This window comes from Manihot esculenta, chromosome 5 (genome assembly GCF_001659605.2).
Source record: "Manihot esculenta cultivar AM560-2 chromosome 5, M.esculenta_v8, whole genome shotgun sequence".
NCBI classification, from domain to species: domain Eukaryota; kingdom Viridiplantae; phylum Streptophyta; class Magnoliopsida; order Malpighiales; family Euphorbiaceae; genus Manihot; species Manihot esculenta.
The window spans coordinates 23,866,423-23,938,511 of NC_035165.2; the positions used below are offsets into that span (position 1 = coordinate 23,866,423).

A 72,089-nucleotide genomic window follows, 5' to 3' on the forward strand; every position below is an offset into this window, starting at 1 on the left:
AACAATTTAATTCATTTACCCGATTAAGATTTTATCGAGTCGAATCTCGAATATCTGACGAACAGTTTAGTTAATTTGTCTTTTTAATTACTTGGGCTTTGGAAAAGAATTTAGCTTTAAGAATCCAAAATCTACTCCTTGAATGATCTTTATATCTCCTACTTTGATAGGATGGCCCATTTTCTCTATGAGATCTTTTAAGGATGGATGAAGCTCTTACTTCTAAATTACCCATAGAAGTTGGACTTGAGTTTAGCCTAAAACCAACCCATTCTTCCTTTTTATTTTTACCCAATTTTGATTTAGTTAGTACTTTACAATGACTTTATAATTATAAAAACAATCTGACCATATTTTTACCCAATCTGATACAATTTGTTGTATTGTAAAAGTTTTTACTGGTAGAGGTAAGTTTTCTGATAGTTGGAGAAATTATTCAATAAAGCATTTCTCTGCCAAAACGACATTTGCTGCTAGAGCTATATTTCTTTACTAGTTCAAGTTACTAAGGATAATTACAATTTTACTTTAATATAGGCAGCAAATTAAAACATGGTGAGTTCTGGTCTTCTAGCTGCGTGCATGGCTTCATCAAAGACATTGCTACCATTTTCTTAATCAAATTTTAGGCTGCGGCACATATTTTTGAAGTTTTCTGAAAAATCTTGCCAACTATATATAATTATCGTATATGCGGTAGTTGTATAAAATAATTTTTTTTAAATTTAGATCTTGAAAAACCTTTATTTTTTACTTTAAAATTTCAATTGATTTTTTACTTTAAAATTTCAATTGTCTAAATTATCGTTTGAATTTGATAACCGCTGGGTCCTTTCCCCTCCCAGGCCGGGCCAAGACCCATGATAGTTTAGGTCGGTCCAGAGTCCAGAGCGCCTCAAGAAAAGTCTGTCCACAGCAATGGACCGGATCTGAAGACATGAGCCGACCTGGGCCACCTTCGAGCCCAGAACCTGCTGTGTTGAAACCACCCCCGTGATGGGACTTAAGGATGGACAGCAGACCCAGTCTTTTTGTAGCCCTTCTTGCACGCGCTCTGGGGGTAATTAAATGACCGCATGACATGAGTAAGGGGAACTGACACCACCATACGTACAGAGCTGAATGATAGAGACAGACGTCCCTGTAACAGAGAGGCCGTTAGACGTCATGGTGAAAAAAGGAAAAGAATAAAGGGAGAGGGTAACCTTCCTCTCAAGCTAAGCTTACTCAACCATTTTAAACCTTATTCTTCTCTGGATCACAGTGTATTAAAATTTATTAATAGCAAGATAATAGAATTGATTGTTTTACCTATAACTAAATTATGGCTAATTCTTTAAAAAAATTTTTTTATAACTCTTATTGTTTTTTAGACAATTGTACAATGTATTATTAAGGAATTTTTTAAAAAAAAAAAGAAATTATGTTAGATTAATTAATGCCTGGATAACCAGTCCACAAGATTTCTTTTACTAAACAATCGTGTATGATTTGCTATTCATAAAGCTTAAAAGATAAAAAGTAGAATGGTCCCAATCTTCTCATGTATTTTAAAGCAAGTTGCAAGGTTTTCGGCTTTTTTTTTTATTGATAAAAGTTGAGATATGATAGATTATTTATCGGTATAAAAAAAATTAATCAAAAACCAATAGAGAGTTTCATTGATAAGAGTGAAAGCCTATTCTCTTTATCAATACATTGATTTTATGAAAATTAATAATTTATGAAATGTTTTTTATATGTAGGATGTTTTAAAAAATTAATTACTAAATATATTTTTCCAATAAAAAATTAAGCTATTTAAAAAAATAATCTTTTGAAGAAAATAAAGTCCTTTTATAAGCCTTCTATAAACTTCAAGATTAACACCACTAGACATTAATATTATCTAATTAATATTTTAATTAATTGCTTCAAAAAATATTTTTATATATTTTATAATTGATGCTTGCATTTATATATATAAATTATTTTTATTTTTACTTTTATTTAAAATTCTATCTACAATAGAACTTAGGATAGCCTGATGGATATTTGGGTTACGTTGGTTTTTTATTTGGTTCACTTTTTAATTGATTTTATATCAATATCAAAATATTTAAAATATTTTACAAAATTGATTAATAATTTTTTTATTGAATTAGGAATGGTTAAGCCTTTAAAAAAAATCATTTTTTTCAAAAGTTTATTATTTTTTAGGTTTGAGGATTTTATTAAAATAAATATTTTTGTATTAATGATTTCATTTATTATATATATATATGAATTATAGTCGATCACTCTGAATGAATTATATAATTTCTATATATGTGTTTACAATTTTCTTTTATGGAAAATGACACTAATGCTAATACGAGAGATTGGTTAAAAAATTAAATAAATGAAGGAAGAAGAAAAGCAAAAGCTATACTTTAACAAAGGGAATTAACCACACCCACAAAAATAACTAGCTTTATGCCGCTACTAAAATGTGAAAGAAACCTCATGTAATCCTCAATCTAAATATGATCATAAAGAAAATTAAATCTCGATTTCTGGGAAAGCAAAATTCAATTTTAAAGCTAAGATTATAAAAAATAAATTAAATTATTTCACATCAATAGAGTATTGAAAAGGTTTATTCCTTCTCCTCTAAGTATAAGAGAGGGAAATTTTCTCTCTTCTGAATTTATTTTAGGCAACTTTATTTGCACATTTTGTTATTGTCGATTGTTTATTTTTTTTATTTTTTTTTCAAATAAGAGAAGTTTTACTCCTATTTGATAGTGAATTCTTCCTCTCCTCACCATCAAGTGGGATATTAAAAACATTTTGAGCAAATATATATACTAAAGTAGTAGATAAGTTCTTTTAATATGCATTGTTTGTAGTTGTGGTTGGCTAATGATATGCTCTTATATATTCGTATATCGTTCTACTGGGTGTAGGATTTTGCACTTCAATCTACTACTTTCTCTTTAAGCTTTTTCTAAGATTTTTATAACTTCACTGTCCACAATTGGGTCCTTTTGAGCTTGAATAATGGCTCCTTCCTCTCAACCATTTTGGAGAGGTTTTTAGAAAAAAATATTTCTTGGAGTTTATGTGTTGTGTTTTTTATGAGAGAAATTTATCCTCAATATTTACTTATGGTTCGTCTCTAGGCATATGGTGACTTTTTCGCATTGGCAAAGTTAAATCTTTCTTCTTCCACATCATGCTTAGTCTTAGGGTTTCTATGGATTAAGGAGACTTTTGATCTTTGAGTATTTCTTGAGTTTTAGTTCTTTTTTGGCTTGGACTTTTTTGTATAGGACCTTTTTTTTTAATAATCAACAAGTATATTAAAGATGAATCAAGTAGTAACATCCAAATCAAGTAGAGGCTCAATAACATGAGGAGCCTCCTCAACCCAAACACAGATTTAATTAGAAACAGAAAGCAAATCAGCTAATACATGAACAGGACTATTTCCAGCTCGCTTAACAAAGGACCAACTATAGAGTTGAAGCCGTGAAGCTTGAAGAAGACAATCCTGTAAGACCTCCTAAAGCATTATTAAAGGGAAAGCCCAGTCGCAAGTAATCTATTTTTGCAATCTGATTTAGTAATGATCTAAAAGAAACATAACTTCAAAGCAAGTTGCAATCTGAAATCCATGGCCATAGCCTCACAAACAGCAGGCTCCCACTTGCTATCAACACATGCAGAAGCACAGGCTATGATTTTTCCCTAAAAATCTTGAAACACCACTTTAAAGCCCACCAAACCGTCCCCCACAACCTATGCGTCCGCATTCATCTTTATTAATCCTTCCAGAGGAGAGACCCACATGTTAACTAGAAGTATTAGAGACTCAACGCCTGCTTCCGTATCCACTAAATGAAGCTGGTGGAACTTAGCATGCATTGACTTGGCACGACAGCTTATGGTAGCCCAATTCCATTCTTTCTTATCAAATAGAAGTTCATTCCGCCTGCACCAGATCTGATAATATACCTGCACTACCAGATACAACTCATTCGTCGAGGCCAGATCATGAACACCCATCCACCAATACTTGAAACTATCTCTAGAGACCACGATAACCCAGCCTAGACCACTAAAGACCATACCCTATCCACCATTAAGCAATCTTGGCACAAATGAACAAAGCTCTTCGGCTAATCATATCGAAGGCAACAAGCAGGGATAGATGCCAGATGCTAATGAAGAGAGTTATAAGTGGATAAGATACCCAGAGCACGCCAAGCAAAGGTTTGAATCTTTGGTGGAACTAACAATTTCCACGATTGTTGATATATTGTTGACATCGGGGAGGAGGAAGAAGTACCCATATCTTGTTAATTCAATTTTAGTGCAAGAGCAATGCGATATCCACTTTTAACCATATAAAACTCCCTTTTTTCATAATGCCAAACCCAAGTATGAACATGAGAGAACCTGAACATAGGGATGGAAGTAATGCAATCAACATCAATCAAAAGAAAAACAACTTTGAGTAACTCCATATTCCAACACCTAGAATTGGTGTTAATTAATTCTGCTACCGTAGCATAGGGCAACAAAATCTGTTGCAGGGATACAACTTTAAAAGTCAAAGGTAATGGAATCTAAGGATCCAACCAAATGCGGGCTTTAGTACCCTCTCCTATTTGCCACTAGAGACCTCAAGTTAAAATGTCCCTTCCAGCCAGAATACTCTGCCACATGAAACTGGGAACTAACCCGACTGCAGCATCAAGAAAAGAGGACCGAAAGAAATAACAAGCCTTTAACAATTTAGCAACCATAGATTTAGGATTCTGTAAAACTCGCCACCCTTGCTTGGCCAATAAAGCCTTATGAAGGCCTCAAAATCGCGAAAATCCAACCCACCTTCCTCCTTTAGTCGACACAATTGAGCCCAAGAATAATAGGATATCTTTCTTTCACTATGACGCTGACCCCACAAGAATTGGCTAATCATAGCCTGTAGCTCATTACATAGCCCAACCGATAACAAAAAGCATTGCATAATATAGGTAGGAATAGCCTAAGCAACTACTTTAATCAATAGCTCTCTTCCCCATCCAGATAGTAACCTCTCTTTTCAACCTTCTAACCGCTGCCATAATCTATCCTTCAGAGTCTAGAAAGCCAGATTTTTATTCCGCCCAATCATCATAGGCAAACCAAGATACACCTTATGGGTATCCACCATGCACACCCCTAAAGTAGCTGCTAATGAACACTTTAGAGAATCATCCACATAAGCACTAAACACCACTTTGGATTTTTGAAAATTAACATTTCGTTCAGAAAGAAATTTATACTGCTATAGAATATCAAAGATAATGGAAACTTCAGCCGATGTGGCCCAAAGAAATAGAATGCAATCATCTATGAACAAAAGATGTGAAATACAAGGTGCTCCTCTACAAATGCGAATGCCATGCAATTGGTACTCCATGATCGCTGTATTTAACAAACTTGTAAGGCCTTGTATGCAAAACAAGAAAGATAAGACAATAAGGGGTCCCCTTGTCGAGTACCTCGTGACAGAGTAACATGGCCACCCAGATTCCCATTAATAAGTACTGCATACGTAACTTATCGAACACAAGCCATAACCAAAGACACCCAAGCTGGCAAGAAGCCTAATTTCAATAACATGTTCTCTAAAAATGACCATTCAACTCGGTCATATGCCTTTGCCATGTCAGGTTTTAGAGACATTAAAGGACGACTAGATGGGCCTCTAGTTCTCATATAGTGAAATAATTCAAACGCCACCAATGCATTATCAGTGATTAAACGACCAGGTACAGAAGCTGACTAAGAGGAATCCACCACATCTCCATTAATAATCTTCAACCGATTAGCGATAACCTTTGTAACAATTTTCATAATTATGCTGCAAAAGCTAATCGATCAAAAATCAAATGTAACACCCCCTACCCGATTATTTAATTAACCGAGCCGGAAACATTACATTTTGTAACAGTTCTCTTATTTTTCTTTTAATTTATATCATGTAATTCATGACCCTTTTTTTTAACCGAAAATCCAGCAGTATTTCCCTGAAATATGGACTTAATTCCACCTGTAAATAGTAATATCACACTTCTATAAACTTCAACCTTAACCCCAAAACTTCTTTTAATATCAACAAAATTTCAATTCAGATCAAACACTTCATAAACCATCTTATTAATCTCAACACAAAAACTTATACTAATAACCCATATTTACATCAAAATTAAAATTTTCAAATATTTCTAATTCAAACCATATACAACTTTATCTCTAAAACTTTATGTGCATGTCATATTTTCAAAATTAACTTTATATAAAATTTATAAAATATACCCCAAGATAGTTAATGATGTAACTCTGACTGGGTTGATGTAGATCTTAATCTACTGCTGCTTGGATCAACAACCTGCGCGATTAGTGGTGCTCAACCTTTTTTTGTCAATAAAAAATTTAAATTAAAATTTATTTATCAACAATAAATTAAATAAATGACAATAAACTATATAATAAATAATTTAAAATAATTCTAAATCATATTATTATTTCACGTATATACAGATTTTAATTTCATAATCTTTTTCTTTTTCTTTATCATGTAAAAAGTTTTGTTTTCTCTTAATACTTTTATTTATTATTTTTATTTTCTTTTGGCCCCTATAAATTTAAATGAGACTGTTAAGTCAGATAAGGAAGCTATAACTGTAGGGCACAAAGTGCCAAATAACTGTATGATTCAAAAGAGTCTATAACTGTAGTGGTAAAGAATATCAGTCGTACCTGTAAGGTATTAATCAGTGTAACTGTAGTACAGTACTGCAAGATCTGTATATGGCATGTCACACCCTTAAACTAACTCACAATTCTCACTAAACTTACTAGGGTCAGACTTTAAATAATTTATACATTTAAACATGGGGACAAAAACTTTTAATACAGTGTAACTTTCAATTATTCAAACTATAATATTTTATCATATTACAACTCTGCTTTTAAACATTGTCATATCATGTAAATCTATTAATTTAATTCAACTACATAAATTACAAATTCATAATTTAATCCTTATTTAATTAACTATTATTTTTTTTTAATCTAATATTTTTTTCTATTTATCGCGATATACCATATCTCATTTTTCTTTTTTTTTTTTAATTTTTATTTCTATCCAACAACTTTCTTTCAATCCTAATTTAACTAATTTATAACGTTTAACATAGTATTCCTTATTTAGACTAATAATTATTTTATTATTATTATTATTACTATATCTTAGCCAAATTACATCCCTATCAAAGAAAGTAGAGACATTCCACTTGATGCATAACTTGAGTTTTGCTCAAATTACATATTAATTTCAAAATTTTCTATTTATCAAATTTATCATTTCTTCAAACTTTAATCATGCTATATAACTAAAATATTATTCACTTATCTAGTTCTACTAATGTAATAAATTTTTCAAATAAAACTTAATTAACAAATTATTGAATTTATTCAAATAAAGTTGAGTACAAACCTTAAACTTTCCAAAATCTTCCACAAACTTTAAATTTTCTAATCTTCCTTTCCTTTCCCTTTAGAGTTTCCACTCTTCCCTTCCACTTCTTCTTCATGAAAAATAAACAAATAAATCATATTAATACAATATTCCTCATAGATATTCATATAAAAATGATAAGAAATATTTCTACATCAAAACCTCTAACATACCTTTAAATTTTTCAACACTTTATTACCATTCACTCTCCCTCAACCTTGAATTTTCTCTTTAATTTCTCTTCTTTTCTTCAAATTCTACTTTGGAAAGGTGTTGAGAGAAAATTGGTAATTGATTGGAAGTAAAAATTTGAAGAAATTTGGTGTAAAAGAGAAAAGATGGAGAAATGTGATTTCATTCTTGTTCACAGGAAGGAGAAGAAAATGGGAAAGAAGGATTTCCTCCTCTTCTAGTCTTTTCTTCTTTCTTCTTTTGTTTTTTTCTTTTTTTTTTTTAAAAAAAAAAATTATTTGGTTAAGTGGCTAGCAAATTGCCACTTGCCCTTAAATTAATTTTTTTTAAATTTTTTCTTTCTCTCTTTTTTTTATTCTTATTCTTTTTTATTTATTATTTATTTTATTTTATTTTATTTTATTTTTGGGATATTACAACTCTACCCCTCTTATAAAAATTTCGTCCTCGAAATTTTTACCTGTATTAAAGAGATGAGGATACTGCGTTTTCATGACATCTTCGCTCTCCCAAGTTGCTTCTTCTACTTTGTGATTCCTCCACAGGACTTTAACAAGACGAATTCTTTTGTTTCTCAACTCTTTTATTTCTCTTACTAGAATTTTCACAGGTTCTTCTTCATATGTCAAGTTTGGTTGTACATCCACAAATTCTGCTGGGAGGACATGAGAGGGATCTGACCTGTATCTTCTAAGCATAGAAATATGAAAGACATTGTGTATCTTGTCAAGTTCTGGTGGTAAGGCTAGCTTGTAGGCTACCGATCCTATACGTTCCATAATTTCATAAGGACCGATAAACCTAGGACTCAGTTTGCCCTTTTTGCCAAATCTCAGCACTTTCTTCCAAGGTGAAACTTTAAGGAAGACTTTATCGCCCACTGAAAACCCTATATTCTTTCTTTTTTTATCTGCATATGACTTTTGTCTGTCTGATGCTGCCTTTAACCTCTCCTTGATGATCTTAACCTTTTCTTCTGTTTGTCTTATCAAGTAAGGACCCACAAGCTTATCTTTACTTAGCTCTGTCCAGCATAGAGGAGTCTTGCATTTCCTCCCGTACAGTGCTTCATAAGGTGCCATTTTAATACTAGATTGGTTGCTGTTGTTGTAAGCGAATTCCATTAATGGAAGATACTTTTCCCAGCTTCCTTCAAATTCAATAACACAGCTCCTTAATATGTCTTCTAAGATCTGAATTACCCTCTCTGACTGTCCATTCGTTTGGAGATGAAAAGTTGTACTGAAGTTCAATCTAGTACCTAAGGCTTCATGCAATTTCTCCCAAAATCTTGATGTAAACCTCGGGTCTCTATTAGATATGATAGAGATAGGTACGCCATGCAGTCGTACTATCTCATTTATGTACAATTCTGCTAATTTTTCAAGGGAATAATTTTTTCTGACAGGTAGAAAATGTGCAGACTTTATCAATCTATCAACAATCACCCATACAACATCTTTCTTTCTCGGTGTGAGTGGCAGACCAGTTACAAAATCCATAGTAACTCGATCACATTTCCATTCTGGTATAGAGATTGGTTGTAGTAAACTAGAAGGAACTTGGTGCTCTGCTTTTACCTACTAACAGGTTAAGCATTTTGAAACAAACTCTGCTATATCTCTTTTTATTCTTGGCCACCAATAGTTTTTCTTCAGATCTTGATACATTTTGGTACTACCAGGATGCATTGCGTATGGACTATATCTACCCATGGTGCTACCTTGGACTGCAGAGACAAGGTAGTCAGGTTCAGAAGTCAGGATGGGTCAGAGGTTGTCTTCAGAGGAGACAGGAGGGGTACACCTAGAGGTTTGATATCAGCCCTACAGGCTCGTAGGTTGCTCAGGAGGGGTTGTCAGGGTTTTCTAGCTCATGTAAGAGAGCTGGATAGTCATGTTAGAGAGCCCGCCTCAGTGCCCGTGGTCAGAGAGTTTTTAGATGTTTTTCCAGACGAGCTGCCAGGTTTACCACCTGCTAGGGAGATAGAGTTTGAGATCGAATTGATGCCTGGAACCAGACCGATCTCTATATTTCCCTACAGGATGGCACTAGCAGAGTTGAAGGAGCTTAAGGAGCAGTATCACATCTCTGAAGCCTCTCTATCGCACCATCTCACCTTCTCTTCTCCATTCGGATTGCCCATCCTCTCACCAATGCAAGTCACCATCGCAGATCTGATTCATGGATGAGGTATGTACATCTACTTTTTCCTCTCAGCTTTCTGAACTGACCTCTGTTGTGAAAAATTTTGTCATAGGCCGAGCCCATCAAGCTCAACAATTTCAGCCACCAAGGCCATATGAGACCTATGCTTATGTAGGACATCCAACTAATCAATGCCCTACACTTTATGAGGATGACCAACCAATACATGCCTTTGGAAGATTCAATAGCCAGCCTAGACATGATCCATATTCTCACACATACAATTCAGGCTAGGGAGACTGTCAGAACTTCAACTATGCTAGGGGTAACAATTACCAGAACTATTAGAGAAACGATCCCTACTCTGACACATACCATCCAGGTTGGGGAGACTATCCAGACTTCAGTTATGCAAGGGATAACGACTACCAAAATTATCAAAATTATCAAGCCCAACCAGAACCTCCAAGTCCCAATATGCACCTTGAAGAGATGATGGAGACATTGGCAATTTCTGTGCAAAGCCTCCAAACGCAGATGGGACAAATGGCCACCTCATTAAACGCGATCATGTTAAGAAGAGAGGAAGAGCTTCAAGACGTATGGGATAATGATGAAAGATCACAAGTGCAAGAACAAGCTGCTGAAGAGAATCAACAAAAAAACTGTTTGTCCAAACAAACTGGTCAAACAGAACCTATTAATAGTTTAGATGTCATTGATTATTTGAGCAAAGATGTTTTTTACATAAATCAAGATGATATACTAAACAATGATCCTTGTAAGGAAGAGAGCCAGAAAGAGCCAGAACTGAAAGAAACTGACTGTTGCATCCAACAGGTGGACTACAGCCATGCGCAGAATGAAGGAAGCTCAATCGCACCTCTTCAAATGAGTTCACTGAAGAGCCTTGCACAGACAGAGGACATCCAAACCGAACCTCTTCAGCTCCCATCACAGGACAATCCCACCATTGTAATACCCGGCTAGACTCCGGTATCGGAATCCCTACCGCCCGGTGGGACCTCAGATGTCGGAAACCTCTAGAAGGGTAAAACTATGATTTTATGAAATGTTTTCATGTATTTCATGTTTTTAAGTGAGAAATTAAATGAGTTTTTGCATGAATGTAGCTTGAAGGAAAACCCAGGTTCGGCCGCCGAACTTGACTTTCGGCCGCCGAACATGCATGTGATTAGGAGGCACGTTAGGCCCCCGAAAGCATGAGTGAGGGAAGTGCAGGTTCGGCCGCCGAACCTTATGTTCGGCCGCCGAACATTGCATGGATACGGAGGCACATTCGGCCCCCGAACGTGGCCTGGCCAGCCACATATAAAAGGGTCCCTTTGGTCCGCACGGGTGAGCTTTTTCTCTCCCATTGTCGGCCAAGGTGAGTCTCCGCCGCTCCTCCCTCAATCTTGAATGTTTTCCCTAGATCTTGCATGGTTTTCACGAGTTTTAACTTCCATTTTGAAGATTTGTGAGCTAAGAGCAAGTTTTGGGTGCTTGGAGGTTCAAAGAGCTCAATCTCTCCATCTCCAAGCTAGGATCGCCTTTCCTCTCGATCTTCAAGAGGTAAGCTTCGATCTATGCTTCTCTTATGCTTTATGAAAGTTTTATGCAAGTTGATGGGGTAGAATGCATGTTTAAGCTTATTGATGAGTTTATGGGTTTTGATGCTTTGATGAACAATGTATGTTGATGTTTGTGTGTTTGAAGTGTTGTAGTTGGGGTATAGTATAGTTTGAGACCCCTAGGTGTGATGTATGATGTGTATGCATGTGTAGAAACAAGTTTATGCATGTTTTGAGGCGTTTTGGAGGCTGTGGACACAAGGGAACCAAGTTTCTGCCCTTCGGCAGAAACTCAGGTTCGGCCGCCGAAGTGACTTTCGGCCGCCGAACCCCCTTGTGGAGGCAGTTTCGGCTGCCGAAGCCTGCCCCCGAAACTCAAGGTTCGTCTCTGTCTGGGAGGTTCGGCCGCCGAAAGTGCCGCCGAACCTGCATGACTTTCGGCTGCAGTGGGACTTTCGGCCGCCGAACCCGCCGCCGAAAGTACCCTGTTCAGCCATTTCTTGCATGTTTTCATGTGATGTTTTCAGGAGGTTTTAGGGGGTTTTTGGGGAGTATTTTAGAGTCATGTTCATGTATGTTTGGTCCCTCATTTGAGTCCACCTGTGTAGGTTCGGACCTGAGGAACCGAGACCCCCAGCAGTGAGCCAGCTGCTTCAGAGTCTCTTCAGAGCTAGCCAGAGGTGAGTGGAATAAACTCTAAGTTTTAAAGCAAATTAATGAAATGATTTAGCATGATTCACGCATCATGAATGCCATGAGATATATTAGGTTGATTGCATTAGAATTCACGAATATGTTGCATTGCATACTTTGTTGTTGATGTGGATGAATGTTGAATGATCCATTAGCCCTTTTATGTCATGATAACCTATGTGAGTCCAGGTGTGCCTGCTACGGCTCTACGCCCCTGGCACTATGATTGACTATGGTAGTCCGGGTGTGCCTGCTACGGCTCTACGCCCCCGGCATGTATAAGTAAGAAAGATAGGGGCTAAATGGTGACAAGTTCATCCTTGATGTGAAATGTTTGTGTTATGGCGCATACATGAAAGCATGATTTAAATTGATGTTTTATTATTCTGCTCACTGGGCTCTAGTAGCTCACCCCACTCCCTTTATCCCCAGAGTTGCAGGTACAGGATAGATCGGGAAGTCGGCTAGAGTGAAGTAAAGTCATGTATGATGTAATAGATAGTAGTGGACATGAATATGATGTAATGAGTATTTATGACTATGTTAATGTAATGAAAGAGTAATGTATAGTTATGTAATGATGAGGATGATTGAGGATTAGTATGTGCTTGACCCTATGTTATGGTTATCCCCTTGACGCATGATCTATAGAAATGTTCTTATGATGTATTTGATAGTCCAAGCTTATCGAATGATGAAATACCCCATTGGAGCATTTGATGAGGACTCCAGTGGTGGTTATGTTATTAGATGTGCACATGTTCAGGTTAAGCTTGGAAAAAGAAAGAAAAAGTTTACAGTTTTATGTATGTTGTTGATCATGTATGGGATATTACAGGTTACAGGAGGTATGTTTGGCTTGCTACGGGTCCCGGCGGCCTTAAGCCGATCTGGATCCTAGCGCCGGTAACGGGTCGGATTTCCGGGTCGTTACAGAGTGGTATCAGAGCCCTAGGTTCATATGGTCGGACCTAGAGTGTCGGGCTCATAGATGTTCTAGAAGGTCAAGCACACTAGGAAAATCATGTCCACTAGGATAGGATGTAGAGTCCTGTCTATATGATGATATGATATGCCATGATGATATGCATGTGCATAAATGCTATGATGTGATGCTATGTATGTGATGAGGGTTCATGTGTTTCCACATGAACCATATGATGCTAATGATTGTTTATGTTATGTGCTGTTTTTCAGAAAATAGAATGAGAGGAACTCGTCGATCTGCACGATTGACTGGAGTACCACCTCAGGACGAGGGCGCTGATGCCCGTCCTTCAGCTTTGCCTAGGGCAATGTCCAGTAGGTCCAATAGAGACAGAATAGCTAGAGACCCTAGAAGGTCTTTGGATCTGGATAGAAGCAGATCAGTAAGGGGAACAGTGCAAGGAGGAATGTCTGAGGATATGGAGGTAGATCAGAGAAGGGATGGCAATCTTGGTGTGAGTATGCCGGAAGAGGGCATGGGAGAATCAGAAGGAGGCACTCAGGCCTCGAGTTATGTCCAGCCACATCACTACCCACCCTATTCACACCATCCAGGGTATTCGATGGGAGGTACATCGGATAACCCCAGTTTTAGCCCTTATCCTCCACATATGCCATACCCACCTTACTACCCACCATACTCCCAGTATCCCATGTATCCACCTCCACCTCCTTATACCGGTACAGCAAACCCTACCCCAGGGGATGTTGCACCTCCACCACCACCAGTACCTACTGTCCCGGAAACACAAGTACCCAAACCTACCTCATCTGGAGGGAGCAAGGTCAAGATGACCGATTACATGAAGTTGGGTGCTCCTCAGTACAGAGCAGGTGATGACCCATTTGAGTATCTGAACAGGGTCAAGACTATTACAGATGAGATAGGGGCTGATGACAGTAGAGCCATTCAGATGGCTGGGTTCACACTGGAGTGCAAGAAGGCACGTGGTTGGTTTAAGAACTATGTGAACCCGAGAGCGGACAGTATGTCCTGGGAGGAGTTCGCAAATGAGTTTGCAGGATGGGCTTTCCCTGAGAGCTCCAGAGAGCAGAAGATAATAGAATTCGAGCAGTTGAGGCAGACTGATCAGATGAGTGTGGAGGAGTACACAGACAGGTTCCTGGAGTTGTTGCCATATGCTGGGCAGAATTTGGACACGGATCAAAAGAAGTCAAGTAGATATATTATGAGGCTGCACTCCAGGTATTCCTCTTTGATACAGTCAGCAAAGAGGGAGAGTTTCCATGCCATAGTGGATATGGCTAGGAGAATGGAGGCTTGTGCCATCGTTCAAGGGAAGGTAAAACAGTCAGTGGCACAGTCTTCTGGTTCCAAGACCCCAGGTGGGGAAAGGTTAGACTCTTCTTCTCTGAGTGCAGCAGTTGCAAGCAGTAAGAAGTGGGACAGAGGCCACAGAAAATCTAAGAAGAATAAGTTCTGGAACAAGATCAAGTCAGGTCTGGGTTTAGGCAGTGGCTCAAGCTCTGGCGCAGAGGTTACAGCATGTATGAGATGTGGGAGACCACACAAAGGAGTATGTCTGGCAGGGACAAACACATGTTTCAGATGCGGACAGGCGGGTCATTTGGCTCGAGACTGTCCTAGAGCAGCCTTTGCAGCGCCGTCTCAGCAGACAGCCTCCGGCAGTGTGGTGCAGCCAGTAGCTCCAGCCGCAACACAGGCCAGTGGCAGAGGCAGAGGGAGAGGGTCAGCCTCTTCATCAGCAGGATACAGAGGTGAAGGTCCATCAGCTCCGGCACGGATCTTCACTATGACTCAGCAGGAGGCCAATACATCCAACACCGTGGTGGCAGGTAATCTCATCATTGGTTGTTCTGATGTGTATGCCTTAATGGACCCGGGTGCATCTCATTCTTTTGTTGCTCCGAGAGTCGTGGAGAGGGTAGGATTGATGGTCTCTGGGTTAGAGTGTCCCCTATGGGTCAGTGGACCCAAGTGTGACCCGTCAGTGGCAGAGGCAGTCTGCCAATGTAGTCCAGTTTTCATTGAGGGAAGATGCCTTTCCGCCGACCTTGTGGTTCTAGATTTGACAGATTTTGACATCATTCTAGGGATGGATTGGTTATCGACCCATGGTGCTACCTTGGACTGTAGAGACAAGGTAGTCAGATTCAGAGATCAGGATGGGTCAGAGGTCATCTTCAGAGGAGACAAGAGGGGTACACCTAGAGGTCTGATCTCAGCTCTTCAGGCTCGTAGGTTGCTTAGGAGGGGATGTCAGGGGTTTCTAGCTCATGTGAGGGAGTTAGATAGTCATGTCAGAGTGCCCGCCTCAGTGCCTGTGGTGAGTGAGTTTTTAGATGTTTTCCCAGACGAGCTGCCAGGGTTACCACCTGCTAGGGAGATAGAGTTCGAGATTGAGTTAATGCCTGGTACCAGACCGATCTCTATCCCTCCCTACAGGATGGCACCCGCTGAATTGAAAGAACTGAAGGAACAGTTGCAAGAGCTGGTAGATAAGGGTTTCATCCGACCGAGTACTTCACCTTGGGGTGCTCCGGTTTTGTTTGTGAGGAAGAAGGATGGATCCCTCAGACTTTGTATCGACTACAGACAGTTGAACAAGGTCACTACCAAGAACAAGTACCCTTTGCCGAGGATCGACGATCTATTCGACCAGCTATCAGGAGCAGGTTGTTTCTCCAAAATAGATCTGAGATCAGGGTACCATCAGTTGAGGATAAGGAATGAAGATGTACCAAAGACAGCTTTCAGGACCAGGTATGGGCACTATGAGTTCCTTGTGATGCCGTTTGGGTTGACCAACGCCCCTGCAGCATTCATGGACCTCATGAACAGGGTATTCAATCAGTATCTGGATCACTTCGTTATTGTCTTCATAGATGATATCTTAGTGTATTCCAGAAATGCAGAGGAGCATGCCCATCACCTGAGGACAGTTTTGCAGACCTTGAGAGAGCATGGCTTGTATGCCAAGTTCTCCAAGTGTGAGTTTTGGCTTAGGAGCATATCATTCTTGGGGCACATTGTGTCAGAACAGGGTATTGAAGTAGACCCCAAGAAGGTAGAGGCTGTAGCTAACTGGCCTAGACCCACCACAGTGACCGAGATCAAGAGTTTTCTGGGTTTAGCAGGTTACTACAGGAGGTTCGTTCAGGACTTCTCAAAGATTGCTGCTCCTATGACCAAATTGACAAAGAAGAATCAGAAGTTCATATGGACCGATCAGTGTGAGGAAAGCTTTGAGGAGCTTAAGAGGAGGTTGACTTCAGCACCGGTGTTAGCTCTGCCAAAAAGTGATGATGACTTCTCAGTATATTGTGATGCGTCCCGTGTGGGATTGGGTTGTGTGCTAATGCAAAATGAGAGGGTGATCGCTTATGCTTCTAGGCAACTGAAGAAGCATGAGCTGAATTACCCCACACATGACCTAGAGATGGCAGCAGTAATCTTTGCACTCAAGATGTGGAGGCACTACCTCTATGGGGTAAAATGTGAGATCTTCACAGATCATAAGAGCCTGCAGTACATCCTGAGTCAGAGAGAACTGAACATGAGGCAGAGGAGATGGGTAGAGCTGTTGAGTGACTATGATTGCAAGATTCAGTACCATCCGGGTAAGGCGAATGTTGTGGCAGACGCCTTAAGCCGGAAATCACTCGGCAGTCTATCCCACATTTCAGCAGAGAGGAGGCCGGTGGTGAAGGAGTTCCACAGACTTATGAGTGAGGGATTACAGTTGGAGTTGTCTGGCACAGGTGCCTTAGTGGCTCAGATGAGAGTGACACCCGTGTTTCTGGAGCAGGTAGCTCAGAAACAGCATGAGGACCCAGAGTTGGTCAGGATAGCCAGAACGGTTCAGTCAGGCCAGAGTAATGAGTTCAGATTTGATGATAAGGGGATCCTCTGCTACGGGAACAGATTATGTGTGCCAGATGACATTGGTCTGAAGGGAGATATTATGGGAGAAGCCCATAATACCAGGTATAGTGTTCACCCTGGAGCCACCAAGATGTATCAGGATCTGAAGAGAGTGTATTGGTGGCCAGCTATGAAGAAGGACGTGGCACTATTCGTGTCAGCCTGCGATGTGTGTCAGAGGGTGAAACTAGAGCATCAGAAGCCGGCTGGAATGTTGAATCCACTACCGATTCCAGAATGGAAATGGGAGAACATAGCTATGGACTTTGTAGTGGGGTTACCGGCGACGTCCAACAGATTAGACTCCATATGGGTGATTGTGGACAGACTCACCAAATCTGCTCACTTCATCCCTGTCAGGAGTGGCTACTCTGTGGATAAGTTGGCGCAAGTGTATGTAGATGAGATTGTCAGACTGCATGGGGTCCCGGTATCTATAGTGTCAGATAGAGGGCCCCAGTTCACCTCCAGGTTTTGGCGGAGTCTGCAGAACGCTATGGGTACCAGATTAGACTTCAGTACTGCATTCCACCCACAGACGGACGGACAGTCAGAGAGGACCATCCAGACAATATAGGATATGCTCAGAATGTGTGTGCTAGATTTTGGCGGTTCTTGGAGGCAGCATCTACCTTTGGTGGAGTTTGCCTACAATAACAGCTATCATGCTAGCATAGGGATGGCTCCATATGAAGCTTTGTACGGGAGGAAGTGCAGATCACCAATCTGCTGGGAGGAGGTAGGAGAGAGGACTCTTGCGGGTCCGGAGTTAGTAGAGCTTACCAGCAGGGTGGTACCCATAATCAGAGAGAGGATCAAGACTGCTGCTAGTCGGCAGAAGAGTTATGCAGATATCCGTAGAAGACAGCTAGAGTTTCAGGAGGGGGATTTGGTTTTGCTCAAGGTGTCTCCTATGAAAGGAGTGGTTCGGTTCGGGAAGAAGGGTAAGTTAGCTCCACGGTACATCGGTCCCTTCGAGGTGCTTCAGAGGGTCGGTAATGTGTCGTACAAGCTAGACTTGCCTGCTTCGATGGAGAGAATCCATCCGGTTTTCCATGTTTCCCTGTTACGGAAGTATGTGTCAGATCCGAGAAAGGTTCTTAGTGAGCCTGATGTAGAGATCCAAGAGGATCTCACCTATGTAGAGCAGCCAGTGCGGATTCTTGACACTCAGATCAGAAAGCTGAGGAACAAGGAAATCCCGATGGTGAAAGTCCTTTGGAACCACCACAATATTGAAGAATGCACCTGGGAGACACGGGAGTCCATGCTCCAGCAATACCCCCATCTGTTTTGAGGTGAGTGTTAGTTGTTCTATGTGTTGCGTGTATGATATATTGTATGCTATGTTGTATGTTATGATTGATGCCATGCTTTGTATGTTAGTTGAGGAACATTCGGGGACGAATGTTCTTAAGGGGGGGAGAATGTAATACCCGGCTAGACTCCGGTATCGGAATCCCTACCGCCCGGTGGGACCTCAGATGTCGGAAACCTCTAGAAGGGTAAAACTATGATTTTATGAAATGTTTTCATGTATTTCATGTTTTTAAGTGAGAAATTAAATGAGTTTTTGCATGAATGTAGCTTGAAGGAAAACCCAGGTTCGGCCGCCGAACTTGACTTTCGGCCGCCGAACATGCATGTGATTAGGAGGCACGTTAGGCCCCCGAAAGCATGAGTGAGGGAAGTGCAGGTTCGGCCGCCGAACCTTATGTTCGGCCGCCGAACATTGCATGGATACGGAGGCACATTCGGCCCCCGAACGTGGCCTGGCCAGCCACATATAAAAGGGTCCCTTTGGTCCGCACGGGTGAGCTTTTTCTCTCCCATTGTCGGCCAAGGTGAGTCTCCGCCGCTCCTCCCTCAATCTTGAATGTTTTCCCTAGATCTTGCATGGTTTTCACGAGTTTTAACTTCCATTTTGAAGATTTGTGAGCTAAGAGCAAGTTTTGGGTGCTTGGAGGTTCAAAGAGCTCAATCTCTCCATCTCCAAGCTAGGATCGCCTTTCCTCTCGATCTTCAAGAGGTAAGCTTCGATCTATGCTTCTCTTATGCTTTATGAAAGTTTTATGCAAGTTGATGGGGTAGAATGCATGTTTAAGCTTATTGATGAGTTTATGGGTTTTGATGCTTTGATGAACAATGTATGTTGATGTTTGTGTGTTTGAAGTGTTGTAGTTGGGGTATAGTATAGTTTGAGACCCCTAGGTGTGATGTATGATGTGTATGCATGTGTAGAAACAAGTTTATGCATGTTTTGAGGCGTTTTGGAGGCTGTGGACACAAGGGAACCAAGTTTCTGCCCTTCGGCAGAAACTCAGGTTCGGCCGCCGAAGTGACTTTCGGCCGCCAAACCCCCTTGTGGAGGCAGTTTCGGCTGCCGAAGCCTGCCCCCGAAACTCAAGGTTCGTCTCTGTCTGGGAGGTTCGGCCGCCGAAAGTGCCGCCGAACCTGCATGACTTTCGGCTGCAGTGGGACTTTCGGCCGCCGAACCCGCCGCCGAAAGTACCCTGTTCAGCCATTTCTTGCATGTTTTCATGTGATGTTTTCAGGAGGTTTTAGGGGGTTTTTGGGGAGTATTTTAGAGTCATGTTCATGTATGTTTGGTCCCTCATTTGAGTCCACCTGTGTAGGTTCGGACCTGAGGAACCGAGACCCCCAGCAGTGAGCCAGCTGCTTCAGAGTCTCTTCAGAGCTAGCCAGAGGTGAGTGGAATAAACTCTAAGTTTTAAAGCAAATTAATGAAATGATTTAGCATGATTCACGCATCATGAATGCCATGAGATATATTAGGTTGATTGCATTAGAATTCACGAATATGTTGCATTGCATACTTTGTTGTTGATGTGGATGAATGTTGAATGATCCATTAGCCCTTTTATGTCATGATAACCTATGTGAGTCCAGGTGTGCCTGCTACGGCTCTACGCCCCTGGCACTATGATTGACTATGGTAGTCCGGGTGTGCCTGCTACGGCTCTACGCCCCCGGCATGTATAAGTAAGAAAGATAGGGGCTAAATGGTGACAAGTTCATCCTTGATGTGAAATGTTTGTGTTATGGCGCATACATGAAAGCATGATTTAAATTGATGTTTTATTATTCTGCTCACTGGGCTCTAGTAGCTCACCCCACTCCCTTTATCCCCAGAGTTGCAGGTACAGGATAGATCGGGAAGTCGGCTAGAGTGAAGTAAAGTCATGTATGATGTAATAGATAGTAGTGGACATGAATATGATGTAATGAGTATTTATGACTATGTTAATGTAATGAAAGAGTAATGTATAGTTATGTAATGATGAGGATGATTGAGGATTAGTATGTGCTTGACCCTATGTTATGGTTATCCCCTTGACGCATGATCTATAGAAATGTTCTTATGATGTATTTGATAGTCCAAGCTTATCGAATGATGAAATACCCCATTGGAGCATTTGATGAGGACTCCAGTGGTGGTTATGTTATTAGATGTGCACATGTTCAGGTTAAGCTTGGAAAAAGAAAGAAAAAGTTTACAGTTTTATGTATGTTGTTGATCATGTATGGGATATTACAGGTTACAGGAGGTATGTTTGGCTTGCTACGGGTCCCGGCGGCCTTAAGCCGATCTGGATCCTAGCGCCGGTAACGGGTCGGATTTCCGGGTCGTTACAACCATTCTCCCATTTCAGAAGGGCATTGCGCAAACTGAAGCACCTCCATGTGCGTCCTTTCAGCTTCCAACGCATGTGAGCTCTCCCAATCCTCCCTTTCAGTCAAGCCTTGCGCAGAAGGAGCATACTGAAACCATTTCAGCCATAGATCCATCCTATGCTCACAAGGAATAAATGGTATTCCAAGCACCTAAACCAAAGGACCATGCAGATCAATGCCTTACCAAACCTCCGGATAAGGTAGAGTTTGTTTTGCCTGAATTCAGTACTAAATTGCAGCTAGCCATAGAGAAACATCAATTGGAGTTCAAAATGTTGCCCAATCATCTCAAAAATGCAAACATAAGGGCTAGAGGCACACCTCATCTGAAAGAGGAAAAGCTAATCATGTTACTTCATGAGTACATGGAAAAAATAGGATGGGCTATGACCAAATCAAAAGGAGTGCTACACTTTTTGCTCAATACAGTTGGGACTCTCTTCCCTTCCCCAATTATTTGAGCCTTGATCAAGTGGATCGCACCATGCATACCACACCCAGGGGAGTACTTAGTTTCTTTTGCATTTTAATATTTTCTATACATTGAGGACAATGCATGATTTAGGTGTGGGGGTGCACATTTCTGAATTTTTACTTTTTGAGTTTATTTTTGCTTTGATTTTTAGTTTGCTTGCATTAGTTGAAATTTTTCATTTTTTTTCTTTCAATAACACACAAAAATAGCCACAGTTTTTTTTATTATTTATTTTTGTTTCCATTTTTTGAGATGCTTTACTCATCATATAGACTATGTTGGATGAGTTTTCTTTCCATGACCCCATCGATGTGATGACTCTTTAAACTTATATTGAATCAATTGCAGTGAGTTATATTCATATTTGAGAATTACCTTTTGAATTGAATCTTTGAGTTTGCCATGGTGAAAAATATATTGATGACACTCATTAGAGAGAATGAATTGAAATTGTGTGAATGAACTTAACATGACTTGATTTAGCAATTGGTGTTGATTTGCCCAAATCATTGAGAGAAAGAAATTCACAAAGGCTTAGACTTCAAAAGCACAAATTGAAAATTATTCCAATGGTCAAAAGACTATGAACAGAGCTAGTAGCTACTTGGACAGGTGACCAACTGAGTAACTGGGGGTGAGTATCACAAATATGTACCTTCACGTCAAAAGGTTGGTGACTTGTTCAAGCAAAATTAAAAGTGTAAAAAGCTGAATAAAGTACTACAAGGTAAGGACAAGTCACTCTGAAAGCTAGAAAAAGTCTTATTTGAACAAATAATATGTGCATGTATGATCTCTCTCTTGAGTAAAATAAATCCTAGCTATGGTAAGTAAAAGGAAACAAGGAAAGAAGGTGATTAATCTTCATGCATATATTATTCACTGCAATGATTCAAAATAGGTGTCTTGAGTAAGAGCTTAAGTGGAAATAAGGATCTAGAGTAAGAAAGCTTATTTGACTATGTTTATTTGCTTGAGGACAAGCAAAAGGCTAGGTGTGGGGGTATTTGATAGAGCATAAATTAGTCCATTTTATATTAATATTATTGATGAATATTTACATGATTTCTGCTTAATTTATTGCTTTTAATATTATTTTGCAGAAAATGGTGTAAAAGGACAATTTGGAGAAAATTCCCCTAAAACTGCCTTATTTGGAGCAAAAGAGAACAAGCCTGCCAAGTTGGATTCAAGTCAAGCTAAATGAGGAAAATATTTTGAAATTTAAATCTTCAAAGCGCACTTGGACAGCCCATTCCCGCACATGGACCAAGTTCACGCACATGGGACTTCATATGGGCCAAGTTCACGCACATGGGACTTCATCTTGGGCCAAGCACATGGACCCGCACTTGGACTCGCCAGCACCTCACCGTTCAGCGCAACTTGGGACCACTTCACCGTGGACCAAGCACTTCACGTGCTCAACACTCACGCAGCCCATTCCCACACATGGACCAAGCATGCACATGGACCCGCCACTCACGCAGCCCACTCACGCCCATTCTCCTGCACATGGGACATCAACACACGTGGACAGCAATTGGCAATTAGGGCGCACTCCTCTGGACCTATTTAAAGAGCCTTAAGTGGCCAACGGTAAGAGAAATTAAGCTTTCAATTCGGCAATTTCCGCAAGGCAGAAGTCGGTCTCTTCGGTTCTTCTTCTTTTCTTTTTCCCTTTTATTTTTTTGTTTTTAATTCAGCCAATGAGTGGCTGATTTCTTTGATCTAGTTGAATATTGGTTGAAACTTTAGTTGATTAATGGGTTGTGAGACTTGATCAAATATTGTTTAATTTTTGGGAGTTCAATAGTCATGCAATTTCATACTTAATTTTCATATTACTTTGTTATTGAGATCTACGTTGATTTTTTATTGCAAAATAATTATTTGTTAGTTTGAATGATTTAAGTCCGTAATTGTTTAGATTATTCTTACATAAGAACACTTGGCATAAAAACCAAGGAAGTTGCATGATCTAGCGTTATCTCCATACGTTTGGGTAGCTAGGATTGGATCTCTCTATTTCTTAATGCAATTGATAGTTGTTTGTTGCCTGAGGCCCAAGGACGTTCCTTGGCAACTTATTGATTAGTAATTAATTAGAGGACGTTCCCTAATTAATTTAATAATAAGGAGAGATAATGGTGGTGAGAGGCTTCCTCCATCTCCATAACTAATCTATTGAATCAACCCAAAAGAACAAAGTGTCTGTGATCAATCCCAACAACTAAAGTGGATCCAATACTTCAACTAGAGCTTTCTCATTATTGATTACTTTTTATTTAATTATTTGCTTTCCATTATTGTTCTCATTATTAGTTTACTACAATCAATCTCAAACCCCCCATGTTATTTTGTTGACAGTTTTGATCCCAACTTTCAGTTTATCTCATTTGATCCCACTTTCAGTCTTTTATCTCATTTTTAATTTATTATCGTTTCAGTTTATTTTCTTGGACATAAAAAGAGAAATAGGTGAGTTCTCAATTCTCTGTGGATTCGATCCTTTCACCACTATCTACAAATATAAAATTGTTGATAACCAGAAAGGTTATTTTTGACCGGCTTCGACAACCGCGAGTCAGAAACTAGCAGAACTCCTAAAGGACCAGAGAGCTATTGGTCTGAAATGGATCTTCAAAGTAAAGAAGAATCCGGAATGGGAGATCATTAAATATAAAGCGAGACTTATTGCGAAAGGGTATGTGCAGAAACAAGGCATAGACTTTGAAGAAGTCTTTGCTCCTGTAGCCAGACTAGAGACAGTAAGAGTGTTACTTGCTGTAGCCGCACAAGAAGGATGGATGGTACATCATATGGATGTCAAATCAGTATTCTTGAATGGTGAGATAGAAGAAGAAGTTTACGTGTCACAACCAGACGGATTCATTGAACAAGGAGAGGAAGGAAAGGTTATGAAGCTACGAAAGGCCCTGTATGGTCTTAAACAGGCGCCTCGGGCATGGAATATAAAGCTAGACAAATGTTTCCGAGAGCTGGGGTTTCAAAGATGTATGATCGAACATGCAGTCTACAAAAAACACAATAGAGATGAAGTACAGATTGTGGGAGTATACGTAGATGATATGATAATCATGGGCTCAAAACCGAGAGGTGTGGAGAATTTCAAAGCCAAGATGAGAAAGATCTTCAAGATGAGTGATCTTGGGATGCTAAGCTACTACCTGGGTATAGAAGTTAAGCAAAGGCCGTATAGCATCACCCTTAACCAGTCAGGGTATGCTGAGAAGATGCTCGAGAAGCTCGGCCTAGCTGAGTGCAAGCCATGTCGAGTTCCAATGGATACACGGGTGAAGCTGAGCAGCTCAGATGAAAGTCCTCCGGTAGATGCAACACTATACAGGAGTGCAATCGGAAGTCTGAGGTATTTGGTGAACACTCAACCCGATCTTGCATATTCAGTTGGAATTGTAAGTCGTTTCATGGAAGCCCCAACAACAAACATCTAGCAGCTGTGAAACAGATATTGCGTTATGTGAAAGGCACCTTACATCATGGGTGCATATACAACAAGGTGGAAGAGGAGGAGTTCAAGCTAGTAGGTTATAGCGACAGTGACTTAGCCAGAGACGTGGATGATCGAAAAAGCACGACAGGGGTAATCTACTTCCTCGGCCAAAGCCCTGTCACCTGGATTTCTCAAAAGCAGAAAGTCGTAGCCTTATCCTCATGTGAAGCCGAGTATATTGCTGCAACAGCAGGAGCTTGTCAAGGCATATGGATTAGTAGGCTGTTACATGAGTTGATCGGTTGGAAGACAAACAAGTTTGTGTTAAGAGTTGACAACAAATCTGCAATCGCTCTCACAAAGAATCTCATCCATCATAACAGAAGTAAGCACATAGATATTAAGTTTCATTTCATTCGGGAGTGTGTCCAAAGAGGAGAAGTCGAAATCGAGTATGTAAAAACTAAATCACAACTCGCTGATATTCTGACAAAGCCACTGTCCCGAGACAAGATCGATGACTTGAGCATGATGATTGGGATCAAAGATGTGAAGAACAAGTTTACGGGGAGAAATGAAGAAATTAAGCTTGCTATGCCAGTTGTTAAGCCAGCTGTTACACGTATCCACTTTGCACCCACTTTGCACGTTGTTTTTGAATCTGTTTCTGCATGTTTATTTTTCTAAATTGGTCAGCGCTTGATCTTCGTTCAATCCGAGATTTACGTAATGTGGCGTGATGCTCGGATTAAAGATTGTTTTCAATTTTTTAGTTTAAGTATAAATAAGGCAATACCTCAATGAAATTGTGTGGTGTGAGTCAAATTTTAAAGGAATCTGAATAAATTTCCTTTCCTCTGTTCCAAAATTCCTTTCCTCTATTTTTCAAAATTCTGCAGAAAAATTACAGAAACTGCAGAGGTTTCAAAAGTTGCAGAACCTTCAAAGCCTTAGATCCGCAGCATCGCTTACATCTTTGGGGTGATCATATTCACAGTTTACAATGTTAAATCATTTTTAAAAATTTAATACCGTAAATTTTTCATTAAATATTTTAAATTTTGTATATAAAAAGGTGTGTTATCCTAAATTGATTAGTAGTATTAAGGTAATACCACTTCACATCTGATTTAGAAAATTCTCTTAAAAAAATGAATTTTATAGATGAATTAAAGCAAGAATTGTTTTATCAATAAGTCAGATGCAAAATCACCTTGTCATGGAAAGCTTTTCTACACGAAAAATAAGCAAATTACTTTATCAATAAATTTAAATTTAATAATATTAAAATTATAAAAAAATTTAAAATTAATCGAAAGTAAATAAAACAGCCATGGCAAAATGGAAAGCATTATTAAGCAAAAGCCATTTGAATGGGAGAGATGCAATAAAGCACATGAAAGGAAACAAATTAAGAGAAGCTTGGTCTGACGTTGTGAAGCTGACGTAAGCCTCCCCGAACTTGCTACCGTCATCTCATTCCCCAATCATCTTCTCTTGAATTAATCGCATATTCACATTATTAAATTTAAATGGATAAAGTTATAAAAAAAAGTAGAAAATTACTTTCTAAAAATAAAATTTATATATTTATTAATTACAAATTGAGGTGAAACTTTGATAAATAATTATTTAATATGAGGTGAAACTTTATATTAGGAGAAAAAGCAAATTTCCAACGTGGGTGCTGCATTAATTGGCTGGACTAGCTTTATGATGCATAATTGGCAGCCACAAACACTGTGGACAGTCAATGATTTCATTTTAATATTAATATCTTCCTCAGCTACTATTGGGCCATGCAACCCTTCCCAATCTCCTTTAACCCATATATATACTCTCTCATTGCTCCCACACGTTTCAAGAATCCATCACCTTTGACACAAATTCAACATAATTAAGCATATCTTTTCTTAAGAAATAAGCATACTCATATATATATATATTTTTTCAGCAAGAATCTTGAGAGAGAGGCTTCTGTGATATGGGAGAGGATTCAATGAGTTTGAGCGTTGAATTATGGAGGCCCAAGGCAGAGATTCCAGCAATCGCTCCTCCTCCATCTCAACTCCATTGCCCTTCAATGACAACGTCGCCGGTTTTTGTCATAGCTCCAAAAACTCCCAGAAGCCCACTGGCCATCCCCATGAAGAAGGCAATTGCGAGCGTACAATGTTACCTGGAAGAAGTTGGCCACTTCACCAAGCTTGACCCACAAGAAGCATGGCTTCCAATAACTGAGTCTAGAAGCGGTAACGCTTACTTCTCAGCATTTCACACTTTGAGCTCTGGAATCGGAGTGCAAGCTCTTCTTCTTCCCCTCGCCTTCACTGCCCTTGGCTGGTAAAGAATTTGTGATCGATCTCTCTAAAACTCCAACTAAATGTGTGTATATATGTATATGATTTTGATTCTCTCTTGCTTTCGCTTGTGCTGCAGGGCTTGGGGACTTGCATGTCTATCACTAATTTTCATGTGGCAGCTATACACTTTATGGCTGTTGATTCAGCTGCACGAATCCGAATCTGGGATTCGCTATAGCAGATACCTGAGACTATCAATGGCAGCTTTTGGTGAGAAGCTAGGGAAATTGCTGGCACTCTTTCCGATCATGTACTTGTCGGGAGGGACATGTGTGACCTTGATTATGATCGGAGGTGGAACGATGAAAATACTTTACCAAATTTTGTGTGAAGAAACTTGTAACATGAAGCCATTGACAACAGTAGATTGGTACTTGGTATTTACTTGCTCGGCCATTGTTCTAGCTCAGCTTCCCAACTTAAATTCCATAGCAGGAGTTTCGCTAATTGGCGCAATCACAGCTGTTAGCTACTGTACCTTGATATGGGTAGTGTCCATTATTAAAGGTAGGCCTATGAACATCTCTTATGATCCTCCACAGGCAAAGTTCGATGTGGCCAGTCTCTGTAGCATCCTCAATGCACTCGGGATTATCGCCTTTGCTTTCAGAGGGCACAATCTTGTGCTTGAAATACAGGTTTGATCACAATCTCCAACTGTACATCCTTGATAAGATTTGAAATTAGGTTCTTTATCCCTAATCTAATGGACTAATTTTATATTATTGAAGGGGACTATGCCTTCAAATGTGAAGCAACCATCCCGTCTGCCTATGTGGAGAGGAGTAAAGTTCGCATATTTAATTATAGCAATGTGTTTGTTTCCCCTTGCAATTGGTGGCTATTGGGCTTATGGAAACTTGGTAAGCACAAATACTAAATACTCCTGACTTTTTTTTTTTTTTTCATATAATTTACTTTAGCGGGTTTAACTTTGAGATCTCTTTTAACTCTGGAGTGTAATAAAATATTTATATTAAAATTCGTATTTATAAAATAAATTTGAGTTTGTAATATCTATGCTTAATATTTTTTGAATTTTCTCTCCTTTAGCTCCAGTATTAATTAGTTGATTCATTAATTACAGATTCGAGGAGATGGAGGGATGATAAATGCGTTATATAAATACCATGGACACGACCCATCCAAGATGGTACTTGGATTAACGAGTATGCTTATAGTCATTAATTGCCTGAGCTCGTTTCAGATATATGCAATGCCAGTATTTGACAATTGGGAGATTAAATACACCAGCAAAACGAATAAACCATGCCCAAGGTGGCTACGCTCTGGGTTTAGAGTCTTATTCGGATGCTTGGCATTCTGTATAGCAGTGGCATTTCCATTCTTGCGTAGCTTGGCAGGATTGATCGGAGGGATAGCACTACCTGTTACCTTAGCATATCCATGTTTCATGTGGATTATAATTAAGAAACCCCAAAAGTATGGTGCAATCTGGTGGCTGAACTGGATGTTAGGGCTCTTGGGAGTTGTACTTAGTGTTCTGGTGGTCACTGGAGCAATATGGACAATTGTGACTGCGGGAATAGAGATTCACTTCTTCAAACCGCAGTAAACAGTAGCCGTACATTTACCTAGGTGCCTCAGAATCTGAGCTGTAGCTGTTCTGTTAGAACTAACTATTTATCTACTACTAATAAATTACAACCAGTGAGAGAGCAAGGCATTCTAGTGGTTACTTGTAGCTATCCTCTCACTTTCTTAGATTAATGCAACTAAGCACCTTTGACATTAATATTCTAGCGTTTAAAGTTTCTAATACAGCATCGCAAATCCAAGTCCAGAGACCCATTCCTTTCTCCTATTGTATCAACTTTTCAAGTCCACCCCTGTACACTAACTTGAACCTTGCAGCCATAACTATTTACACTTACCAAGATTTAATTCCAATTATTTTTTTGGTCTATTTTATTAACTTTTCTTTAACCCAAAAAATAAAATAAAATTTATCACCTCGTACATAAAATTATCAAACAGTTGTCTTGTTCTTCCGAACAAATCACATGCATAGATGTAGGCAGGAAGCCAGCCATACTTTTCCCACAGAATAAATTCGAGTGTTGTGTGTAACAAATTTACCTTGCATATACACCAATGCTATACCATTTCAGAAAATCACAGCCAGCTTTTCTTAAGTTACGCATGTCAAAAAACTGAAGATGTTACACATGACACTGGGGGATAAATCATCTCATAGCTTGCTTTTATATTGTACCCAAATTGGCACACGGCTCGTTGAAGCCAAAACCCATGGCACAAGCATGTACCAAGAAACTATATCTTTAGCAACTGCACCCATTAAACTCTAGTGCACTAACCTCCATTGAAGAACATCTCAGCTTTCTTCTTGAATGTTTAGAACTCTCCACTTCAATCAGCATTTATCAAAGTGAACAAACTTGTTGCAAGTGTGATTACATATTCCAAGACGCAAGAAAGAATGGCTCCACAGCAATGGTCAAGAATTTCACAGTTTACATAACCTTGTTGTGCACATTCAGAAGAAGGATCAATGCCTACATAGAATTACATGGATAAAGGTAGAAGCATCCTTCGTTTCTTTTTCCTGGCCAATCTCACTTGCTTTGTAATTCTCATGCAAAGGAGCAAAAGCAATGTAATGCATACTAAGATAAAAGCAAGTCGCATATTCCCAAAATATAGAGAAACTGCTGAAAAGACAAGGAATGCTAAAATAAGGAGTTCCCATATTACAAATACTACAACATCAACCCTGCAAGCATAAAAAGGGACAAAGCGCATCAGCTAAAATCGTCATAATAAAGAAAGAGAATAACTTGTGGGTAAACAAACATCCCAAAAGATGTCACAGCATTGTTATTTTAAATCATTTTTGAAGCACTGATACTCGCCCGAGCAATCAATTGCTAAAAGTGAGATTTCCAAATGAGTAACTAGCACAATATCAACACAATAACTGTTCACTTTTCCATGTTACAAAAGCATGATGGCAATCCAGTTCCTTATAGGCCATTATCTATTTATTACTTTCTCATTTAGTTCCTTCTGCAGTCACTGAGTACTCATTACCGGAAAAAAAAAGGGCGGGAGGGGGGGGGATGAAGAAAACAATCTCTGAATACAAATAGAGAGAGACATGATAAATGATAATTATCACAAAGTATGAATCCTGACCTGCATAACCCATTATCATGCAACCAAAGAAACTACAATCCAAGTATAGCAATGATTCAACTGGATTCCATTTGTTTCAAACATAATATGGGAACCTAAAGAGATCAAGCGACACAGTGTGGTCTCTAAAAACATATCTGCAGTTTGCTATGTTAAAGGCCACCTTAAACACCTTCCACATATTTAAATATCCATTTAATGTATAACCACAAAAATAAAATGTCATTGGCTGTAGTACCTCCCATAAAACTCAAGAAATGTAGTAAATGGATTTCCCTTGTGGCCTAAGAAAGAGACCCTTCTAACGCATATCTTAACATCCTCATTTAACCTTCATGAAGCAAATATCACATGCCATTGTGCAATTCAAGGATTCATAAGCTTTACTCCCTTAGCAAGGCAAATAAAGTTGACATGTGCAAATAAGCAAACGTTTATTGGGTCTTATTCTGTTATTCACACCTCTCTTCAACGTATAACAAACATATTAAAGCTTTCAAGCTTGCCTGAAAATCTAACGTGAATTGGCAAATCAAACTTCCAGATACACGAGTTGATTGAATTCAATTGCATTCTACTTTTTTCTTCCGGCAATGGAATTCAATAACATGTCCAACCATTGATAGCAGTAAGAAATCTCATACAATAAACATATGTAATTAATCAAAAGAAGAGAACATAAAAGCCAAAAAAAAGGGAAATGATTTTCTTAACCAAACAGAACAACCGAGTGCAAATCAACAAATGAAAAGCTGATTTGATTGACCAACCAATCCTCTAAAGCTTTAATTACAAACCTTTTAACCTAAAAATCCATTCCAAAAATCCTAAACACGAAATAACGAATCGAAAAGGCTAAATTAAGGAATTGGCCTGAGGTATCCAAAACCCTAGCTGATCTACTAAATCCAAACCACAATATGCTCGTAATCGTATTACTCAAACATATAGATCGCGCAGCCATGAGAACAAGAACAACGAATTAAAAAAAAATCAATCACGAAAAGAAAACCGTCAGAATTGGAAACTAGAGAAAGGGCAAATTCTAAACAAACGTACCTTGAAGAAGTTAGATTAGAAGTGGAAGAGAAGAAGGAAACAGAGGCCCAGTCATGCTTGGATCGAATCTGATACTCTCTCAACTGCTCTGCCAGATTCGATCGCGTAATCATCTCTAACACACTTCCGATTTCGCGCTCTCTCTATCCCTGTTCCTTGCTGTACGGGGAGCTCAAGAGAACATAAACAATTAAGAAATTGCAGGGGCAGAGACGATATGAACGATGAACAAGCAAGAAAAGAGGAACAGAGGAAGGATGAACGTTCGATTTGCTGTAGCTGGGTTTGTTGCGTGGCCCCCTCTCGCACTCTGATTTTCTTTCCTCTCGTTTATTTTCCGGGCATTTCTTGTTGATTTAAAATAGGGAAAAAAAATTTATTATTCTTATATTACATTACAATTAATTTATTTACCATAAAAAAACAAACTTTAATCTTATATATATTTTATTAATTAAAATGGTCAATAAAAAATAAGATATTAATAAAAGAAAATTATAAATAAAATTGAAATTCCAAAATTTTAAATGTTAATTACGATAAAATATATAGAAAAAAAACATTTTAATTTTAAAATAATAATGATAATAATAAAAAAAAAAAGTAACTGTTTTAAAAGGTCGCCGGCGGTTTTTGGGGGAAGAAAGGGCCGCCCTGGGCTGAAAACTGCCAAGGAACAAAATAGGCTAGAGTGCAAAAGGGCTGATGAAGATGCTTATTTCCAAAAGCCCATGATTTACGGAGATATGCAAATTGGACCCACTGGTGCTGGAGCCGTGTGTTTCATAATTCTTCTAAATCTGCAAGCTCGTAAATTAGGCTTTGAAGCCCTCGTGGGTTGCATTGGCCTATTACTGTCTCCACTTCAAGCCTTTTTGTGGTTCCCATCTGAGTTGAGTTCAGCCCGACACTCACAGTTGTTGTGGGATCAGACCTATTTGATCCATTTTCTTCCATGGTCATTTTTACCATTTAGTCTATAGTTTTTATAACTAATAATTACTTACCTTTATATTTTAGAAATTAAACTATTTTCTATAAACGGTTATAGAATTAAATGGTAAAATGTAAATACTTATAGTTATAGGGACCATTATTGATTTATTATAACATGCTGGCAAAAAAACTGGACTAAAAAGGACCTAAATGTGAGAGATATTAATTAATCTAATTTATAAAATATAATTTATAAATTATAACTAACGAAAAAAACTTAGTGCTATATAATAAATTATCCTTTTGCTTGGTGGTAGCTTTCAATAATGAACATACGCTCCAAAGTCAATTAACTTATCCTACTTTAGTTTTAATCAATCAATCAACTTTTTAAGGTATTTTAATCGCAATTATTAAAACTGATAATTTATTATATACAAATTCTATTAACCTCATTTTAAATTTAAGTTAATTATATTTAATTCATTATAAAATCTAATTTAAGAGGGAGTAATGTCTAAATCACAGTAGCACACTCTCTCAGATTTAGAGCTATATTGAAATCTGACATATTTATGAAAAGCTAAAGAAAAATTTTAATATCATATTAAATTTAGATTAGATTTAACTTAATAAAAAATTAAATTATAGGATTGAGTGCTTAAAATTCTTATAAGAGATATGTTATCCATATTTTAAACTGATGTGAATTTAACCATTTCAAATTTATTTTAACCTAAAATTATGGGCTTAAATTTAAAAAATGAGATGAATAAGAATCAAATCAGTTTTAAAATACTCTAGTGGATTTGAGTTCAAGACGGTTTTTATTCAAGACGGTTCAAGAATGATTTCTATTAAATTTAACTGTGGTGTAAATTTCAATTTTTATTTTAATTTTTTTTATTAAATTAGTTTCCAACAACATACTTACATAATTTTTAAAATTTTAAATTAAATTAAAATAGTAAATTATACTAAAATTAAAAATAATTGATAGTATAAAAATCAAATCACATCATATTCGAAATCGAATATATCTATTTGCTATATCGCACAAGCCTAAGGATAAAAGGTGCCTATTTCTTTTTCTTTTGGTGCCGACCTCTAATTGATTATGTGGATGAGACTATTTTCAATTCCAAAATTTTATTAACGACTCACAATTAGGGGAGACCAAACAGTTTACTTTATTTTAAATCCAACTTATAAAATGAAAAAAAAATGAAAATTAAAACTGATAAAAACATTCAAATTCTTACTTTTCTTTTATATTCAAATCAAACAACCACAATCTCAAACAAGTATATAAAAAAAAAAAAAAATTCATTAACACCAAAATATTAAACAAAATTTCTATCAACTTAAATTATAATCATCCGAACCAATCAGGTTAATAAAATAAATTTTAAAAAATTCTTTCACTCTCAGCCCCTATATCTTAATGTAAATTTATTTTTTATTTATATTTTAACTATTAAATATATGTTTTAATTCTTTAAATAGTATTAAAAGGTTTAGTAATTAATTTATTAATTTTTTACTCTGGTATTCATCTATTAATTTTAAATAGTATTAAAACAAAATTAGCTTAACGTGAAAGAGTGTCCTTTGAAGGGGGGAGGGGGATATGAAGACTTTGAGTTTGTGGAATAATTTCATCTGCTTTCAAAGTCAAAAAATAAAATGATTTAGTTGACGTGACATGCATGAATAAAATTAGATTTTAATTGTTGAAATTTAAATATTAAGAATAAATAAATTAAAATTAAAATGTGATAATCTAGTTAACTTTGGCTTATAATGTCCAATTTAAGCATTTAACTTTCAAAAGTTTTAAAATCAAAAGGCAAAATTTTTAATGGGTTTAAATATAAATATGTTAAAGTTCATTAATATGTTTATTTTTTTTCATATATGAAAATTTATTTAATATATTTTATTAATATACAATTAAAATTTTAAGTAATTTTTACCATGAAGAAGCAATTTTTTTTTGTTTAAATTGAGAAAAAAATTAATGGAAGATTTCAATTTGATTTCGATTATTAGTTTTTATCAATTGTTTAAAGTTGAGCACATATATGGAAGATTATAGATGCTAAGCTCTATGTGATGTTAAATCGAAGTTGATTATGTGATTAAAATAAAAATATATTGTGATTGATTAAATCTGTAAAATATAAAATATAAAATAATTAGTGTTTACCGCATCTGTTTTCACTTTTAAATAAATATATTAAAGAATATGATTAATATAAGAAATTGTTTAAAATCAAAAGTAGTCATGTAAGAATTATATATTTATGACTTTGTGATTATTAGTTTTTATACTATAATATAATATTTTATAAAAATTTAGTGATGATGTGATCGACTATTTAACGAGGGATTAGTCAGTTAATCGAACTGTAATTTCGTGATTACAGACGTAATGAAAATATTTAATTTGTGTAGTAACTTCATATCAAGATTTGATCAATCTAAAGAAAAGCGATCGAATACTACGGTATTTAAATTTTTTTTTTTAATGGAACCGCATTTCAGATTATCAAACTTTTATTATATGATTATATTGTGTAACATTATTATATATGGCAATAGTGAAGTGTGCCTCCATATTTAGCGTACACTCACTCCTTTAATAGCACTAATTTCATGAATTTGCTTGTGATGAATCCGTTTAATATGATTTATTTTATAATAATAGAATTAAAATAAATTTTAATATAATAATACATGATTTATTTAAACGAACAAAATTTTATGAATTAAAAACTTTGTTGGGATACTGCTTATTGTGGAAGGATGTAGTTTCTCTTATAGTTGCCTTATTATTTTTGAATTGAATTAAATTAAATTAATTAAATTAAATAAATTCTATTTAATTTTAATTTTTTATAATTTTAATTCAGTTTCAATATTTATTTTTAAATATTTTTTTTAATTGAATCAACGGAGTATTTAAATTAGTTGAAAGTTTATCACCAAAATAAGACTATTCACCGTTAATAGAGAATATTAATAAATTTAATATGCACATATTACACATAAAAAATATTCAAAGAAATCAAATATTTTCTTGCTTGCATTTCAAATGTACACCATAATGTAAAAATTCATTTGAAAATCAATTTAATCACCTTTTTATTTATAAAACATTTGTATTTAAATTTTTAATTTTATTTTAAGTCAAATCAAATTGATAAATTCAATTTATTTAATGCATAGCGATTTCGATTGGGTATTGACTTGAAATTGAAAGCGGCGGTGGCCAGCATAGTAGTCGGCAAGGGTTGTTTGTCCAATATTCAATTTCACAAAACAATATATATTTATATGAAAATCATAAACAATAATGAAATAATTTATGTTAGGGTAATTTATAGTTAAGTTTCTGAGTTTTTTTTTTTAAAAATCTACAATTTGATTTTTAGTTAAAATTTATCTAACAATTAAAATTTTAAATTTTAATTTTATTTAATAAATTGCTCCTTCTATTAAAAAGTGACTAATTTTACCGTTAATTAAATTTTTTTATAACACTAATAGCCTTGAGAAAACTTGTCCTACGGTATTTCACATATGCAATTTTTTAAATATATCTAAAATATTTAGAATATTTTTTAAAAAAAAAATATACTGCCAGTAATGACAAATTTGTTTTGCTATGTATAGTATTGGACAAATTAATGGGATTAAGTATTTATTAAATTAATTAGTGGTGCAAGCAAAAACTTAAGCGATAAGAAAAAATAATAGGCATGTCACGTGGCATGACGATGATGATAGAGTGAGTGTGAGGTTCATAATGCCTTCGCACGTGTGACTTGACCAAGCGGCCATTGAATTTAGACCACAACAAGTGGATTAGTACGAAATTCTGAATTTATATTATATCGGGAACAGGATTTGGTAACCACTAAAACTAGTTCCCCGCTCCGCTGGTCGGTTTAGAATTCAAATTCAATTAAATTTAGATCGCTTTAAATTTAAATTAAAAATTAATAAAAATATATATTTTTTTAAAAAATTACTAAATTAAATTAAGGTAAAACAATTTTATTTAAAATTACACTCTTACTTAATTTTAAATTTACCCATTATATGAATGTAACTGAACGATTAAACTGACAAAAATTAAATTAATTATTCTGATAGATATATATTTATTTTGGTTTGATTACTGATTAGTAAATTTTTAATTAATAATTCAATTATTTTTATTTAGTAACCCAAAATTTTATTAAAGACTATATTTTATTACAATTTTATTAATAAAATATTATTTACAATTGTTATTTTATAATTTATTACTAATATTTAATTTATAATAATATAATACCAAACTAATTTATATTTATTATTTTTATAAATAAATATTTCATTATTCTATATTTTTACAAATTAAAAACGTAAAATATAATTTTATTTATTTTTATTAATTCAGTTATAATGGATAGTTGTTAAATTAATATTTTAAAAATTGAAAAAATTTTATTAATTAAAATTTTAGTTTGATTAATTGAATTCTCACCCATGCTGATTTTCTATCATATAAACTTCTTTCTTTTTAATGATATAAAATATTTTATAGGAAAATATTTTTAAAAATAACTCATTTTTCATTATTAATTATATTAATAAATTTATATAATGGTATTAATAAAATTTTTAAAATTTAGAAAGCAATATTTTATTTTAAAAGGAAAAAATTTATTATACTTATTATTCTAATATGAATAAATTTATGTTTTAAAAAAATAACGTAATTTTTTCATTTGATTATGGAAACAATTTACTTTGATAACTCTCTATCTAAATACTAAAGAATGTGAAAAATATTGCTTAGAAAACATTTTATATAAATAAACAGAGTTTAACTTATAAATTATTATTCTTTTGTAGATGATAATTTATTTATTAATTTTTAAATATTTTTGTTTAATATCTATATTTAAATTTTTTTTTTATTTTTTTTTTGGAGAAGTTCTCAGCCGACCAAATGTCCATAAGTGTCCATCCAAGTAACGTATCTTTAGGAAGGCGACAACGTCTAGGTGTAATTATCCAATTAAATTAATTCAGCCCTTAAGCCACACCACTCTTGACAAGTACCGGAAACCTGCCGGTCGCGGATCTCTATACACTCCTCTAGACTTGTTACCCACTCCATTGCCACGAGTTCTTGCCGTAACCTCCGTGGGACCCTGCACCGCCCTCCACATTAATCCTTTAAAAACCACACTTAGTTCCGGGTCCCAATGGAGGACAACACTTCACGTTATCATTACACGTGTCATAGATTCTATTGGTCGCATGAACAGTGCCTCAGTACAGCGTGTCTTTGTCGACTTTTCCTTTCTTTTTTCCTGTTTCTCTTTTGACTGTTTATTTTCCTAGTCGCTGGAGTCTTAAACTAGCGAACACGCGCTGATCTGCAATTAAAGCTGTTTATTTTGAGAGATGGGAAATTTAAGAAGCGAGTACACCATAATTTAATACGCGTTGGTCAGTTACATTTGCGAAACTCGCCTTTGATTCTACGAATACGTCGGTTACAGAACATGGTGAGAGGAGAAAACAGAAATTATTTAATTTAATTTAATCTCTCGACTCGATTATGATTCGCCATATTTCTTAATCGCGTCCGATCCGCGTTGTGTCCAGCCTATAAAATCCACCATCCTCCTAAAGCTAAAACCATCAGTGTACAAAACGCAAAGCGCTTCTTTAAGCTTGTGAACTATTCAGTTCTTTCATTAAACCCAGCTTCTGATCTGTTAAGTTTACTGTGATCTTGAAGAACATGGCTGAGGAGCACCACAACAAGGCCCATGAGTCTGAGACCCCAGTTGTTGTTGAGGGGTCAGCTGTGGAATCCAAGGATCGTGGGCTGTTTGATTTCATGGGGAAGAAAGAGGAAGAGAAGCCTCAAGGGGAGGTGATCGTCACTGAGTTTGAAGAGAAGGTTCAGGTGTCTGAACCAGAGGAGAAGAAGCCTGGTCTGTTGGAGAAGCTTCATCGATCGGATAGCAGCTCTAGTTCTGTAAGTGTAAATTTCAATACCAGTATGATCAACTACTTATCTTATAAATTTTGTACTCACTGCATTTGAAATCTTGCAGTCTAGTGATGAGGAAGAAGGCGAGGGAGAGCAGAAGAAGAAGAAGAAGGAAAAGAAGGGATTGAAGGAGAAGATCAAGGAGAAGATATCTGGAGATCACAAAGAAGAAAAGAAAGAAGAGGACACCACAGTCCCTATTGAGAAATACGAAGAAGCAGAAGCAGCAAATCAAGCCGATGAAAAGAAAGGTTTTCTAGAGAAAATCAAAGAGAAACTGCCAGGACACAACAAGAAGCCTGAAGAGGTAGCTACGCCGCCTCCACCGCCACCACCAACTGAGCATGTTCATGCAGAGTCAGCCTCTCATGAAGGAGAAGCAAAGGAGAAGAAGGGTATCTTTGAGAAGATTAAGGAAAAGCTTCCTGGGTATCATCCAAAAACAGAGGAAGAGAAGGAAAAAGAAAAAGAGTCTCATTAATAAACAAAAATCAGTATTTTCTCCAGAAGCATATGTGTGGTTTATAATGTTAATCGATGAAGTATTTGCCGAGTTTGTTTCCTTTGTTTTTTTGGGTTTTGATCAAGATTTGATCATATGCAATATTATGTAAGTTTGTTTATTACTAGGTTTCATGTTTTTGTGTTATTAATTAAGAGGAGAATTCCATTTTCTTTGTTTGTACTTTTGGGCTACATTAATGTCTCATTGAGTATTGAATACGTTGCAACACTATGATGAACAATGGGGCTCATTGAACCCACCAGCTTATAAGTTGCTAACCATGAACAATTAGATAATGGAAGAGTTCAATCAAACTAATGATGTCTTAATCGATGTCTGGACCTCGAATGTGGGGTATAGAGGACACGTGTTAAGAAGGTACGTATGGGGCATGCCAGCGTGTTAAAGAAGAATTCTAACGATAGATGTAGAATTATGATGGAGTTCTCCCAGCCTCAGCACCGAATTCTCTAGACATAGGAAAATGATGGAGTGTAGGGAATTGTGAAGTCATTTTTATGGGCCAACCAAACTAGTCATTGCCATGGGAAATTAATGAGATTTTGATTTTAAAAACATTAGTATATTTTATTATATATACTATATATTAAAATTTCCCGAGTTTAGCATCTGAGTATGAAATTTCAAAAAAAAATAAAAAAAGCATCTGAGTATGGATTTTTTTTTAATTTATATTTTAGATTTTGATAATTAGCGAAGTCCATAGGTTGGTTTTTGTTGATAATAGCTATTTTATTTTATTTCTATATTTCATCCCTTTTGTTTTTTTTTTATTTGTTGCATTCTGCCAGTTAAATGTGGATGTGGTAGTGCAACTCCACAGTTCCGTTCATTAATGGGCTCTTTTTACTTTAAAGACGATTTTTTTTCACCTAATTATTAAAAGATGGAGAATTTGGTGTTGTATCACTTTCCCCTTTTTCCTTTCGGTTTCTTTAGGCAAAACTATCCCAACCCTTTATGACAATGCAAGAATGGTGGTCACAGCTAAATGTCTCCGCTGATAGAGGAAAATTATTGTACGGTGGAAAAATTTTGTGGACTCTAGACTTGCTTGAGATTGCTGGACAATTTTTAAAATTTGAATAAGCTCGATTATTTCCATTCTATTTTTCATCCATATCCCTCTCACATTCTCTCATTTAAAATTGGTAGTATTTATACTACAGGATTCCCTTTCGTAATCGGTTTAGCTACTACTTTTCGTAATTGGTTTAGCTATCACTTTCATAGTTGATAATATATAAATACGAGTTCTTTTAAAATTAAAATACACGTGTTAAGTTTATTCATTATGGTTAGAAGCTCATTAACTCGATTGAGCTAGTGAAATGCACGGTTACAAAATCCTAACTTAAGCCTACCAGACCATTCTAGTTTCAATTCTTTAAGTATTAGACCTTTGACTCTTAAGATTCCTAAAAAGTCATAGTACAAAATATGTGTTAAGGATGATGAGTCAACTACTCATCATTGATGAACCATCTAAAAAATCGGTCAAAAGTGCAATAATCTCTTATGAAGGAACACGTCGCAGATTTACCTATTATGGATAAAGATATATATATCCCTTTTATCCTTGATGTTCTGAGATTCAGGAAATAAGGTTTCTTCTATGTGTGTGTCAGCCTCCCCTTGAGTGGAGTCCTTCCCCCTTTTTATTCTCTCCTTCTTGGTTGCCAGTGGCGCCTAACGGCCTCTCAACTACAGTGACGTTTGTCTCTGTCAGATGGACTCATACCATCAGTTGCCATACCTGTGTCAGGCGGCCATTTAATTCTTTCCAGTGCGCATGTGAATAGGGCTGCAAAAGGACATGACTGACTCAATTCTCCCCATGTCTCCTTCTTGGGCAGGCCTCCTCTTTATTGGGCTTGGGCTTACCGACGACCAGACCCATTACTCAGGCTGGATCTTGGGTCGAAGCCACAGACCAGGCCTGCCTAGGGGCGTTTCGAGCTTAAGGCTTGATCTGCTTTTGGGAGTCCTGATTCAGCCCATAGGGGTGCGAGGCCTGACGGTTATCAAATACCCCTTTACCTCCTCAGCAGTTATTACATGAGTGATGAGGGGGTAAATATCGAGAACCCATTATGACTGCGCGGCCCTAGGACAGTTTCCATCAAAACGTCTCTTCTTCACTTTACTATTCTCAAGATTCAAATTTTCCCCATCTTCACAGAATTCTTACTCTCCTTCTGCTTTCTGCGCACTCCGTTCGTCCTGTCCTTTTGCCCCAATCGTCTTCAAGGTACGCTTTTCATATTATCATGGATAGCTCGAAACTTCATGATGTAATGAATCTAGAGTCTAATGTAACCTCTTCCACCTTGAGAAATTTCTTTTCCCGATAGTACCTAGATACCTCTCTTTTCCGTATCCGAGCTCCCATTTGTAACGAGAGGATCGTTCTTCCTGATCCTCCTCCTTCTGGTTTAATCGACCCCCAAAAAGCTCGCAGTTTCATTTTCTTTGTCAAACAGCGCGAGTATGACTTAACCTTCCCCTTTTCGCCCTTTTTTATCAAAGTTTTCTGGTACTTTGGAATAACTCCTCGAATGCTTGCTCCTAATTCGATTCTTTTTATGTGCTCCTTTGAGTCTGTCAGTCTGAGTTGGGGTATCTCGCCCATAGCTCACTTGTTCGTTACCTTTTTTCGGCTGGTCCAGGCGGTTCAGAGTTTTTACTACTTTGCCCCCCGAGGAGGGCTGTCCATCTTCTCGGGTCATAAAGACTCAATCAAGGGCTAGGCAGAGGGGTTTGCTATGGTGAAGCTAATAGGGGGTCCTGAGTCGTCTTGGCAGGTGGACCTCCTTTGGAGGGAGGTTCCTATGGGTTGTAATGATCTCCCCCAGCTGAGCCTCTATGAACGAATCAGCTTTCTTCGACTGACCTCCGTTGAGTGGAAGTATAATATCGAGAAATGCATGTTCGTGTCTAGTCTTCAAGACTGCAAGGACACGCGTATTTTACTCTGTTTTAGCTATCTTGTATTTTTCTTTTGTAGTTTTCATTAAATGCCTTTCTCACTTGTTTTGATACCTGTTTCTTATAGCTTCTGAGATTCCTATGGACAAGATCAAGCCCCCGAAGAACTTTGTTTTGTCTCGGGAGAGCATGAGGACCGCTCTGGATGCTTTCAGGGCTGGGCAGCCAGTTGTAGACTTGACTCTGGAGGTCGCCCAGATCATTTCTCCCAGGTCGGTGGACCCCACCATTCCTCATGCCCCTGTCTCCTCCCGTGCTTCTAGGCTGAGCTCCAAGGATTCTAGAGCTTCCAAGGCTTCCTGCCGCAGCAGGTCTAGCTCCTCTCCCTGATCTCCCAAAGTCTCTAAGTCTAAATAGGCCCCCATCCCGTCCTCCCAGGGGCTGATGGCGATCTAAGGGTCAGCTGAGGATGCGCAGTTCGTGAGGACTGAGGCCGCTCCTATTTCCGAGGTTGCTCCAGCCAAGGAGGGGGCTTTTGAGGGTGGAGGTGAGGTCATCCTGGCAAGCGAGGGCACCCCAGCAGTTGGAGCTGAGGTCGTGCCTATTGTCAAGGGCGCCTCTAAGGAGGGGACCAAGTCCAAATCTGTTGCTGCTGTTCCTCGCCGGAAGAAGATCTCGGACGATAGTGATCTAACTGTTAAGGGGGCCACGAGCAAGCGAGCTCCCTCCTCAGAAGCTCCCGCGGTGGCTCCAGCTCCAAAGAGGGTTCGTACTTCCAAGCAGCCTGCTCCACCTCTGCCTCCCCTTGAGAAAGCAAAGACTTCTATGGAGCCATCATTTTCTGCCCCTGACAATGAGGTTTTGAATGCAGAGAACATCACTCACCAGTCTCCAGCCAGCATTGTCGCAGAGTTATTGTGGGAGAGGATGTTCGGTGGGGTTATCGAAGCTTCGGACCCACGTCTGCTTGCTCTTACTGGCCATTTAACCAGCTCTACATGAGAGCAAGTGGCGTTCCGTTCTCGAACTCGAGAAGATCTCAAAGACACAATCAGGGAGATGCTCCTTATGGTGAGTTGTCACCTTCAGTTCTAAGTTGTACTTTATTCTTGTTGTTTTCTGTTTTGACAGTTTTTCTTTTCTTGTTAGGTGATGGGTCTCTTTATGGAGATCGACGCCCGCGATCGATCTCTTCAAAGCTCTGTAGATCGCCAGATTGAGGAGGCCCATCGCGAGGAAAATCTCATGGCTACTAGTGATGCTCGGGGCCAGCTTACTGCGGCTCAAGGTCGTTTGAAGGACCTCGAGGATGAATTGGTCTGGATTCGGGATGCTGTTAAGAGGGCAGACGATAGGGCAACCATGGCAGAGTCCCATTGTGATGAGGTTTTAGTTCAGCTGTCCTCTCTAAAAGAAGCTCGGCGGGAGAGGGATGAAGCTATGGCCCAAAGGGATGAGGCCTGGCGCGAATGTGAGATAGCTAAGACAGATCGCGATTATGCCCAGGCCCATTTTGAGACGGTGAAATCCCAGCAGGAGGAGGCCTTAGCCTGGGTTGTTGTTCTCGAGCAGGAGCTGAGCAAATGTACCGAGGACCTGAAGAGCTTGACTTTGACTACGGATGGACTGAAGCTTCAGAATCAGCAACTTTGTCAGGAGATTAGGGTCTTAGAGGGGAGGTGCTCTTCCCTTCTCGAGGACGCTAAGTTAACTGAAGAAATGGTACGACTGGCGTGCGAGGAAAGCCTGCGGGAGTACAAAGAGTTTGCTGAGCTAAAAGCAGAGATCGATCAGGCCTGTCAGAAGTGCTTGCAGGAATATAAGGGCTCTTCGGAGTTGAAATCTGAGATCGAGCAGGCCTGTGAGGATCGTCTTCAACGTTACAAAGACTCTCCTGAGCTGAAAGCTAAAATTGAAGAGGTCTGTGAGGCGCGGCTTGCGGACTTTAAAGCTTCTGATGCGATGAAGCACGAAATATGGAACAGAGATTTTTGCATGTTCGCCTCCAGGTTTAATCAAGGTCTGAAAGAAGCCAGGGATGCCCCCTCCACCCCACTAGCTTAGCTCCGGGCTCCTGAAGTGGACTCTAATGGCGAAGAGGCATGCTATAAGGAGGATGACAACCCTTTGCCTAAAGGAGCTCCTCGTGCGGCTACTGGACCTCAAGAGGAAGATGTTGGTTCTGAGGGAGAAGACGTCAGGCCTCCGGGAGAAGATGCTGGGCCTTTGGAGGGCAAAATTGTTTCCCTTATGGGTACTGGGGGGCAGGAGTCTGTGGGTGCCGGACTCCTTAGGGATAGTTGACTCGCGGTTGTTGAAGCCGGTCAAAAATAGCCTTTCTGATTATCAACAATTTACAACTGCAGATAGTGGTGAAAGGATCGAATCCACAGGGAATTGAGAACTTACCTATTTTCCTTATCAAGACCAATAAAATATACTGAAACAAAAATAAACTGAAAAAGAAGAAAACTGAAAATAAGATAAACTGAAACGAGATAAAACTGAAAGAGAAATAAACGGAAAGCAAAACAAACTAAAACGAGATATAATGAGATAAAATTGAAAGAGAAATAAACGGAAAGCAAAATAAACTGAAACGAGATAAAACTGAAAACGAGATAAACTGAAAGCGGAATAAAAATAAATTGCAGTAAAAGTAAAATGGGGGGTTTGAGATTGATTTGATTAACAAACTACTGAAAGCAATTAAAATAAGCGAATAATAAAATAAAAGAAAAATAAATAATAAGAAAGCTCTAGTTGAAGAATTGGATCCACTTCAGTTGTTGGGATTGATCATTGACACTTAGTTTCTTTTGATTGATTCAATAGATTAGTTATGGAGATGGAAGACGCTTCGTACCACCATGTCTCTCCTTATAATTAAACCAATTAGGGAACATCCTCTAATTAATTACTAATTAACAAATTTCCAAGGAATGTCCTTGGACCTTAGGCATCAAACAATTGTTAATTGCATGAAGAAAGAGAGAGATCCAATCCTAGCTACTCAAACGCATGAGATGTTGCTAGATCATACAATTCCTTAGTTGTTACACCAAGTGTTCTTATGTTTGAATAATTCCAGCAATTACGGACTAAAAATTATCCAAACTAACAATTAATTACCTTGCAATCAAGAATCAATTGGCCATATTGATAAAAACAACAAAGCAACAATGGAATTAAGCATGAGATTGCATGAATATTGAATAACCAAAAGATAAACCATGTTTGATCAAGTCTCCCAATCCATAAAACAACTAAAGCATCACCTAATCTTCAACTAGAATAAAATATTTCAGCCTCTCATGGCTGAAACAAAACTAAAAATAAAAGAAAAGTGTAATACCCGACTAGACTCCGGTATCGAAATTCCTACCGTCCGGTGGAATCTCGGATGTCGGAAACCTCTAGAAGGGTAAAATCATGTTTTCATAAAGTTTTAATGTATTTTATGATTTTAAGTAAGATAGAAACTGAGTTTTGAATGAAAAAGACCATGGAGGCATTTCCAGGTTCAGCCGCCGAACCTCACGTTCGGCCGCCGAACATGGGATAGTTTAGGGGGGCAAGTTAGGCTTCCGGAAGTGGCTCAGGTTCGGTCGCCGAACTTACATGAGTTTTGGAGGCACTTTAGGCTTCCGAAGGTGGTCTGGCCAGCCCCTATAAAAGGGCTCCATGGCCGAAACGGGCGAGCTTTCTCCCCTATTTTCGGCCAACGGTGAGTCCATGCTCTCCCATGGTTGATTTTGGTGATTTTCCTCAAACATTTTAAGTTTTAACGAGTTCTAACTTGGTTTTGAAGAGTTTTGGAGCTAAGATCAAGTTTTGGAGCTTGGAGACCCAAGGAGCTGGATTTCTCCCATCTCCAAGTTTAGATCGCCTCCCCTCTCGATCTCCAAGAGGTAAGAGTATATCCTTAGCTCATTTCATATTTTAAACAAGTTTTATGAAAGTTTTTGGGGTAGAAATGCATGTTTAAGTTAGTTGAATGTTGTTAGGGTAAATGTTGAGTTTTTGAGTAATGTTTGTTGTTTGAGTTGCTTTATGTGTTTGTGTTGGGGTTTAGGATAGTTTGAGACCCCTAAATGCTTATTTGCTTTATTTGCTTGTGTATACATGTTGTAGAATAGGTAAATACATGTTTGAATGGTTTGGGAGGCAAATGTGCATAGAATGGTTGAGTTCTACCACTTAGGGAGAACTCAGGTTCGGTAGCCGAAGGGACTTTCGGCCGCCGAACCTGCCTGTGGAGGCAAGCCTTTGGCTGCCGAACCCTGCCCCTGAAAGTGGACTTTCGACTCTGGAAGGGAGTTTCAGCTGCCGAAGGTGCCGCCGAACATGCATGAGTTTCGTCTCTGGAAGGAACTTTCGGCCGCCGAAGGTGCCGCAGAAAGTGGCTGACTTTCGGCTCTGGAGGGACTTTCGGCCGCCAAACCTGCCGCCGAAAGTGCTCTGTTCAGCCTTCCTTTGCATGATTTCTATGATTTTTTAAGGTGTTTTAGGGGGTTTTTGGGGAGTAGTTTAGAGTCATGTTCATGTTTGTTTGGTCCCTCATTTGAGTCCACCTGTGTAGGTTCGGACCCGAGGACGCCAGCAGTGAGATAGCTGCTTCCGAGTCTTTTCAGAGCTAGCCTGAGGTGAGTAGAATGAATCTTTATGTTTCAAAGATAAATTAATTTTGAGCATATTCATGCATCATAAATGCTATGTGATATGTATTAGGTTGTTCGCATTAGAATCCATGAATATGTTGCATTGCATATCCTGATGTTGATGTGGATGGGTATTGGATGATCATTTAGTCCTCAATATGATATGACATGATATGGTATAGTATAGTGTGGAAGTCCAGGTGTGGCCTGCACTACGCCCCTGGCACAATGTAAGAGAAAGTCCGGGTGTGGCCTGCACTACGCCCCTGGCATGATTGGGTTATGTAGAGGACTATTGGTGACAAGTCCATCCTTAATGTGATTTGTTTGTGATATGATGCATTTCATGAGAGCATGAACTTTAAATACAATGTTTTATTATTCTGCTCACTGGGCTCTAGTAGCTCACCCCATTCCCTTAATCCCCCAGGTTTGCAGGTACGGGATAGATCAGGAAGACAACAAGAGTAAAGTTATGTTTTATGTAATAGCTAGTGGTGGACATGAGAATGATGTAATGTAAAGTATAATACGGTAATGTAATGTAATGATATTTATGGAAGTTTAGAGTTGTGCTTGACCCTAGTATATTGATTAATCCCTTTGTACATGGTCTATAGAGTGTTTTATCACTGTTTATGTAAACCAAGCTTAATGTATGCTATGTTACACCATTGGAGCATTTGATGAGGACTCCAGTGTGGGGTTTGATGTTTATACTTATAAGTTGTGCATGCACAGATTGAGCTTGGTGAATGAAAGAAAAGTTTAAAATTTTTATGTAAATGATTGATCATGTATGGGATTTAACATGTATACAGGATGTATGTCAGGCTTGCTACGGGTCCCAGCGGCCTTATGCCGATCTGGATCCTAGCGCCGGTAGCGGTCCGGTTTCCAAGTCGTTACAAAAAAAAGAAAGGTAGAAGAAGAGATGTGAATTTCGTAGGTGTCTCCCAAGGGGAGCTTAAAGGTTGTGTAGAGGCTCCTTATGTGTCTTTTTATAGTTGAAAGTGCTGCCCTAAGTCATACTTGCTTCCTAATTAGTGAAGAGGCTGCCCAAAGTGCTGAAATGGAAAGAATCGCGTTGCAAATTCTCCAGAAGAAAGGAGGCGCACGGATCAGGCTTCAGAAGAGGAAGGATGCGCGCGGATTGCAGAAGAGGAAGTGGAGCGCAGTCATTGAATGCAGAAGGGAAAGAAATCTGTCCAGTCTTTCCTTTTTAGGTGGAGTCTTCGTTTGAATTTTGAATGCTGAATGAAGAAGAGGCAAGTGCATCTTCATGAAATCTTGCTACCTAAAAAGGAAAATATGACTGCTGCAGTGTGTGCACATCTTTGAATAAGGAAAGAAAGATCTGCGATTTGAATTTCAAATAATCTTCTGATTGAGCTTTCCTTATTTTCTTTTGCTTCTGCACTTCCCTTATTTGAGGACTTCCATTTTCTGAAAACTTTCCTTATTTGACACTTTCCATAATTGGCTTCACCTTCTGCAATTTGAATTTCAAAGAATCTATTGATTGCGCTTTCCTTTTCTGGCACTTCCTTATCAGAAAACTTTCCTTATTTAGCACTTTCCATATTTGAAAAATTTCCTTTTTTGACACTTTCCATATTTGGTACTTTTTGGCAGTTTTAAGAGCATTTTCTCCAGATTGTCTCTTTACACCTAATATCTGCAAAACATGATTAAAACCACAAATTAAGTAGAAAAGATGCAAATAAACATCAAGAACATATGGATAATATGGACTAAAATATGCTCTATCAATAGTTCCGTAGATGATGTAAGTAGTATTAGCAATGTAATTACTAACGTTAGTCCTCTAAGGATAATCTTTTCTCCTGTAATCATAGATGATTGAATCAAATAGTAACTTGTTTCTTTTCATATCAGTGTTATGTTTTTGTCTTTCCGCTCTCAATGCTTGACTGTGCGCTGAGCTTTAGTGGCTGAGGTCTTGTCTTTATTTACCCTTATACTTAGGCTATTCCTTGCTTTTTTTTTTCTGTGATGTTGATTTTATTGAGCTTGCTTACTTCGTTTCTTTCTTTCTGACTTGACTTAACTTTAAACATGAGAGTTTTTTTAGCTATATGTTTACTCAGCAGATCTCAGCGAGCTCAACTGTGTTGGGTTGATTGACCAGTTTGGCTTTTGTTGGGCTTTCTCCCATTAAGTCGATTCGGAGTATGAATTCGGTGGCTAGTTAAACTTCTGCCTCGCGAGTTTTCCATTTCACAGTTTTATCAATATCGCGAGCTCGGACGTATACAGAGGTGTCTCATTGGTTTTAGGCACTTTATTCTTTCTAATCATAACCTTATAACTATCGAAGTAGGTTGGACCGCGTGCCCCATTGAGAAAGTGAGCTCAGACTTTTGGTATTTTTTCTACTTTGCTGATCCTATTTAGTTTTCGTGTGTTAGGCCTGGGTTTGGTCTGGGGGCTCATCTCTCTTGACTTTATTTATCTTCTTTGAGTGCTCTTCGTTTGTGAGTAGCCTTGTGCAGCTTAGCTCGGGACTCAGCCTTCTTAGGCCTTCTTGGTCCCTTTTTAGTTTCTTAGACTTGTTCAGGGTTTGGGCTTCTTTTGGCCTTTCCATCGTTTTGTCCTCTCAGTCGGTTCTTGAGGTGCTGAGTCATTTTTTGAGCTCAGTCACCTACCTCACTAAGGTCTTGAATAAGATTCAGGCTCGTTGGCCTTACTGTCACTTCGTCATCCTAGTCGGTTTTATAGTGTCCGGGTCATTTTGTGAGCCCGGTCACCTACCTCACTGAGGTCTTGAACAAGATTCAGGCTCGTTAGCCTTACTGTCGCTTCGTCATCTCAGCCAGTTTTGTGGTGCCGAGGTCATTTTGTGAGCCCGGTCACCTACCTCACTGAGGTCTTGAACAAGATTCAGCCTCGTTGGCCTTACTGTCGCTTCATCATCCCAGCTAGTTTTGTGGTGCCGGGGTCATTTTGTGAGCCCGGTCACCTACCTCACTGAGGTCTTGAATAAGATTCAAGCTCGTTGGCCTTACTGTCGCTTCATCATCCCAGCCGGTTTTGTGGTACCGGGGTCATTTTATGAGCCCTCTCACCTACCTCACTGAGGTTTTGAACAAGATTCAGCCTCATTGGCCTTACTGTCGCTTCGTCATCCTAGCCGGTTTTGTGGTGCTGGGGTCATTTTGTGAGTCCGGTCACCTACCTCACTGAGGTCTTGAACAAGATTCAGGCTCGTTGGCCATACTATCGCTTTGTCATCCCAGCCGGTTTTGTGGTGCCGGGGTCATTTTGTGAGCCCGGTCATCTACCTCACTGAGGTCTTCTTTTTCTCTTTTTAATGCCTGTTCTATTTTCTTTTAATGAGAAATAAGGTAAGCAATGATAAAAATGACATGGTCTGATTCGAATTGCATTTGTCTATTTCATTCACATTGTTTCAGAGTACAAGTGTTCGTATTGACTTTTTCTATATTTCAGGGAAAGTACCTCTTCAAGTGCTGAATGTTCCACGCGTGAGGCTCTGGATTTCCTTGCATATCTTCAATTCGATATACGCCTGGTTTGATTACTTTGATTATTCTTAAAGGACTCTCCCAGATTGGTGCTAGCTTTCCCATTGCAGCTCTCTTCCCAATGGCCTCCAACTTTCTTAATGCTAGGTCCCCTACCTTCAAGCTCCTCTCTCTGACTCTTTGGTTGTAGTAGTGAGCCGCCCTCTGTTGATAGGCGGCGGTGCGAAGTTGGGCTTCTTCTCTGATTTCCTCTAGGGCATCCAAGTTGCTCCTCTACTTATCGTCATTGGTGTCTTCGCTATTAAACTGTACTCGGTGGGAGGGGACTTGTAGCTCGATGGGAACTACGGCTTCAGTGCCGAATGCTAATGCAAAAGGTGTTTCCTTTGTTGGTGTCCAGAGAGTGGTCCGGAATGCCCACAAGATGCTATTAAGTTCGTCTGCTCAATTCTTGCTTGCTCCATCCAGTCGCTTCTTCAGCCCCTAGAGGATTGCCCGGTTTGTGACCTCTGTCTTTTGAGGGTGGGCCACTGAGGAGAATTTGTGCCATATGCCCATGTTTTTCGTGAATTCCTTGAAAGTCTTGCAGTCGAATTGCTTGCCATTGTCTGATATGAGAACTCGCGGTATGCCGAACCTGCATATAATGTTGCCCTAAACAAAGTCTATTATTTTTCTTGCGGTGATGGTGGGGACTGCTTCAATCTCTGGCCATTTAGAAAAGTATTCCACTGCTATTATTACAAATTTCTTCTGGTCCATGGGCTTGGGGAATGGTCCCAGGATATCAATACCCCATTGTGAGAACGGCCATAAGCTGGATATGCTGGATTGGGGGTTGTTGGAATGTTGATTGCATTGGCAAATCTTTGGCACACGTCACATCTTCTGACAAGTTCTTCTGTCTCCTTACTACTTTGCTGAGAGATTGGTTGGTTGAAAGTTGGCTGGGGTTCATTGGCTTGAATCCCTTCGGCTACGGGTGATATGTTTAATGGGGTATTGAGACCCCTTTGCTGCATTATTTGCCCTAGCCATTGGGCAGTGTTTTGCAGCTGGAGGGTAATGGTTTGAAGGTCTTGGTTGGATATGGCGGCTATAGGAGTATTCCCCACCGAGCTCAGCGAGGGATTGAATAGTATTGGTGGTTGATTTGTAGGACTAGTGAAAGAGAACTGCTGCCCTTCTTGAGCAGAGTTCAGGTTATTCGGGGCGTTGGTAGTGTGGTTTTCGTCATGGTTAGCCATTGTGGATCTCAGTGGGTGTATTGAGAGTGGGACTCCTACGACGGAAAGATCTCCTTCGTCCCCACAGACGACGCCAATTGATATTCTGAGATCCAGGAAATATGATTTCTTCTATGTGTGTGTCAGCCTCCCCTTGAGTGGAGTCCTTCCCCCCTTTTATTCTCTCCTTCTTGCTTGCCAGTGGAGCCTAACGGCCTCTCAGCTACAATGACGTCTGTCTCTGTCAAATGGACCCATATCATCAGTTGTCATACCTGTGTCAGGCGGCCATTTAATTCTTTCCAGTACGCATGCGAATAGGGCTGCGAAAGGACGGGATTGGCTCATTTCTCCCCATGTCTCCTTCTTGGGCCGGCCTCCTCTTTATTGGGCTTGGGCTTACTGACGATCAAGCCCATTACTCAGGCTGAATTTTGGGTCGCAGCAACATACCAAGCCTGCTTAAGGACATTTCAAACTTAAGGTCTGGTATGCTTTTGGGGGGCCTTGATTCAGCTCATGGGGTGCAAGACCTGACGGTTATCAATCCTCAAAGAGGGATCCACTTTATTTTCACTAAATCACTTAACTTCTTCTGCAACTTTAACTAACTCAAAACACATATCTAATACTATTACTATTCTTATTTATTAAGTCAAACATATTACTCTTTTAAAACCTCAATATACATGTTTGTATTCTGTTAATCTCGAATCTCACATTTATTAATAGTAAATAAAAAAATTTAACTTAATTGATTTATTGCACTATAAATATACATAATAATTTTCCTACATGAAGTAAAATAAAAATTATTCATAGATAATCATTGGATTAATAATAGGATGGTTTCGTGGACATAGAACCATTTGTCAGTAAGCTCACTTATATGACAAGGTTCACAGTTGGAGTCCTTGCTTCTGAACATTATTATGGATGCTCTACTAACGTTTTTGAATTTTCGCTGACAACCGAAAATGTTAAATTTTATAGTTTTTAAAAAAATTATTCCTATTTTTTTATTTATTAATGTTTTAATCAATTTATTTTTTAATAATGAGTAAACAAACATAGCTATTAGTGTGTGGGAATTTTGATTTTTAAGTACAATAAATTATACGATATTTAATAAAATTAATAACATGATAATTGTTTTCCCCACCTAATTATGTTGAAAAAACTTGTTAGCAACAATATGAAAAAAAAATGTCAAATTTTCTTGAACTATACAATCAGCAACAAAAATGTTAAAATTTACCTTTTCATGCAAATTTGCCTTTAAATTATTATGTTGAAAGAACAATGGCTTAGCATTCCTTGGGGCATTTTGCCAATCACATGTTGGGGATGTGACCCCAAATGTCCTAGGAGCATTTTGTACCGAGATTGGAAAGTCTGTGACTTCAACCACGAGATCGAGCAATATGCCCTTTAAATTCATTCAAATTGAAAATACTAATTTGAATTGTTCAAATTTAAAAATTCAATTTAATTTTATTTTATTTAATTTAATTCGATTTTAATTTTAAAAAATTCAGATTATTTAATTCAGTTTGATTTATTAAAAAAAATCGATCAAAATTAAATCGACTAAATTTAAATTTGGAATGATATTGTTTTACCCTACTCCTTTTTATTCAATTTGGACAATTAGTCTAGTCTCAGTCATGCCCTATTCCTTCTGTCTTGATATCTCTCTCTTCTCGACTCTTAATCTTATTGTCGACTGTCAAGATCCTTCCTATTACTAATATATTATTTGGTATCGAGAGATTTACTATCCTTCCTAGCATTTTTGTTTGAAACCGATCATCAATGGTTATTTTAGTATTAATTTTAAAATAAATTTAATTGAAATATAAAATATTATAAAAATAAAAAAAATTAAAATTGTGAATGAATCGAACTAAACTGGTTTGAATTGAACTAAAGTAAGTTCGATTTAGTTTGATTTTTCTTTATGATTCAATTCAATTTTTTAAAATTAAATTTTAATTATTTTAATTTTATCAAAACCGAACAGATCGAAGGTTTGCTCAACTCTACTTGCAATGTCTATGCCGCGCCTCTGCGCTGGCCGTGGGCATGGCCGCATGGGTACTAAAACTTTCACTTTGGTGAACTATAATAGGGCCTTATCCTCTTTTTAAATGAGCTTGGATTTAACTGAGAGGCTTGTGGTTTTGTTTTATAGATGCCCGGATGAAATATTGAGCACGAAGATCGTCGGGGAGTGGCAATTTAACAAAGCCGTTGATCTGTTCATGTCTGCTACTGAAGAATTGACTGGGAAGATTGATTATCGACATTTATACGGAAAATTTACGGAACTTTAAGGTAGATTTAGATGGAAAAGGCAAAGCCAAGACTTGTCCTGCAGTTCTTGGCCCAGGATTTGCCAGCCCATAAAATCCACCATTCTCCTAGAGCTAAAACCATCAGTTTACAAAACGCAAAACGCTTCTTTAAGCTTGTGAGCTATTCAGTTCTTTCGTCAAAACCAGCTTCTGATTTGTTAAGTTTACTGTGATCTTGAAGAACATGGCTGAGGAGCACCACAACAAGGCCCATGAGCCTGAGACCCCATTGTTGTTGAGGGGTCAGCTGTGGAATCCAAGGATCGTGGGCTGTTTGATTTCATGGGGAAGAAAGAGGAAGAGAAGCCTCAAGAGGAGGTGATCGTCACAGAATTTGAAGAGAAGGTTCAGGTATCTGAACCAGAGATCGGATAGCAGCTCTGTAAGGAAGGTTCAACGATCGGATAGCAGCTCTAGCTCTGTGAGTTTAAATTTCAATACCAAATATGATCAACTGCTTATTCTATAAAGTTTTGTAAAGAAGGCGAGGGAGAAGAGAAGAAGAAGGAGGAAAAGAGGGGATTGAAGGAGCAGATCAAGGAGAAGATATCGGAAACAATATTGATAGACAAATCATACAGTTGTACCCACACAAATATGTCTGCTAAAGCAGTGGAGCAAACACGTAGCCTGCTGCCGTAAAAACAGCATAATGCTCATTACAATAGACAAAAGCTGGCCTTGACAATTTCCGTAGTCGGAGCATCCCAGGCACAGCTGCCTTGAATCTGACTAAAAAGGAGGATCCCAGTCACTAAATATAAAGAAACGATCAAGCTCTATATATGCAGCATAGTATATCTATGGCTCAGAATACTCAGTAGTTACAGTTGGCGAGTATGATGATGACGACACACCAAGACCCACATTTTCTATTGCTGGTTATTGCTTTAGCAGTTGCTTTTGGCCTTGTAGGATCCACTAATGGCGAGTACTTGATTGGTGTGGGGAGCTATGACATGACTGGTCCTGCAGCTGAGGTTAACTTGATGGGTTACGCTAATTTGGAGCAGAATGCCGCCGGTGTTCATTTCCGGCTAAGGGCTAGGACGTTTATCGTTGCCGAGAGCCCACATGGTGCACGATTTGCTTTTGTCAATCTTGATGCCGGTATGGCTTCCCAGCTTGTCACTATCAGAGTGCTTGAGAGACTTAGATCAAGGTACAATAAGACAAGTACTATACAATAAAAATCCTAAATATTAGGAATCGCAACAGCTAGATTATTTTGGGTTCTAAACTCTGGATAAATATATAAAATTAAATGAATTTAAATATTATTCGAATAATAATAATTAAAAGATAAACCAAATCTTGATAATATTAATTGGGTTTGGGTAAAATTTTTTTTTTTAGCTGATAATCTAGCGGATTACATCCCCAGTTAATACACAAGTACATTAAATTGGGGGTTTTCACTTGATGTTTTACACTTAATTTTTAATATCTCATGAAAATACAATATTTAAAGTTTCACTTAATTTATATATGAAATCTATTTTATTTATTATATTTTAAATTCATAATAAATCGGATTTAAGTTCCATATCTAATAATTTAGATGAATTAAAGACTTACTTAGAATGATTATTAACTAAAACTGCAAGATTTTTTAATTAGTTAACAATTTATTTGGATTTGAAGGTTTGGAAACTTGTACACAGAAGAAAATTTGGCAATTAGTGGCATTCATACTCATGCTGGTCCTGGTGGATACCTACAGTATCTACTGTACCATGTTACTTCTCTAGGCTTCGTCCAGCAATCATTTGATGCCATTGTCAATGCCATTGAGCAAAGTGTTGTTCGGGCTCACCAAAACCTCAAGCCTGGTTCAATCTTCATCAACGCAGGTTATGAACATCAATCTTAAATTTTCTGATAAAACCAAATATTTTTCTCTACAGTGAAAAAACTTATGGCAGCTACTTTGAAAGTTTCAAATTCTTGGTTTGTTTTGCAGGAGAAGTAGAGAATGCGGGAATAAACAGGAGTCCAAGCGCATACCTACTAAACCCAGCTGAGGAAAGAGCACGATACCCATCTAATGTTGATAAAGAAATGACTCTATTGAAGTTTGTAGACAGCGCAACTGGGAAAAGTGTTGGAGCTTTCAGCTGGTACGCTACCCATGGAACCTCCATGAGCAGAGACAATAAGCTCATCAGCGGAGACAACAAGGGTGCAGCTGCTAGATTCTTTGAAGACTGGTTCACTTCTACTACCAAATCCAACTCAACAGTGGCCATCAACTTCTCCACCCCAGGTCAGTTTACAGAGATAAAAGCAAACAATCATCTAAATTTTTTCGCTAATACACTGGAGTGATCAGGACATTGATCATTAACAATACCCTTAATTTATTGAGGTAGATATTGATGAATTGAATAAGAAAGCGCAAAAAATCAAGGCCACGGGAGGACAACCATGTGGTAAAACAACCAGCCAAGGCTTCAAGGTGAGGAAGAACAATGGCTCAGAGTTTGTTGGGGCATTTTGTCAGTCTAATGTTGGGGATGTGACTCCAAATGTGCTAGGAGCATTTTGTACTGACAGTGGAAAGCCCTGCGACTTCAACCACTCTACTTGCCATGGCGATGTCCGCCTCTGCGTGGGCCGGGGGCCTGGGTACTAAAAACTTTCACTTTGATGAACGATAATAGGGCCTTATATTCTATTTAATTGAGCTTAACTAATAGAGGCTTCTGGCTTTGTTTAATAGATACCCAGATGAGATATTGAGCACGAAGATCATCGGGGAGAGGCAATTCAACAAAGCCGTTGATCTGTTCATGTCTGCTACTGAGCAACTAAGTGGGAAGATTGATTATCGACATTTGTACTTAAATTTTACGGATCTTGAGGTAGATTTAGATGGAAAAGGCAAAGCCAGGACTTGTCCTGCAGCTCTTGGCCCAGGATTTGCCGCTGGAACTACAGATGGTCCTGGCATGTTTGGGTTTGAACAAGGTGACACAGAGGTCAGAACATTCTTAATATACTTGCCCATTTAATTCCTCCATTTTCATTATAACCATTAGAATCCTTTAGAGGAATACGGTGGATAATTCTAGCCCATTTCCAGACAAGCCATAGCTCCTGGGTTAATGTAGTTATTTTGTTCACTTGAAAACTGAAGTGTAACGTGGAAACAGATCAACGAGCTGTGGAAAAAAGTGAGGAACCTCTTGAAAGAACCAAGCCAATATCAGGTGGACTGCCAGAAACCAAAGAATGTTTTGCTCTCTACTGGAGAAATGTTTGAACCTTATGCATGGGCGGTAAGATTAATCAGTTTCTCTTTAATTGATCAGCAACGTTTGATCGCGTCAACTGGCTTTTTAACATATTTGTTTCCCATGATTAATGCTAATGCAGCCAGCAATTCTTCCAATTCAAATACTGAGGCTGGGAAAATTGATCCTACTTTCTGTACCAGGAGGTTCGTTCTCTTTCATGTTTATATTATGGATTATGATGTAAGCTAAAAACAAGTGCTGCAAACAAGTTATTCAAGGCTTTTGACATTATATATTTGCAGAGTTCACAACAATGGCAGGCCGACGACTCAGGGAAGCAGTTAAGGAGACGTTAATTAGTAATGGAGGAGGAGATTTCGATAATGAGACTCATATTGTAATAGCTGGCCTCACGAACACATACTCGCAATATATTGCAACTATTGAAGAATATGGACAACAAAGATATGAGGTATGCACTGAAGCAACTTCATTTATGTCTTACATTAGGAAACTAGACCTCTAATACTTGTTTGAAAAGAGAAATTAACTTGCCATTTAATCCTGAATACACAATGAAACTTGCAGGGAGCTTCAACGCTCTATGGTCCTCATACACTGTCAGCGTATATTCAGGAATTCAACAGACTAGCAGAAGCATTAGCAAAGGGAGAAAAGCTTCCAAAAAGAGACTTGTCACCACCAGATCTTTCCTCTAAACAACTCAGACTCTTACATGCTCCTTGGATCGACTCACCTCCTAAGGGCATAAATTTTGGTGATATAAAACAAGATGTGACTCAACCAAAAGGTGGCTCATTCAAGAAGGGAGAAAGACCCAGTGCCACATTTTGGAGTGGCAACCCAAGGTTTGATCTCTTAACAGAAGGCACATTTGCAGTGGTAGAGATGCTTCAAGGTGAGAGGTGGGTTCGAGTTTATGATGATGATGATTTCAGCTTGTTTTTCAAGTGGAAATTGGATAACACAACCTTTTCTAGCTTAGCAATAATTGAGTGGGAGGTGCCAAAGGAAGCTAGCTCTGGAGTTTATAGGCTGAGGCACTTTGGGTCATTTAAGCAAACTGATGGCTCCCCTGTCAAATATTTTACTGGTGCATCTAGTGCATTTACGGTGTCTTAGAGACGATAAGCATCTGTTACTTCTTTTAATTGAAATAATACAAAGCTTCCTGATTCTAATAACTTGTGGTTTCATAAATGGAAGAATGGAGACTTTATTTATTTGCACAAGAAGTCAAGCACATGTGAAATACCTCAAGCATGTGAAATAATAGGGTTTTTGTATTTTTGGCTAAAAAAAAATATTTATCAATTTAGTTTGATGAAAAATTTATTTGCTAAATAGAGGTTTGACCGTCTACGGCTGTCAGAAAAATTTAAAAAATAATTAAAAAAAATATATATATATATATCATAATTTATATCAGCCGACATTTAAAAAAAATATTTACTAAGTAAATTCTGTAAATGGAGTAAGATAAAGAATTACTTATTTTTTTATATTATAATAATATATTTATTTTATAATATTATTTATAGTAATATTTTTTATAATAATAAATATTTTTAATTATTCTTTATAATTTTTAATATATTAATACTTAATATATTTTATTATTAATATTTAGGTAAAAAAATTTATTCACAATATATAATTTTAGTGTCATACATAATTTTAGTATTATATGATTAATATTATTCGATCATTCTGCGATTAGACATATACCGCGCCATAAAATCAACCCAATATAATGTAAATAATTTAATTATTATAATTTTAAATATCTATATTAATCTAATTACAACATAATATTATTTTATAACTCTAAATATTAATATATTTAGTATATCAATATTTAATATATCTTATTATTAATATTTAAATAAAAAAATTTACTGATACTATATAATTTAATTTATTTATTTATTTGATAAATTATAAATACCACAATAACCTCATATGTATTTAATATCTAATCTAATATTATTTTATAACTCTAAATATTTTCTAAATAGTTATTTTGTTATCCACTTTTATAATATTCTTATATATTAAAAATAATAAAATATATAAAATATAAAAACCACATATCAATAAACTTATAATTGATACTATTTATAATTACGTGTGATTACACTAATATATTAAAAATAATATCAAAATATTTATTATTATAAAAAATTATATTATAAGTAATATTAAAATATTTTAGATTTAATACTTATAACTTAAAATATTCTGTTTTAAAAAAAAATAAATATTCATCCATTTCAAAAAAAACTTTAAATATTCATATTAATTTATTTATTAAGTCCGATTGCAGGTAATATATTTTGTAAAAATAACCTAATGATATCGTACAAGTCTAACCAGTGATAAAAAAAATTTTAATTATTTTTCATAATATATATTTTTTATTTTTAACATATTAGTATAGGAATATTGTTATTAAATAATAATAGTGATTGGTACAGGTTTGATCACAAAATAATGTCATCTCACAACTCTTAAATATTTATAGTACCTCTATTTGAATAATAAAATATATTAAATATAATAATTATATATCGATAAACTCATGACTGATACTATTTTTTGTTTTAGAGACAACAACTCATAAGGTGGAAAGACAAGTACTTTCATTTGAATTCTAACTCTGGATATCATTGAGGCAAGAAAATCTGCACAAGAATTGACTTCTCTTAAAATATAATTAAAAATCACAATGTCCATTGGTTCGATCTCATTGTAAATCTATCAAACGATTTCATTCATAGAGACTCTTATGCTATAAAAATTATTCAGCCATGAAATAGCATATGAGTTATCGCATTCCACCTCCAACCTATTAAAACCTCACTGTTTAGCAAGCTTAATATCAAGAAGAATAACTTGTAACTCAAGCATTTAGGACTATCAATCGCCTAAAAAAGGTGATGAAGCCTTTAATCCATTGGTCGTTGTTGTTACGAAAAATATCTCCACATGTAGCAAAATTATCTTTTAGGGAGAGTGCTGCATTAATATTGAGTTTTATGAAATTCTCGATTGGTTTCTACCATTTGGCCGGCTAATGAGTCTTACTCAGAAATCGGTTGATTTCAATTGCTTCATTGCATGAGGTTAGAGACAACTTAGTTAAACAGAATAGATAATACTGAATAATAAAGGTCAGTACCTCTCTCTCAACATATGAAAGGAATAGGTATGCGGATTTGATCGTGACTTTGCCAGAGCCTGAAAATCTTTAAAGAGGCAGATCAGAATTTGAGGAGGAAGACACTAAGCCAAATATACCAATGTTGTTAGTGGTAAATAGTTCTCCAGTCTATTCCAATCCCATTGTCCATTAATATCAACCCCAACGCTGCAAGGATGTTGTCTTTAATATAAATTCTCGATTCATTATTCTTGAGCTTCTGAATCCAAGACCTCCAAATTCCTGCCATAGATGGTCTGCTTGCATCCCAAGAAGTAAATTTATTTCTAATTTTGTCAATAATATCTTGAAAAGTGTTTTTAGATACCCGAGAATGAAAAAGGGGTACACCAAGATATTTACCAAGATCTCCTGTATATGTGACTCTAAGTTTATCGCTAAGACTTCTCTTAATGCTTGTGGAGACATTCTTAGAGTAAAAGACTCAGTCTTGTCTTTATTCACTTTATGTTCTAATCTTGCACAAAAAGATTCCAAAATTGATTTAATAATATCTATCTGATCGATCGTAGCTTCTGCAAAAAGAATTAAATCATCAGCAAAAAATAAATGTGAAGGAGGTCCGCCTCGACAAAGTACAATGGGCTTCCATAAGCCTTGTTGCACTACTTCATCGATTCCTTGTGTTAGCCTCTCCATAAGTAAAACAAATAAACATGGAGATAATGGGTCCCTTGTCTTAAACCTCTGGAGGGTTTGAACTTTTCCATCAAAGTACCATTCCACACAAAAGAAACAGATGATATACAATTCATTATAACATTAATCAAATTGTTAAGTATACCAATATCCGTAAGTGTAACTTGGAGGAAGTTCTATCAAAGTCTAACACAGGCTTTCTCCGTATCAACTTTTAGGGCAAGGAATCCTCCAAAACCTTTTTTATTTCACATAGAATGGATAACTTTCTGGGCAATTATGATATTGTCGGTTATTCTTCGGCCAAGAATAAAACTAGTTTGATTAGGCCCAACTAACATAGGAAGACAATGTTTTATTCTATTAGCAATGACTTTAGTGATAATCTTGTACATAACAGTGTAAAGAGCAATAGATCTAAATTTCTTAAAAGAAATAGGATTAGAGACTTTAGGGATAAGAGATATAAGTGTGTTATTAAAATTAGAATCCAACTTACCACCCTGAAACACTCTAACAACTTCCTCAAAAATACTCTTATCCACAAGAGTCCAATTACTCTGAAAAAAGCTTGAAAACCATTTGGTTTTGAAGCCTTCCATGATTTCATACTAGAGAGAGTAGATTTGACCTAGTAACATCCACATTACCTGTTAAAATCTGGTAAAAATCAGAAGGAATGCTTGGAAACTTTCCTGTCAAAGTGTAGTGGGGTGTGTTACTAATCTCATCTCAATAGAGGTTTTGGAAAAAAAGTAGGCTAAGTATTTAAGATCCTCCTGATTGTCTATCCAATTACTCACATTATCCTAAATCAATTCTATTCCGTTCCTTTTCCTTATAGAGATCGTTTTGGCATGAAAATAGGATATATTCCAATCACCCCATTGAACCCAATCTGTTTTGAATTTTGTACCAAATGAGCTCTTCTCTATGAAAAAACACATCTAGCTCCTTCCTTAAATCTACATCTAGGTTATATAAAAATCTAGAATAATGATTGTCAAGAGCTTTCTGAATCCTTTCTATACGAGCTAGAAGTCTTCTTTTTTTATGAAAGATATTACTGAAAGGATTTTTGTTTCAAATCTTCAAGCTATTAGAAAGATGAAATAAAGTATCCATGACACTTTCTTTAGAGGGCTTTTTGCAAAATTAGGTGTGGGAGAAGAATTATTTGTGGATTTAGGGTTGGAGAAAAATTATTTGTGAATTTGGGGTTGGACTGCCAGGTGGCAGCCGAAAAGAGAGTCTGGCGCCTATTTGACAGGCGCCAGAGCCTAGCGCCATTTAGAATGGCGCCAACCATTCTTTTTTTTTTTTTTAAGAATGGCCCGGCGCCACTTAGAGTGATGCCAGGCCATTATTTTTTTTTTTTCAAGAATGGCCTGGCGCCACTCTGAGTGGCGCAAGGCCATTATTATTATTTATTTATTAAAATATTATAATTATATTAATTAATTAATATACGAGTGTATAAATATTTAAAATTATAAAAATTAAATTTATTTTTATTGGAATGCTATTATGCAGTCATACATAATCACAGAATAATATTAATGTCCTAATATTTTGAAGAGTTATAAAAATATATTTTATCCTTCTAGAGGGTTCCGACATCCGAGATTCCGCCGGAAAGTGGGAATTCCGATGCCGGAGTCTAGCGGGGTATTACACATGTCACGTCCCATAGTTTATTGAAACAGATCTCGATTATTTGCACCAAGGCCTCACAAGTTGCCTCGTCTTGATCGTCCCTACCAGCATCGCTTCCTTCTTCTTTAGTTTTACTAGCATTGCGTCCTCCTTTATCTCAGCAACTGCAACCCATCATGTATGATTTATATGATTTAGTTAGAAATACTTATTGCTATTTGTGTTGGGATTTGATTTATTGTTGATTTGTTTGCTAAATATTAAAGGGATTGTTAGATTCTTTTTTTGGATTTGTATTATTATCTGTTGACATTATTGATTGCAATTTTGTTGGCTGCTGGATTTGAATTGTAATTTCGTTTTTGGAGATTTAGAAAGATTTATTGTTGATTTGTTTGCTAGAAATTAAAGGGACTATTAGTTTTTGTTTTTGGATTTGTATTATTATTTACTGAAATTATTCATTACAATTTCATTGACTACTGTAATTTCATTTTTGATTTTTGGAGTTTTGGAAATGGATTTTTTTTATATTTGAAAATTTGATGTTGTTCTGTTTTTATTGAACCGAATAAAAAAATTTCGATTTGATTCGATTTGGTTATGCTTAAAAATCGATTTGGTTTGATGTACAATTTGAAGTCCTTTGGTTTTTCGATTTTTCAAATTTAGTTTGAAACTAAATCGACCGAATGCTCTCCCCTAGTGGGTTTCCTTTTTAGTGTTCAGGCCTACTAGGATGCCCTACTCTCTGCCATCAACTCAATTTTAAAGGAGATGATCATTTACTCAGCATGCTCTCTTTAATGCATCTCATTTTCATAACTACCAACTCCTAAGTTTCTTTAAATAATTTTACCTTCTACAACCGTTGATAACTTTCTTCGCATATTCTGTATTGGATGTGCTCTTTTGTTATGAATCATGTATTTAGTCTTTTAATCATTTGTTATAGCATCCACCGTAACGGGTACTCGATTTCTTTTATGGTCATTTTATGCATTTTTTTATGAGTCGATACTTTCTCTCCATTCATTTTGCTTATATTTCCTTTGGTCTTTCTTATATGTTTTGTTAGAAATACATATTAGAATTTGTCTTCAGAGCGTTCTTTCATAACTGCTCGAGCATTTTGACATGTTAGAAGTTTGCTATCATGTGCAATCTTCTTAAAGTGGTGTTTTCTCTGAAAAAGTTATTTTCCCACATATCAGTGCTGATGCCAGTTGTAACGACCCGAAAATCGGACCGCTATTGGCGCTAGGATCCAGGTCGACTTAAGGTCGCCGGGACCCATAGCAAGCCTGCTATACTCTCTGTGTACCTGTAAAATCCCATACATGATCATACATTTTCTGTAAAAACATAAAACTGATGCTCTGAACCAAGACTCAACCTGTGCATGCACTATCTCTGTACTATAAAACCCCGTACTAGAGCTTGCTCTAGACGGGTTCAACTCATACTCTGTTAAGCCTGGTTTTTCACATACTGATAAAAACATTCACAGCACATAAATAGACCATGTATACAAAAAGGATTTACAACATGGGTCAAGCACAATACTCTACACTGTACAAAACGAAACCATTTCTTTACACTATTACATGTCCACACTAGACTATTACAAAACTCTTTCTTTACTCTTCCTGTACCCTGCTGACTTCCCTCTAACTCTGATCTTGCAAGACTGGGATTAAAGGAGAGGGATGAGCTATACTAGCCCAGTGAGTAGAACAGATAAAACATGGTACTAAAAAATGCTCACATGGAATGCATCACATCACAAGTAAATCACCCATCTCAGATGGATAGATTCAAAAATCCCTATGTACTGTGCCCGGCCCGCGAAGGAGCTCCTCAGGACTTTATCCGCACCCTATGGTGCTCTGTGCCCGGCCTCACAGGGCTCCTCATGACTTTACTCGGAGGGCTAATGAATCCAAACTATGTCCGATCCGTACAAGCAAAGCATAATGCATCACATTAGTGTATACTAGTGCACTCAACCTATGACATATCATGATGCATGGAACATGCTCAAAGCATTGAATTTCTCATATGAAAAGATTTTGTTTCGTTCCACTCACCTCTGGCTAACTCTGAGCTAACTCTGACTACTCTGAAGCAGTACTCACTGCTGACCTCTTTGGTTCCTCTAGTCCGTTCCTACACAGATGGACTCAAATGAGGGCCCAAACTAACTCAAGAACAACTCTAGAAAACTCCCCAAAACCCCCCTAAAACATCCTCAAAGAATCAAGAAAAACATGCAAAAGAAGGCTGGACAGGGCACTTTCGGCGGCAGGTTCGGCGGCCGAAAGTCCCTTCCAGAGCCGAACCTCAAGCATTTTCGGCGGTACTTCGGCTGCCGAAAGTCCTCTCCAGAGACGAAAGTCCCTAACCTTCGGCGGTCGAAACCCTCCTCCAGAGCTGAAAGTCCAAACTTTCGGGGGCAAGCTTGGGCAAGCTTCGGCAGCCGAAATCACCTCCTTGCATGTTCGGCGGCCGAACCCTCTTTCGGCGGCCGAAACTGGATTCTCCAGTAAGGCAGAAACGTGTTCTGCTTCATGCAAACCAACCCAAACTTCACTCAAACATGCAACCAACAAAGTCCCAACCTGCATATACTCAAGTATAGGCACAAAGGGGTCCAAAACTAACTTAAAACCCCAACAAACAACACAACTAAACACATAAGCATGCTTTGACCACAAATCAACCAAAATCTCAACTTACCCTAAACATGCATCTCTACCCTAAACATGCATCTCTATCCAAACACTTCATAAAACTGTTATAAAACATGAAAAGAAGTTCAGGATCTTCACTTATCTCTTACAAACAAGAAGGTAAACGATCCCAACGTGGAGATATGGAGAAACTCTCCCTCAAAGTCTCCAACTTTAAAACTTTTGGTTAATTTGCTCAAAAGCTTCAAAACAACATAAAACCCATCAAAACTTTGCAAGATTTGAAGAAAACATGAAAATCACCCAAGGAAGATCATGGTCTCACCTCTGGCTGTGAATGGAAAGAAAAGCTTATCCATTCACCGACCTAGGGCCTTTTATAGGTGGTTGGCCAGACCACCTTCGGCGGCCTAACGTGAAACCACAACTCATGCATGTTCGGCGGCCGAAACTCACCTTCGGCGGCCGAACCTTGCATTTCTTCCTTGGCTCTTTTCTTTCAAACACTCATTTCCTTTTGTACTTAAAACATTAAAACATATTCAAATCCTTTACAAAAACATAAATCTTCCCCTTCTAAAGGATTCCGACATCCGAGATTTCACCGAAAAATATAATGCCGATGCCGGACTCTAGCCGGGTATTACATTCTCCCCCCCTTAAGAACATTCGTCCCCGAATGTTCTACAAAGAATGAAACACATAAAAAGGAGGAAACTAACCTTAAAACATATATGGATATTGCTGAAGCATAGACTCCCGTGTCTCCCAGGTGCACTCTTCTAGATTGTGGTGGTTCCAAAGGACTTTCACCATTGGAATTTCCTTGTTCCTTAGCTTTCTGATCTGCGTGTCTAGGAGCCTTACTGGCTGCTCTACATAGGTGAGATCTTCAAGGATCTCCACTTCAGGCTCACTAAGAACCTTACTTGGATCTGACACGAATTTCCTTAGCATAGAAACATGGAAAACCGGGTGAATTCTCTTCATAGAAGCAGGTAAATCCAGCTTGTATGACACATTTCCGATCTTCTGCAAGATCTCAAAGGGTCCAATGTATCGTGGGGCTAGCTTACCCTTTTTCCCAAATCGAACCACTCCTTTCATTGGAGACACCTTCAGTAATACCATATCACCCTCATGAAACTCTAACTGCTTCCTGCGGATATCTGCATAGCTTTTCTGTCTGCTCTGAGCAGTCCTGATTCTCTCTCTGATCATGGGCACCATTCTGCTGGTGATCTCAACTAACTCCGGCCCTGCAAGAGTCGCCTCTCCTACTTCTTCCCAGCAAACAGGTGATCTGCACTTCCTCCCATACAAAGCGTCATAAGGAGCCATTCCTATGCTAGCATGATGGCTGTTGTTGTAGGCAAACTCCACCAAAGGTAGATGCTGCCTCCAAGAACCGCCAAAGTCTAACACACACATTCTGAGCATATCCTCTATGGTCTGGATGGTCCTCTCTGACTGTCCATCAGTCTGTGGATGGAAAGCAGTGCTAAAATCCAACCTTGTGCCCATAGCACTCTGCAGACTCCGCCAAAATCTGGAGGTAAACTGAGGTCCTCTATCCGACACGATAGACACTGGAACCCCATGCAACCTTACTATCTCTTCCATATAAACCTGTGCTAACTTGTCCACAGAATAAGTACTCCTCACAGGGATGAAATGAGCAGATTTCGTGAGTCTGTCCACAATCACCCATATGGAGTCTAACCTGTTGGACACTGCCGGTAAGCCCACTACAAAATCCATAGCTATATTCTCCCATTTCCACTCTGGAATCGGCAGTGGGTTAAGCATTCCAGCCGGCTTCTGATGTTCCAGTTTCACCCTCTGGCAAACCTCACAGGCGGACACAAACTGTGCCACTTCCTTCTTCATAGCTGGCCACCAATACACCCTTTTCAGATCCTGATACATCTTGGTGGCTCCAGGGTGAACACTGTACCTTGCATTATGAGCTTCCCTCATAATGTCTCCCTTTAAACTTCTGTCATCTGGTACACATAGTCGCTGCCCATAGCAGAGGATCCCTTTACTGTCAAATCTAAACTCTGCACTGTTGCCTGACTGAACAGTCCTGACAAGTTTAACTAACTCAAGGTCCTCATGCTGTTTCTGAGCCACCTGCTCCAAGAACACTGGGGTCACTCTCATCTGTGCTATCAACGCACCTGTACCAGTCAACTCTAGTTGTAGCCCTTCGTCGATGAGCTTATAAAACTCCATCACCACTGGTCTTCGCTCTGCTGCTATATGGGACAAACTACCAAGTGATTTCCGGCTTAGGGCGTCTGCCACAACATTCGCCTTACCCGGATGATACTGAATCGTGCAATCATAGTCACTGAGCAGTTCTACCCATCTTCTTTGCCTCAAATTCAGCTCTTTCTGACTGAAGATGTACTGTAAACTCTTATGATCTGTGAAGATCTCACATTTAACCTCATAAAGGTAATGCCTCCACATCTTGAGTGCAAAAATAACTGCTGCCATTTCTAGGTCATGGGTGGGGTAATTCAACTCGTGCTTCTTTAGTTGTCTAGAAGCATAAGCAATCACCCTGTCATTCTGCATCAAAACACAACCCAGTCCCACTCTGGACGCATCACAGAATACTGTGAAGTCCTCATTACTGACAGGCAGAGCTAACACCGGTGCTGAAGTTAATCTTCTCTTTAACTCGTTAAAGCTCTCTTCACATTGGTTCGACCACACAAACCTCTGGTTCTTCTGCGTCAGTTTGGTCATAGGAGCAGCTATCTTTCAGAAGTCCTGAATGAACCTCCTATAGTAACCTGCCAAACCCAGAAAGCTTTTAATCTCTGTTACTGAAGTGGGTCTGGGCAAGTTAGCTACAACCTCTATCTTCTTGGGGTCTACCTCAATACCTTCGGCTGATACAACATGCCCCAAGAATGAAATGCTCCTCAACCAAAACTCACTCTGAGAGAACTTGACATATAAACCATGCTCTCTCCCTGCAGAACTGTCCTCAGATGCTGGGCATGCTCCTCTACATCTCTGGAGTACTGTAAGACCCCGCTCGTTCAGACATCGGAATTCCTACCGTCCGGTGGAATCTCGGGTGTCGGATCCTCTTTGGGGGGTAGAGCAAGGGTAAAGGAAAGGTTTTCTAAAATGTTTTTAAGTGTTTTATGGTTTTAAATAGAAAAGAGTTGAGTTTTTGAAGAGAAAAGACCAAGGAGGCGTTTGCCAGGTTCGGCCGCCGAAAGTGAAGTTCGGCCGCCGAACATGTGAAGGCTTCGGGAGCGCCTTTGGCCTCCGAAAGTCTTGTGGGAGCAAGCCAAGGTTCGGCCGCCGAAAGTGAGGTTCGGCCGCCGAACATGCATGAGTTTAGGGGGCACGTTAGGCTGCCGAAGGTTGATGACCAGGCCACCTATAAAGAGCCCTCAGACCGGAAATGGGCGAGTTTTCTCCCCATTCTCGAACTCAGGTGAGTTTCAGCCCTCCCTTGGTTGCTTGTGTGTTTTCTCTTCAAAATCCCTCAAGTTTTCATAAGATCTACCCTTGGTTTGAAGTTTTGAAGCTTAATAGAAGTTTTGGGAGCTTGGAGCTTTTGGAGCTTGGATTCTCCACACCTCCGAGTTAGGGATCGCACCAACCCTCGATCTTCAAGAGGTAAGTGTAGATCTTGGTTTCCCTTGAGGTTTCATGAAGTTTTAAGTAAGTTTTGTGGAGGTTTTATGTTGGAATGGGTAGATATGCATGTTAAGGGTTTATGTGGGTTTTATGCCCAATGTATGTTATGTGATGATGTGTTGAGGAGTTTAAGTTAGTTTCTTTGCTCTCTTTGCTTGTGGGAGTGTGTATGCACGCTTGGGAGAGAGTATGTGAGGTTTGGGGTGTTTTGTGAGGTTATGGAGGCTGATGTGCACGAAGGCTGAGTTCTGGATGAACCCAGGTTCGGCCGCCGAAGGTGGTTTCGGCCGCCGAACGTGCCGTTGGATGCATGGTTTGGCCGCCTAACCTTGCCCCCGAAAGTTGAGTTGTGGCTTGAAAGCAGACTTTCGGCCGCCGAAGGAAATGTTCGGCCGCCGAAAGTGCCTGACTTTCGTCTCTGGAGAGAGTGTTCGGCCGCCGAAGGTGCCGCCGAACCTACCCGAGTTTCGTCTCTGGAGGAGACTTCCGGCCGCCGAAGGTGCCGCCGAAAGTGCCTGTCCAGCCTTTTCATGGCTGTTTTCCATGCATGTTTAAGTGATGTTTAGAGGGGAGTTTCTTATGAGTTGTTAGCATGTGTTTAGTACCTCATGTGAGTCCATCTGTGTAGGATTGGACCTGAGGAGAGGTGTCTAGCTTCAGTGCTAGTTGACCCTGAGTTTGTTGAGCAGTGGCTTCAGGTGAGTAGAACTAAACTTAATCTTTTATGCACAAAATCCAATGTTTAATGCATCTTTTATTTTAAAGAGTTCAAATGCCTAAAGCATATGCATGCATCATGTTTATATGTTATAGGATGATTGCACTAGTTTCACGAAGGTGACGCATTGCATAATGTGCTATGTATATGATGTGAAGGGTGGACCGAGGCGACTTCAATAGCCCATATCTGTCATAGAGTCTTGTCTATGTCCTTTGGGAGCCGGACAAGTACATGTAGGAAAGTCCTTGTGAGCTCTCTGTGGACCAGACACCATGTCATGTATGTTACAGGCCTTTGTGAGCTCCTATGGGGGAGCCGGGCACCGACAGAGGGATTTTTGATGTCATGTCCATCCTCTGAGAGGAAAGATGCATGCAAACAGACAGACTCTCAGAAACCAGGGTCCGTGGGGATTAATTATTGCATGAGCCCCGAGACGGACAAGATGATGTGATTTCTCTGTGTTATGACGCATTTCATGAATGCATGAATAAGAAGAATAAAATGAATAATAATATACCTAAAAATGGAGGAACTAAATCAAATGTTTTTCTCTGTTTCTACTCACTGGGCTCTTGTAGCTCACCCCATTCCCTTAACCCCAGTTTTGCAGGGCCAGAGTAAGTAAGCCAGAGTTCAGTCAGAAGAGCTATGGGATAGAAGAGGTTCAAGCATGGGTTGCCATGTTTGGTTGTAATAGCTTAGCTTGTTTTGTTTATGTTTATGTATAAGGAGAGATGCTTATTGTATATGTTTATGGAGATAGTATGTGATGTAAGTTGCTAAAGAGATGATATGTTATGTACTGCTATGAATGCTTTGTATGCTTGTATAGTTTAGTTGTGGACATGATGATAATGATGATATATGGACATGTTAGATGGACTTGATGTATGGTCCTTATGTATATAAAGAATATGATGAATGGAAAGAGTAAAGAGTAATGTTATAAAGAGATAGAGCCAAGTTAAGAAAAGTATAGATATGTCATGTGTTGTAGCATGAGATGTTTAGAATTGTGCTTTGCCTTGAGTGTTGGTTAATCCCTTTTGTTATGCATGATCTTGAGAAAATGTTTTAAATGTTATGAGTTTTGAATGGCCCGTGAGGGAAGAAAGGGTTCCAATCCCTTGACCCAAAGCGGATATGTTTTAAAGCAAGCTTGATGACCCATCTAGTATGAGGTTCTATGTTTTCATGCATAGGTCAAGCTGAGGTAAGGAAAACAAGTTTAAAGGTTTTTTATGAGACCAAAGCTTAAGTTTTATGAAAAAGCTTGATCATGCACGGGATTATACCTAGAGTTCAGGAGGTATAGAGGCTTGCTACGGGTTCCGGCGGCCTTAAGCCGATCCGAATCCTAGCGCCGAGCAGGTCGGGCCGTTACTAGAGGGGTACCGGTTTCCGGGCTGTTACAGTTGGTATCAGAGCATCGGTTCCTCAAGAGTACGGTGTTTTGATGCGAAGATGCTCAGACATCGGAAAGAGGTTGTGCTAGATGTTAGGAGGGCAAGCACATTAAGAGAGATTAAGAGTAAGATCATGTCCACTAGGATAGGATGAGGAGTCCTGTCTTGCTATGATGATGTGTAATGCCATGTGTGATGCATGTGCATTTATGTTGTATTATGGATGTTGTTAGTCCCTTAGCTGCGAGATGGCATGATATGTACTGATATGAGATGAGCTGAGCGACCAAGAGTGGCCCTTGGCACAGTTGGTCATGGCATGTTCTGCTATGTTGTAGGCTGTAGGTGACTGGTTCATCCATGATATATGTTGCTTGAGGGGTCATGTGTTTATCACATGGACCATATGATATGATGCTATGCTATGTGTTGTGAGTTCATGTGTTTGTCATGGACCACATGATGTGATGTGATGCTTATGTGTGCTTGTGTGCCTGTTGTGTTTCAGACAAGCTGAGATGCAAGGTGCTAGGAGCTCTATGGAGTCAGATCCATCTGAGTGGGAAAGTGAGCCTTTTCCCCTTGCGAGGTCAGGTGGAGATGACAGAGCCAGAGACCCTGAAAGGTCTGTTGAAGTCAGCAGAGAAGTTATGGTGCAGAGGAGGGATGTTAGTTTGCAAGTGAACATGGATGAGGAAAGTATGGAAAAGTCTAAGGATTCTAAGAGTTCAAGTTCAGGAGAAGTTGATCCCTCCATGATGAGTACAGCTACCAAGAGAGGTAGAAAGTGGAGAAGAACCAGAGCCCCTAAGCAATGGGGCAAGACTAGAAAGGGTAGGCTGTGGAAGAGGTTTAGGCTAGATGCTGAGGATGGTTCGAGTTCTGGCCAAGGTCCTACAAGATGTTTGAGGTGCGGAAGGTTGCACAGAGGGCCTTGTCGAGTTGGGACGACGGCATGCTTCAGGTGCGGACAGGAAGGGCACTTCGCACGTGAGTGTCCTACTGCGCCCAGGAGAATGTGGTCCCAGCAGCGAGCTGCAGGTGTTGTGGCTCAAGCCAGTATTCCAGAAAGGGGAGCAGACACATCGAACGCAGTGATGCCAGGTACGCTCACTTGTTCATGTTCTGATGTGTGTGTTTGTGCTCTAGTGTGTTTCCCTTTTCTGTTGTTGCTCTAGGAGCCTTTGAGAGGTTGAGGTGATAGCTTCTGGGTGTAGAGTGTTCTCTTTGGGTTAGTAGACCGGGTAGGATCCATCTGTGGCTGAGATTCAAGCCAGTGTCCGATGAGGGTAGATGCCTTCCACCCGTGCATGAGGTCCTAGACTTGAG

General features: G+C 38.4%; 4 protein-coding genes across 4 annotated transcripts; 3 read left to right on the forward strand and 1 right to left on the reverse strand.

The window, feature by feature from the left end:
- Window positions 1-26,533: 26,533 nt before the first annotated feature.
- Window positions 26,534-28,863, forward strand: LOC110616096 (lysine histidine transporter-like 8). The gene is made up of 4 exons (XM_021758419.2): window positions 26,534-27,024; window positions 27,121-27,682; window positions 27,776-27,907; window positions 28,132-28,863. The coding sequence occupies exons 1-4, from the start codon at window positions 26,666-26,668 to the stop codon at window positions 28,618-28,620; spliced, it is 1,542 nt and encodes a 513-aa protein (XP_021614111.1). The 5' UTR covers window positions 26,534-26,665; the 3' UTR covers window positions 28,621-28,863.
- Window positions 28,864-29,000: 137 nt separating this feature from the next.
- Window positions 29,001-31,634, reverse strand: LOC110616097. The gene is made up of 2 exons (XM_021758420.2): window positions 31,281-31,634; window positions 29,001-29,799 (listed from the first exon to the last, which is right to left on the reverse strand). The coding sequence occupies exons 1-2, from the start codon at window positions 31,391-31,393 to the stop codon at window positions 29,592-29,594; spliced, it is 321 nt and encodes a 106-aa protein (XP_021614112.1). The 5' UTR covers window positions 31,394-31,634; the 3' UTR covers window positions 29,001-29,591.
- A 6,131-nt stretch (window positions 31,635-37,765) lies between these two features.
- LOC110616123 (dehydrin ERD14) lies at window positions 37,766-38,965 on the forward strand. Its single transcript, XM_021758448.1, has 2 exons — window positions 37,766-38,265; window positions 38,345-38,965. Exons 1-2 carry the CDS (start codon window positions 38,026-38,028, stop codon window positions 38,759-38,761), a joined length of 657 nt encoding a protein of 218 aa, XP_021614140.1. The 5' UTR covers window positions 37,766-38,025; the 3' UTR covers window positions 38,762-38,965.
- Window positions 38,966-53,292: 14,327 nt separating this feature from the next.
- Window positions 53,293-57,968, forward strand: LOC110615099 (neutral ceramidase 2). Its single transcript, XM_021756806.2, has 9 exons — window positions 53,293-54,649; window positions 55,132-55,340; window positions 55,451-55,753; window positions 55,860-56,115; window positions 56,210-56,468; window positions 56,643-56,768; window positions 56,866-56,929; window positions 57,029-57,198; window positions 57,315-57,968. The coding sequence occupies exons 1-9, from the start codon at window positions 54,327-54,329 to the stop codon at window positions 57,867-57,869; spliced, it is 2,265 nt and encodes a 754-aa protein (XP_021612498.1). The 5' UTR covers window positions 53,293-54,326; the 3' UTR covers window positions 57,870-57,968.
- The last annotated feature ends 14,121 nt before the right edge of the window (window positions 57,969-72,089 follow it).

Coding starts and splice junctions, on each gene's coding strand:
- LOC110616097 (XM_021758420.2), bottom strand. CDS start 31,393: ATGATTACGCGATCGAATCTGGCAGAGCAGTTGAGAGAGTATCAGATT. Junction 29,800..31,280: donor TCTAATCTAACTTCTTCAAG/GTACGTTTGTTT, acceptor TTATGCTTGCAG/GGTTGATGTTGTAGTATTTG.
- LOC110615099 (XM_021756806.2), top strand. CDS start 54,327: ATGATGATGACGACACACCAAGACCCACATTTTCTATTGCTGGTTATT. Junction 55,341..55,450: donor TTCAATCTTCATCAACGCAG/GTTATGAACATC, acceptor TTTGTTTTGCAG/GAGAAGTAGAGAATGCGGGA. Junction 56,769..56,865: donor TTGAACCTTATGCATGGGCG/GTAAGATTAATC, acceptor ATGCTAATGCAG/CCAGCAATTCTTCCAATTCA.
- LOC110616096 (XM_021758419.2), top strand. CDS start 26,666: ATGGGAGAGGATTCAATGAGTTTGAGCGTTGAATTATGGAGGCCCAAG. Junction 27,025..27,120: donor GCCTTCACTGCCCTTGGCTG/GTAAAGAATTTG, acceptor CTTGTGCTGCAG/GGCTTGGGGACTTGCATGTC. Junction 27,908..28,131: donor ATTGGGCTTATGGAAACTTG/GTAAGCACAAAT, acceptor CATTAATTACAG/ATTCGAGGAGATGGAGGGAT.
- LOC110616123 (XM_021758448.1), top strand. CDS start 38,026: ATGGCTGAGGAGCACCACAACAAGGCCCATGAGTCTGAGACCCCAGTT. Junction 38,266..38,344: donor CGGATAGCAGCTCTAGTTCT/GTAAGTGTAAAT, acceptor GAAATCTTGCAG/TCTAGTGATGAGGAAGAAGG.